Source organism: Pseudophryne corroboree, chromosome 10, assembly GCF_028390025.1.
Source record: "Pseudophryne corroboree isolate aPseCor3 chromosome 10, aPseCor3.hap2, whole genome shotgun sequence".
NCBI classification, from domain to species: Eukaryota; Metazoa; Chordata; class Amphibia; order Anura; family Myobatrachidae; genus Pseudophryne; species Pseudophryne corroboree.
This window is the reverse complement of record NC_086453.1, coordinates 28493927-28566015: the sequence shown is the minus strand read 5'-3', so window position 1 is coordinate 28566015 and position 72089 is coordinate 28493927. Positions and strand designations below refer to the sequence as shown.

At 42.0% G+C, this 72089-nt stretch overlaps 1 protein-coding gene and 1 pseudogene across 1 annotated transcript; one reads left to right on the top strand and one right to left on the bottom strand.

The window, feature by feature from the left end:
- The first annotated feature begins 5854 nt into the window (after positions 1-5854).
- LOC134965137 (paraneoplastic antigen Ma1 homolog) lies at positions 5855-7246 on the top strand. Its single transcript, XM_063941664.1, has one exon. The coding sequence runs from the start codon at positions 5855-5857 to the stop codon at positions 7244-7246; it is 1392 nt and encodes a 463-aa protein (XP_063797734.1).
- A 32475-nt stretch (positions 7247-39721) lies between these two features.
- On the bottom strand, positions 39722-39840 carry LOC134968413 (5S ribosomal RNA; annotated as a pseudogene).
- Positions 39841-72089: the final 32249 nt, after the last annotated feature.

Genomic DNA, 72089 nt, shown 5'->3' with positions numbered 1-72089 from the left:
TTCAATCAGATCATTCATCCAATGGGTTGATTTACTGGCACCATGGGTCTCTCCAAATAAGGATCCCTAATCCTCATTCCATTTTTCCCTTCTATTCCCTAAATCTTTACTGAGGCTAAAGCTGCTCATCTTCTTTTCCACATGAGTAGGAAAATATTATAGCAAATGATATGTAATCTATTGCTAATAATGCAAAAGAAAAGTAAAGGTACCGTTTGATGTTCTGTGCTAGGAGGGAAACGGTATATAAAGGAAATCCTGAATACAAGTTTGGGAGATAATATCCCGCACCATAACTAATTATAATAAATGGTAATATATGGGATTGTATATTTAATTTCTAATGTGTATAATCCACATACGTTGAAAACACTGGTGCTACCCACTGATCCAAAAGATAGGTATGAAATAGCTCAATGACAGGGATCAGTTTTTCTGGGTGCACTCTATTCCATTCACATATATTGTATATAGCTATAATGTAAATTCTTGATTTTATTGCATTTATTTGTTGTTAAATAAACATTTCAGGAAGTAGAGATAAATAACAATACCTATGTGGAATATAATTTATATTTTCATTCGTAATCCCACATGTGGTGTTATTATGACCTAGGTATGAGGTCATACAAGGTGAAATATTTAAAAAGAATGGAAAGATAGAAACGGGATAAGGAAAGTTTTTAGACAAATTCTTGTCTGTGTGAAAAATAATAATAAAATGTAAAACTAAATCATGTGCTGTCTCTATGTCTTATATATAATAATTGTACTCTTATGATGAGTTATGATGTTATTATGCTCCAATATTTCTATATATTATATTTAGGTCCCAACACTGTAGTCTCTTGTCTGACACATTGTGTTCTCTTGTCTGTCTCTCCTTTCTTATAGTGTATCCGTTGTGCAATAATAGGTATGCATACTTGCAGATAAGGGTAACTGTATATTTACTGGAGTGATTTGTTCTCTACAGCTGACAGTACAATATGTTGCCCTTCAAGTGGATACATTTAACTGGTTCTTTCTAACCATGTATCTATTGGCAGACCAGACACATATGTATCTAGTGCACAATAGCACTGTTGTGCTGATGAAATAAACACTGACAAAATACAGTTGAAAATGGTTTGACCGTATTCTGTGATAACTGAAAATGTGTATCACATAATAGTACATAAAGAACTTCTATGAATATGTCCCTATAGGATAATGTTATGTTCCCTGAAATTGGGTAGAAATATACTTAGAAGCTCTCTTTATATGTCAGTGCTGTACAGTGAACAGGACATTGATCGTATATATTTCTGTACGATTGCATGTTTATTTGTTGCTATGCAATCAAAGTGCTCAATACACAAAACTGTATTTCACCGTTAATCATGTACGTACATTGGGGGTAATTCCAAGTTGATTGCAGCAGGATTTTTGATTGCAATTGGGCAAAACCATGTGGACTGCAGGGGAGGCAGATATAACATGCAGAAAGAGTTAGATTTGGGTGGGTTATTTTGTTTCTGTGCATGGTAAATACTGTCTGCTTTATTTTTAAACTGCAAATTAGATTGCAGATTGAACACACCCCACCGAAATCTAGTTCTCTCTGCACATGTTATATCTGCCTCCCCTGCAGTGCACTTGTTTTTGCCCAACTGCTATCAAAAATCCTGCTGCGATCAACTTGGAATTACCCCCATTATCAATTCCCTTTTGGAACAAGGTAGTGTGTTTATTTTGCACATTATTTCCCATTGGGCTATTCAATCAAATTGTAAGTTATCAAGTGCTGTTTTGTAGTTAGTGACTCCTCTGTCATATCATATTGAGGTATTGTCAGAGTGATAACTATATATATGACTCAGCTGCTGGCTGTCAGTGTAGGGTGACGATGTACACTAATTATTGTATGTTGTCTGTCATTCCATGTTTAGTAAATCACAACGGAACCACCCTTTATCAGATAACAATATACCAGTAATCTGCTACAGTGATTCTACATTAGCATTTGCCTATGCGGCATGCACAGTGTACGGTGCAATTACAGTAGTATTTACCATGTCCTTAATTACATGCCAAGCTGCTGACTGTTGGTGTAGATTGCAAGTATATGTCTGATAATTATTTCCTCTCTGTTACTCTGTATTTTATAAGCAACAGTAGGGGCATCCTATACCCAGTAGGGGCATCCTATACCCAGCAATCATTCACCCGCAGCCCACTGTTTTCATATTTAATGATCACAATAGCATGTGCAGCGGCAGTATGAATAGAAGCTATGAGACGTCCTACAATATTATTAGCGGCACACGACTACACTATAATCACAGCAGCATGTGTGGCACGTGCAGTGTAAAATACAGCGGTAATGCGATTAGAGACTATGAGACATTATACAATGTGAGGTACAGCGGTAGTACGATTAGGAGCTATAAAACATTATACAGTATTTTTAGCGGCACACGGCTAAACCAATGTGCATTTCGCTCTATGTTAGAGCTTCCTCTGGGCTCTAGCGTGTGGCACCCACCTCTGGACAGTATTTATAGGGTAAGGAGACCAATTGGATCATTCATGATACTCACTATCCAATTGTATTGGCGGGTGGGGTGTTTTCCAACCTCCCGTCCGTTACTCCTTGAACTGGCAGCTCGGCTCTCATTCACTGATCTCATTATTTGTAGCAAGCTACAGGTGTACATTTGAAGCCATCCACCTAAAATAATTCTCTGGTAGTTAAACTGGAAAACCCAGTAACATGTACAGTAACTGCCTTTGATCATTTAAATATATAAATCATATTTTTAATCCATATCCTCATTTGTCCATTGTAGATGCCTGGATTGTAGATTAATTATATTAACAGATACAGGTTTAGGCTGTAGCTGGAAAATAGTAATCAAAATGTATTATACCAATCTACATGCAACAGATATGTTCTCATTGATTGCATTTAATAAAAAGATTTTATTCATACATAAATACCTGTAAAATGTGCATTTGTAATAATAATCCCTATAATAAATTCTGTATTTAAATGTAATACTGTTGTGATTCACTCATATTACCTTCCATAATTGATATGATTCTATTATTTATGTGTTAAAATGTTTTGAGAAGATACATGTCTATATTCATTCACATGTATTACATCTTACCGTGAATACACTGATATGTGTAAAAATTAAATTTTTAAGAATGCCTTCCAAGTGAAAGTAGTGAAAATGTCCTGGAGTGTAAAGTGATGTATTGTATATATGCACATGCATATATACACATAAAATTGTATTCTGTTTAGTGATGCAAGGTGAGTATGGTGTAAGTATGCAAATATTTTTACACAGTGTATTAGCGGCACAGTGTGCCGCTAATAATATTGTAGGACGTCTCATAGCTCCTATTCATACTGCCGCTGTACCTTATACTGCACACACTGCACATGCTATTGTCATCATTAAATGTTGTAGCCTTATATCAGGCTATATAATATAATATATATATATATATATATGTATAAATAGACATAGAGGTTATAAACTGATATAATTGTATTTTGGTAATATGTATATATATGTTAATGAAATTTATATGTGGGAATAGTAGATGTATATATGTTTTATAAACAGTAGGGTAACGTGTACATTTATTGTGCCTGTATATGTATATATATATATACCCATCGGAGCTGTATTGATGGATTGGTGAAGGGGCAGGATAGCACAGTGATGGGTGAGGTGGGTTTAATAATAATACTAGTGGATAGGGTTTTAAGGGTTGTTGCTGCTGTGGGGGAGGACCCGCGCGCCGGTAACAGAGGGCCGTGTGCAATACTAGAGGGGGCCACGAGCCGGTAACAGAGAGCCGTGTGCAATACTAGAGGGGGCCACGAGCCGGTAACAGCGGGCCGTGTGCAAGAGAAAGGGTCCGCGAGCGGGTAGATATGTATATATAAGGCGCTCCCGCCGGCGGACGTTAGACTGCAGATCCCCCTCTCAGTGCTCGCACCTAGGTCTCCAGCGCTGCTAAGAGCTGTAGCACTGTAAACATTACAGCAGCGGCAGGAGTAGCTTAGGGTGCGCAGCCAGAGAGGGCAATTGGAAGGGATAAATAGACAATGCGCCAGGAAGCTGCTGCTGACTGACCTTGTTATCGCTGAGGTGTCAGGTGGAGAGGCGGAGATCGCGCCAGGAGCCGCCGCTGTGGTGTTGTGCCGACGGTGATGTTCGGGTGAGCGGCGGTGCAAGGCTGGATCCATCGGAGGTGATGGCATGGCGCCATGGCAACACTGACGCCAACGGCAGAATTAGCTTACCCTTCCCTCTAGAGGCAGAGCAGAAGCAGAGGCCCAATAAGCAGTAGAGGGGCGGAGCCTGCCTGACAGTTGCTGATCAGAGGAGGAGTCGGGGGAGCACTCAGAGCAGTACCGTTGTGCTGTGGATATGTAAGTGAAAAACAAAGCTACCACTTACTTAATACTATGCACAGCAGACAGTAATAAGCTGAGGAACATTTAACTTATACTAGGATAGAAGCAGCAGCACTAAGCAGTGACCATAGACTATTAAGGCAGCAGTTTACTAATATAGAGAGCATAGCGGATAATAGCCACTCTATACTCCTAGTGCTTTTCTCTGGTAACACAGTATTTGGGTAGTGCCCTGGAGAAGTTGAACAACCTGCATGATTCCAGTGAGTGGGGGTAACATGAATATATGAACTAGTCAAATAATTACCTCTACAGTTACTGACTGTCTCTATGTAAACTGCCTAATTTTAATACCAGTAAAGGGGAAAGAAAGCCGGCAGTACCTGAATAAGTACAGTGAATTGATGTACTGTAAAGAGTACTCTTAGGAGCCCGTGGAACCCAGGTTACTGTTATTATCCCCATGACATCATATGAAACTTATTAAGGTATTTACAGCATAGAGCCAGGAGATAAAGACTAAGAAACAACCAAGATTGTTAATATATTTTGTTTAATATCTTTACTGAAAACATCGCTTAAGAGACAGTTTAAAAACAAAGCCTCAGAGGAGTTAAAAGGACATTTATACAGTAAAAGTAAATGGGAGCATTGTTCAGCATTAAGAGACAAAACCACCAGAGATAAACCTCACAGAGGAGTTGGATATAATATTGAGTAGATACAAGCATACTTTTATTGTGGAAAAGAGATAGCCAACTTGAAGGAATAGATACTTTCTATTTAGCTAGAGAAAAGGATACATAAGTGACACTCTACAGAACAGAAATTGCAACAGTAACATTCTACCTTGAGCTGAACAATTCATCAACATATTGAAAGTCACTAAAGGAAGATGTTATTATTTCAGTGTAATGTTAAATTGTTATTACTTTTATGAATTTTATGGGCCCTAATAGTGCACTATCTATTTCATTAAGAGTACCCGGGTCACTCATTTATTGAGGTTTAAACCATATAGTTTTTTTGTATTGCATGCAATTAAATTGTATAGGAAGGTGGGGTAGCTAGGAAACTATATATTTGAATATACATATATATGTGTGTGGGAAGTGTTATCTTTTATTAAAAATATTATACTTACCATCTGCTGTTGCTGGACGTTGATTGAAGAACTGGAAGAAAAGAACAGGTACATGAGTAATATGTATTAATTGACATTCATCTAGAGATAACATAATTACTATAATTTACATACTACCAGAATTCAGGCATCCCAGGCAGCCTGTAGTCCATCAATAGCTTGGGTGGAGGCACATTACTAGATAGAGTAACCATCCCTTTGGTGAGAGACCTAGCACCTATAGTTAGAGCGGTAAAGGGGGGGTTACATTTGGAGGCATTGCTGCTGAGATTACGATCTTAGTAAAAATGGAAAATTTAACAGGAGAGGATATATACACTTGGTGTTTGCAAAAAGAAAAAAATCCTAAAAAATGTATAGCAATAGGAGGGAATTTCTCTGAATTTTCAGATGAAGAAGTCATAAGAACAATTATAGACAAATTATATGGGGTCAAAAGACCTAAAATTGTGGATAAATGGAGAGAGGAAATAGCCATATTAATAGAGACTGAAAGGGAACTAGACCCATGTATGATACCAATAATGATAATGGCAAATGAGGAAATTGGGAGGAGGTGGCATATTATCTGGCCTAAGAAGAAAGATGAGGAAGCTAGTAATGCACATATATCCACTTCTAGGGATACCCCTGAAAGGGAAAATGCACATAGTAATACACAAGGAAATGGTGCAAATGTAGATGGGTCACAGTTTGAGACGATGGTAGATAGAGTAGTTACCCAGTTAGAACGCTGGCACTATGAAGGGAGCTACAGGAGATTACGAATATTTTCTGGGACGGTGCCTGTACCACTGGGTGAAGAAACGTACGAATCGTGGAAGGAAGCTGCTGTTCAACAAGCTGAGGAATGGCAATGCCCTGATCAAATAAAAAGACAAAGAGTGGTTGAAAGCCTAAGGGGACCCGCCATGGGAATAATACAAGCAGCTAGACGAAGTAATCCTCAAGCTACTCTTGAGACGTATTTCGAGGCTCTAGATTATGCCTATGGTACGTTAGAAGATGTAGGGGATTTAACATCTAGATTACATCATACGTTTCAGGAACCTGGAGAAAAGTTAAGTACGTACTTAATAAGATTGGACAAACTTTTATACAAGATAGTAGAAAAAGGTGGAATTACACGGGATGAAGTGGATAGAAGCAGAATGAAACAGTTACTGAGGGGAGCATTGACAACTGATTCTGTAGCCCATAAATTTAGATGCTCAGGAACAAGGGAACCTATTCTTACTTTTAATGAATTGTTAAAAGAAATAAAGCAGGAAGAAGTACTAATTGAAATGAGAGAAAAAACCGTAAAAAAAGTTAAAGTTGTTCAACCCTCTGTAGAAATAAATCCTTTAGAAGATAAAATAGTTAAAATGATAGAGGAGCAAAATAAGAAAATAGAGCAATTTATATCCTCTCAAAGTAGCCGAAACTCAGGAAATTCTTCTCAGAGGAGTAATAACAATTCATCCGATCGAGGTATTGGAAGGGGAAATTCTTACAATAATAGAGGAAGAGGATGTTTTAGATGTGGTAGGATAGGACACAGAGCCTTTGAATGTAATGCTAATACTGATGGATCATCTTCAAGGACTCCTGTAACCAATTATAACCCTCATCAAGGAAATTCTACGGGGCAGGGAAACGAACAGGGGAGGGCTGTGAACCCCTCACAGTCCCCCTAGAAGTCAGCTTCTGTGCAATGGGGAATTCCTGGTGGAATGGAAAAGTGCCAGAGGGTTTATTGGGGCCTACTCCCATAGTTCCTGCATCTATTAATGGAAATAACTGTAAGGTACTTTTAGATAGTGGATCCCAGGTGTCTATAATCTTTGAAACTTGGTATAATGATCATATATCAGATATACCCATACAACCACTCAGTGGGTTAGTCATTTGGGGATTAAGTGTTGAAAAATATCCCTACTTAGGATATGTACAAGTAACCCTTGAATTTGATAGGAAAAACTCTGAAGAGCCTTTAGAAGTACCTTTTATTGCTCTTATATGTCCTGAAATTCAGGGAGAAAGAAATGGACCCCCTGTGATTGTGGGGACTAACACCCAGCTATACCAAGCACTATCAAATTGGTGCCAGAATGAAGATGGGCGAGTTGTAGATGTAGGACATACATTACTGGTGCAACCAGAAATAAATTTTAGCGAAAGTATGAACGAATTTGATGTTTGTTTTCAGGAAAGTGACCTATTAAAAGAAGACCAGACCTTTTTAATCAAGGAATTAGAATGCAGGAAACAAGCATTCTCAACAGGAGAATGGGATTTAGGAGAAGCAAAAGGAGTAGAGCATAGCATAAAGTTAAATGACACAAGTCCTTTTAGAGAGCGCTCCCGTAGGATAGCACCTGCGGACTTTGAAGACGTTCGGTTACATCTGAAGGGATTACTGGAGAACCAAATCATTATAGAGTCCCGTAGTCCATATGCCTCTCCAATTGTAATAGCAAAAAAAAAAAATGGAAAAATCCGTATGTGTGTGGATTATAGAACACTGAATTCTCGAACTGTACCAGATCAGTACACAGTTCCAAAAATTGATGAGGCATTGGATTGCTTACAAGGAAGCAGGTGGTTTTCTGTACTCGACCTAAGAAATGGATTTTATCAGATCCCTATGTGCCCAGAAGACAGAGAAAAAACAGCATTTATCTGCCCATTGGGATTCTTTGAATTCTTGAAGATGCCGCAAGGTATAAAGGGAGCACCTGCTACCTTTCAAAGGACTATGGAGAAAGTTATAGGGGATATGAACTACAGAGAAGTTATTGTCTACCTAGATGATATTATTGTTTTTGGAAATTCCCTTGCTGAACATAACTCCCGACTATTAAAAGTGTTGGATAGATTAATAGAGGGAGGATTGAAGCTATCCATTGATAAATGCCAACTATGTAGGTCCTCTGTGAAATATTTGGGACACATTGTAGGGAGGGAAGGGGTGTCCACTGACCCTGCCAAAGTGGATGCAGTAAAGAATTGGCCCCGCCCAACTAAATTGAAAGAACTTAGATCATTTTTAGGGTTCTGCGGTTATTACCGCCGTTTCGTCCCAAATTATTCTAAAATTTCAAAGCCTCTCACTGACTTGACTAAGGGTTATCCTCCAAATAATAAAAAGAAAGCCAATAAAGCAATCTCCAATCATTGGTTCAAATCAAGTGAACCATTCGGAAATAGATGGGACCATAAATGTGAAATAGCTTTTCAAGCTTTAAAAGAAAAACTGACTGGTGCTCCAGTCTTAGCATATGCTGATCCATCCCTTCCATATGTGCTTCACACAGATGCTTCACAAGAAGGAATAGGAGGGGTATTATATCAGAAGTACCAAGGTGAACTGAAACCTGTATCTTTTACTAGCCGGGGCCTATCCATTAGTGAAAGAAACTATCCTACACATAAGTTGGAATTTTTAGCTTTAAAGTGGTGTGTAGTAGAAAAATTCCATGATTATTTATATGGTGTGCCTTTTGAGGTACACACTGACAATAACCCCTTAACATATATACAAACAACAGCAAAACTCGATGCTACTGGACACAGATGGCTTGCATCATTGGCCTTATACAATTTTTCTTTAAAATATAGACCAGGGATTAATAATATTGATGCTGACTCACTGTCCAGGATCCCCAACCAAGGCAACAGTGATGTTGAAGATGAATGGATTGAAGTGCCTATGGGAGATGTGAAAGGGATATGTCATCAAATACAAATTGGAGAAATGATGCCAGGAGAAATGTTAAGTTCTTTAGGAGCCACTTCCAAAGCTCTTCCATTATCATACTGCTGGCTGAGTAATTTGGAGCTAGAAGGATTGCCAAAATTTAGGAGAGGTCAAATACAAGCTGATCAAAATCAAGATCCAGATATAGGAGATGTAATAGTAAAAATGACACAGAGTTGGGATCATAAGCCCTCGCTAGTTACCAAAGAAGCTAAGTTATTTGAACGACAGAAGAACAAGTTATTCTTAACAAATGGGCTTTTATATCGTGTAACTAAAAAACAAGGAGGAAGTGAAAGGCAACAGTTAGTTCTGCCTAAAAAGCACAGAAATATAGTGATGAAAGCTTTGCACAATGACCATGGCCATTTAGGGTGTGATAAAACTTTTAAGTTAATATCCGATAGGTTTTATTGGCCAGGAATGAGGGAAGAAATAGAAGACTATTGTAGAAACTGTGGAAATTGTATAGTTCGAAAAACTGTAGTTAAGCAAACTGCCCCTTTAGTAAATTTTAACAGTAATGGGCCTTTGGATTTGGTATGCATGGATTTTTTGACACTAGAAGTAGAGCCAGGAAAGAAATGCCACATATTAGTGATAACTGATCATTTTACCAGATATGCCCAGGCCTACGTAACACCAAATCAAAGGGCAACTACCGTAGCAAACACATTATGGAACAAATTTTTTGTCCATTATGGTCTTCCAAACAGACTTCACTCTGACCAAGGTAGAGAGTTCGAAAGTAAACTAATAAAAGAGCTTTGTGCAATTTGTGGGATAACTAAATCAAGGACAACCCCATATCATCCACAAGGTGACCCCCAACCTGAGAGGTTCAACAGAACCTTGTTGGATATGTTGGGAACATTGAATCCTCTTGATAAAAGGTACTGGAAAAGACATACTGACCGTTTAGTACATGCATATAATTGTACACAAAATGAAGCCACAGGGTATTCTCCCTACTACTTAATGTTTGGTCGGGAAGCCAGGCTTCCTATAGATGTATGTATGGGGATATCCACTAGTGACAAACCTGCTATCTCTCACCTAAAATACATAAAGAAGTTAAGGGAGGAACTACAGGAGGCTTATGATATAGCTGAATGTGCAGCCAGGAAATTGGGATTAAAAAATAAGACCAGATATGACAGGAGAATACGTGATCATGAGTTAGTTCCGGGGGATCGAGTCTTACTGAGACTCCTAGGGACACCTAGAAAGTTTAAAATTTCAAATAGGTGGAGGGAAGATCCTTTCGTGATTGTTGAGAAACTTTCAAACTTACCTGTATATAAGATCAAGCCTGAGTCAGGAGAAAACAGGATACTGACATATCACAGGCAGCATCTATTACCTATAGGGAAAGAAGTTCGGTTAGAAGGGCTTGAATTAAATGATAATACCTGCACAACTAATGAAAGAATGGGAAATAGAAATGTAATACATAATGAATTAAGTATTGTGGATGACATAGATGATGAGTCAGAGGTACAAGGGTATTATTATAAGGATGACTGTTTGGGTTTTGACAAATTTACTGATGAACATGTTACTGAGGGTTCTCTAGGACATGTGGAAGGTAACATCCAAAAGCTCAGTGATAATAACCCTTGGGAAGAACATCTGGAATATCATGATACTGAAAGCAGGAGAGTATCAGATAATTCCGATAGATCTTCGCATCTTTATAGTGAGATAGAAGAGGAACAGGTGTGGGATAGGCCAAAAAGGATGTGTCGGCCCCCTACTATACTTACATATGACCAACTAGGGATACCATGCAATATACCTAGGGTGACACATGCTAGCACTGTATTGTTATGGCCATATTTTTAATGATTACCTTATTAAACATAAGACAGGGAGAGCTTAAGGTATGATTATTTACGTAGTAGGGTGGTGATCCAGCAGATAATCTATACTGGATCATGGATCACCAGGGGGAGAATGTAGCCTTATATCAGGCTATATAATATAATATATATATATATATATATATGTATAAATAGACATAGAGGTTATAAACTGATATAATTGTATTTTGGTAATATGTATATATATGTTAATGAAATTTATATGTGGGAATAGTAGATGTATATATGTTTTATAAACAGTAGGGTAACGTGTACATTTATTGTGCCTGTATATGTATATATATATACCCATCGGAGCTGTATTGATGGATTGGTGAAGGGGCAGGATAGCACAGTGATGGGTGAGGTGGGTTTAATAATAATACTAGTGGATAGGGTTTTAAGGGTTGTTGCTGCTGTGGGGGAGGACCCGCGCGCCGGTAACAGAGGGCCGTGTGCAATACTAGAGGGGGCCACGAGCCGGTAACAGAGAGCCGTGTGCAATACTAGAGGGGGCCACGAGCCGGTAACAGCGGGCCGTGTGCAAGAGAAAGGGTCCGCGAGCGGGTAGATATGTATATATAAGGCGCTCCCGCCGGCGGACGTTAGACTGCAGATCCCCCTCTCAGTGCTCGCACCTAGGTCTCCAGCGCTGCTAAGAGCTGTAGCACTGTAAACATTACAGCAGCGGCAGGAGTAGCTTAGGGTGCGCAGCCAGAGAGGGCAATTGGAAGGGATAAATAGACAATGCGCCAGGAAGCTGCTGCTGACTGACCTTGTTATCGCTGAGGTGTCAGGTGGAGAGGCGGAGATCGCGCCAGGAGCCGCCGCTGTGGTGTTGTGCCGACGGTGATGTTCGGGTGAGCGGCGGTGCAAGGCTGGATCCATCGGAGGTGATGGCATGGCGCCATGGCAACACTGACGCCAACGGCAGAATTAGCTTACCCTTCCCTCTAGAGGCAGAGCAGAAGCAGAGGCCCAATAAGCAGTAGAGGGGCGGAGCCTGCCTGACAGTTGCTGATCAGAGGAGGAGTCGGGGGAGCACTCAGAGCAGTACCGTTGTGCTGTGGATATGTAAGTGAAAAACAAAGCTACCACTTACTTAATACTATGCACAGCAGACAGTAATAAGCTGAGGAACATTTAACTTATACTAGGATAGAAGCAGCAGCACTAAGCAGTGACCATAGACTATTAAGGCAGCAGTTTACTAATATAGAGAGCATAGCGGATAATAGCCACTCTATACTCCTAGTGCTTTTCTCTGGTAACACAGTATTTGGGTAGTGCCCTGGAGAAGTTGAACAACCTGCATGATTCCAGTGAGTGGGGGTAACATGAATATATGAACTAGTCAAATAATTACCTCTACAGTTACTGACTGTCTCTATGTAAACTGCCTAATTTTAATACCAGTAAAGGGGAAAGAAAGCCGGCAGTACCTGAATAAGTACAGTGAATTGATGTACTGTAAAGAGTACTCTTAGGAGCCCGTGGAACCCAGGTTACTGTTATTATCCCCATGACATCATATGAAACTTATTAAGGTATTTACAGCATAGAGCCAGGAGATAAAGACTAAGAAACAACCAAGATTGTTAATATATTTTGTTTAATATCTTTACTGAAAACATCGCTTAAGAGACAGTTTAAAAACAAAGCCTCAGAGGAGTTAAAAGGACATTTATACAGTAAAAGTAAATGGGAGCATTGTTCAGCATTAAGAGACAAAACCACCAGAGATAAACCTCACAGAGGAGTTGGATATAATATTGAGTAGATACAAGCATACTTTTATTGTGGAAAAGAGATAGCCAACTTGAAGGAATAGATACTTTCTATTTAGCTAGAGAAAAGGATACATAAGTGACACTCTACAGAACAGAAATTGCAACAGTAACATTCTACCTTGAGCTGAACAATTCATCAACATATTGAAAGTCACTAAAGGAAGATGTTATTATTTCAGTGTAATGTTAAATTGTTATTACTTTTATGAATTTTATGGGCCCTAATAGTGCACTATCTATTTCATTAAGAGTACCCGGGTCACTCATTTATTGAGGTTTAAACCATATAGTTTTTTTGTATTGCATGCAATTAAATTGTATAGGAAGGTGGGGTAGCTAGGAAACTATATATTTGAATATACATATATATGTGTGTGGGAAGTGTTATCTTTTATTAAAAATATTATACTTACCATCTGCTGTTGCTGGACGTTGATTGAAGAACTGGAAGAAAAGAACAGGTACATGAGTAATATGTATTAATTGACATTCATCTAGAGATAACATAATTACTATAATTTACATACTACCAGAATTCAGGCATCCCAGGCAGCCTGTAGTCCATCAATAGCTTGGGTGGAGGCACATTACTAGATAGAGTAACCATCCCTTTGGTGAGAGACCTAGCACCTATAGTTAGAGCGGTAAAGGGGGGGTTACAATGTGAAAACAGTGGGCTGCAGGTGAATGGTTGCTGGATATAGGATGCCCCTACTGTTGCTTATAAAATACAGAGTAACAGAGATGAAATAATTATCAGACATATACTTGCAATCTACACCAACAGTCAGCAGCCGAGCCTGACATGTAATTAAGGACATGGTGAATACCACTATAATTGCACCGTACACTGGGGGTAATTCCAAGTTGATCGCAGCAGGACATTTTTTAGCAGTTGGGCAAAACCATGTGCACTGCAGGGGAGGCAGATATAACATGTGTAGAGAGAGTTAGATTTGGGTGTGGTGAGTTCAGTTTGCAATCTAAATTGCAGTGTAAAAATAAAGCATCCAGTATTTACCCTGCACAGAAACAAAATAACCCACCCAAATCTAACTCTCTCTGCACATGTTATATCTGCCTCCCCTGCAGTGCACATGGTTTTGTCCAACTGCTAAAAAATTTCCTGCTGCGATCAACTTGGAATTACCCCCACTGTGCATGCCGCATAGGCAAATGTGGCAAGAGGCCTCACTGCGCACATGGCGTCCACCATTGTGGAACAAAAACACCTTATATACACTCCCAAAAGGGAATAATTACTAGGAAAATGTGTAGAAAGGAAATGTGTATCAAGACAGAAAATGTTTATTAAGATAGTATTAAGATAGCCCTGTGCATCACAGCAATTAATGTGTCAATAATTTAGGCTACCATTTGAACATCTCACTTCCCATAAGGGTGCAATTATATAGATAGAAAATGTGTATCTAGGTAGTCCTACGTATGTCAGCGGTTCAATGTGTTAATATTCAGACTATTGCATTCAGTATATAGCATATAGGAACATACGAGCTACAGCTAGATTATGCAACTGCACTGTTAATAAAAGACACAGATACGATGTAACATCATTTATTAACAGCAGGTCACTCTATATGCATGATGTCCATTATTGCATAATGCAGATATAATACTAAAGATAAACAGAATCTCCTATATATACTCCTGGGAGGAAACAGTTACTTAGATAGAGCACATACAATTGGGATAGTCCCTGGTAGTACAGTAACAAAATGTGACAACAGCCTAAGTCACGATCCTATCATACTCTATGTTAGGACATTACCATTTAAATAGAATGCGTGCTCTCAGGCAGATTTACATACAGTATGACCAGTGGTTCTATGTGCTAAATACTAATTTATAATAATAGCAAAACATCCCATATACAGCTCTGTTCATAGGAGCAGTATATTGTGTGAACTGTCAGGGTGGAAGATATATGTATATCTCTGTGTTATAAAAAGGAATATATCAAATAATCCACACAGACTTTTCAATAATAGATCATATCCTGAAGTCAAACATAAAATCCACCATAATTGCTATTTATGTCGATGAAAATTAATTTTTCTGAAGTAATCACAATATTAACAGCAACATATAAGTTACAGTCAGACTATATAACAGTGTTACCAATAAAGGACATGGATATGGTGAAATAATGAAAATATTTATTAACAGTTATTGTTGTTGATGGAAATTAATATCACAGAAGCAGATATAATATTATAATACTTATAGCAAACAGCGTACTTGTGTGGCTAATAGAGGACACAGACATGATTTATCAGCATACACTAATAGCTGCGTGTGCTGATGAAACTTGATCTCACTGAAATAGTTACAATATTGAAACACTTACAGTAATAAACCTCAACAAAAAAACGGCTTAGCGCTAAAAGCTAAATAGAATTGGTGCACATATATAATAAAACTAGGTGCTTCATCGCGCCCTACGGGCGCTCTTCACACCGTCGGAAGGGGCTACGCCCCCTTAACCCCTGCACACCTTTCTGGGGTTCAATATATGGAGTATTACCTGCATTCCTAGTTTTGTTAGTGTTTGAATATTGCACAATGATAGGGCGTCCGATGGTGTAGGGGGCGTAGTCCCTTGCAACAGGAAGGGGTTTGGGGAGTGGGGATCGCGGATGGGGGAGGGGGTATGAAAGCGCTGTGAGTGGGGTAGGAGCAGGGGTGTCGCAGGTGGGGGATGGCAGCTGCAGGGCTGTTGCGGATGGAGGAGGGGTTCCGAAGGCGCTGCAGATGGGGAAGGGGTGGGTGCAGGTGTGCAGTGGATGGGGGAGGTGTCCAGGGGGCGCGGTGGGTGGGGGAGGGGTGGATGCGGGGGTAACGTGGGTGGGGGAGTGGCGGGTGCGGTGCTTTTGCGAATGGTGTAGGCGATGCGGATTGGGAAGGGCCTGCTGCGTGGGTGGGGTAGGGGATCTAAAGGTGCAGCGGGCGGGGGAGAGCCAGATGCGGGGTGTGGCGGATGGGGGAGGGGCTGTTTCAGATGGGGGAGGGGTTTGGAAGACACTGCGGGTGGGGTAGGGGGTCCGAAGGCGCAGTGGGTGGGGGTGCCACGGGTGGTGGAGGGGCAGGTGCGGGGGTTTGCGGGGGATGGGGAGGGGTCCAGGGGCGCTGCAGGTGGTGGAGGGGCAGATATCAGTGCACATAGTCTCTGTGGTAGTTAGTGAGGGTTGGTGATGGTGTGAGAGGGGTGAAGGCCAGTACACAGACAGGCAGTTAGAGAGCAGGATGAGGGTGACAGGGCATAGTGACGGGGAGTACTTAGCAGATATAGGGGTGGGCTAAAGGTGTGATGTCACAGTGTGTGTACCTTTGCTCTCATGTGTGAGGTATGTGAGGTATATGTGAGGTATATGTGAGGTATGTGTGAGGAATGTGTGAGGTAAGGATGTGCGGGTCGTGGTGGCCACTAACCTCCATGCTGCTGCTTTGAGATGGTGACTGCAGAGGGAGGGAGCTCAGACCCAGCAGCAATGGGTCGTGGTCAGCATTCCTTCCTGGCCCCGTTCCGCCGCACACTGTCCGCCCCGTCTGACGGGCGTCATTCCTCCATCCTGCATGGCAGCGTCAGCTGCTGTGATCGCGGAGCATAGGTAAGCGTCCGGAGCCCTGTGGGCGGGCAGGCATGGTGTTTCCCTGGAGAGGTGCGGCGCGCGTCCTTAGGCTGCAGACGGCGGGAGCTCCAGCCCAGCAGCAATGTTGATTAGTGCGTGTCCCGTCCTGGCGCTGTCCCGCTGCACATACTCCGCACCGCTTGCCGCTGAGCATGGCAGCCCTTGTCTGTATGCTGCAGATGCTGATCTAGCGGTGCCTGAGCTAGCGCCCTCTCCCTGGGGTGTGGGTGTCAGGCGGCAGGTATGGTGTGTAGGTGGGAGAGGAGCTGCGGGTGGCGCTGTTCCCCTCCCTGCAGATAGTGTCAGTGGCCGTGGTGTACTTTTGCTACTGGTGGCCAGGGCCGGTGCTAGGGTGTTCGGCGCCCCCCTGCAAACTATGAATTTTGCGCCCTCCCATATTCCTTTGTTGTGCATCGGGAAAAGTGGTGTGGTCTCACAACTAAGGGGCATGGCCACACAATAGTACCCCCATTTAAAATTACGCCACAATGTAGCACAATTTTATTCATCTTATACGTAATGCCCCACCCGTAGTAGTAGCGTCCTTATACGTAATGCCCCACCCGTAGTAGTAGCGTCCATATACGTAATGCCCCCCCAATAGTAGTAGTGTCCTTATACATAATGGCCCCCCAGTAGTAGTAGCAGTCATATGTAATGCTCCCCAACAGTAATAGTAGCGTCCTTATACATAATGCCCCCCCAGTAGTAGTAGCATCCATATACATAATGCCCCCCCAGTAGTAGTAGCATCCTTATACATAATGACCCCCAGTAGTAGTAGCATCCTTATACATAATGCCCCCCCAGTAGTAGTAGCGTCCTAATACATAATGCCCCCGTAATAGTAGTAGTGTCCTTATACATAATGCCCCCCCCCCCAGTAGTAGTATCAGTTATATGTAATGCCCCACAACAGTAATAGTAGCATCCTTATACGTAATGCCCCACCCGTAGTAGTAGCGTCCTTATACGTAATGCCCCCCAGTAGTAGTAGCAGTTATATGTAATGCCCCCCAACAGTAATAGTAGCATCCTTATACGTAATGCCACCCCTGTAGTAGTAGCATCCTTATACATAATGTGCCCCCAGTAGTAGTACCGTCCTTATACATAATGCCCCCCCAGTAGTAGTAGCATCCTTACATGTAATGCCCTCCCAATAGTAGTAGCACCGTCCTTATACATAATGCCCCCCAGAAGTAATAGAGTCCTTATACATAATGTGCCCCCCAGTAGTAGCGTCCTTATATGTAATGCCCCCCAGTATTAGTAGCCTCCTTATACGTAATGTCCCCCTATAGTAGTAGAGTCCTTATACGTAATGCCCCCCCATAGTAGTAGCGTCCTTATACGTAATGCCCCCCCTATAGTAGTAGCATCCTTATACGTAATGCCCCCATAGTAGTAGCGTCCTTATACGTAATGCCCCCCTATAGTAGTAGCGTCCTTATACGTAATGTCCCCCTATAGTAGTAGCGTCCTTATACGTAATGCCCCCCCATAGTAGTAGCGTCCTTATACGTAATGCCCCCCCTATAGTAGTAGCGTCTTTATACGTAATGCCCCACCATAGTAGTAGCGTCCTTATACGTAATGCCCCCCTATAGTAGTAGCGTCCTTATACGTAATGCCCCCCCATAGTAGTAGCGTCCTTATACGTAATGCCCCCCCTATAGTAGTAGCGTCCTTATACGTAATGCCCCCCCTATAGTAGTAGCGTCCTTATACGTAATGCCCCCCCTATAGTAGTAGCGTCCTTATATGTAATGCCCCCCCCCTATATTAGTAGCGTCCTTGCATGTAATGGCCCCCCCAGCAGTGGCGTCCATAAAGTGCGCACACACAGACATACCTCACACACACACACACAATTCACACATATATACAAACACACACACCCCACCATATATACACACACACACACCCACCCACCCACACCACCCACTACACACACACACACACACACACACACACACACACACACACACACACACACACACACACACACATTGCTCTCTCACCCTCCACTTACCAAGTCTGGCTTGCCGTCACTTCAATGCTGATTCCACCATTGTTCAGCTGTCTGGTTCCGTGTAGCTCCGCCCCTCTATTCCGCGTAGCTCCGTCCCTCGTGACGCCGTAGCTCCGCCCCCTTTTCGGGATCCGCACTGCACAGCACACAGCCCGCTGTCACAGGTGATTGGGGGGGGGGGGGGGAGGACAGGCACAGCAGCCGGCAGCCTCACCTCCTATACTGTAAGGTAGGGTCTTGCACCTGACTGCTGCTGGCACTGGGCATGGGGTAGCTCCCTGCAGCAGATGCAGTTGACTCCGCCCAGCTCTGTGACTCCGCCCAGCGTTACGAGCACAGAGTCACAGATTAAGGCAAATATATAGGAGATTCTCAATTAAAAAGAACACACTAAAAATAGCAGCCGTTATACAGGGAGAGTATTCTACCCTTAAAAGGACAAACTAAACATATAAATAACAGCGCTTATTAAAATAGTGTGTGCTTTTAATTAGCAAATTTAAAAAGAACAAACATTCATCACATATAATAAATCTTATCACAGCCACCGGTATAGATCCTGCAGGACTGCACGAATCAATGCAAAAGTAAAATTCCGTACTACAATATTAGTATTTACTACTCAAGTCAGTCCATTAACTCCTTCCAGGTTGTAAAGTCATATGCAGAGTCAAAGCCGTGGCAGGTGCCACTGATATTAGGCAATTGATTAGTTGCTAGCAGCAGTCAGAAGCAGTGTTAGTCAATTAGTACAGCATGCTGTTTTTCAAAATATCAAAGCTTTAAAGCAAGCAGCAATATCCCACATTTATGGCTCAATATAACCTGCTTTCAGGACCTGGAAAGTGATCCTATGGTCCAGTGTGGTGATGTCTCCCGACTCCTGGTGCTTTAATTACCCTTTTATGGTGCCATATCTGGAGTGTCCCAACAGTGGTCCGACTGTATTCTGTGATAATTGAAATTTTTTATCACGTAATAGTACATAAAGAACTTCTATGAAAATGTCTTTATAGGATAATGTTATGTTCCCTGAAATCGGGTAGAAATATACTTAGAAGATCTCTTTATATGTCAGTGCTGTACAGTGAACAGAACATTGATCATATATATTTCTGTACGATTGCATGTTAATTTGTTGCTATGCAATCAAAGTGCTCAATACACAAAACTGTATTTCACCGTTAATCATGTATATACATTATTAATTCCCTTGGAACAAGGTAGTGTATTTATTTTGCACATTATTTCCCATTGGGCTACTGCGGGTGGGGGAGGGGGTCCGGAGCTACAGCAGGTGGTGGAGGGGGTGTGTGGGGGTGCCACAGATGGGGCCCAGAGTTACTTGAGCGGGGGAGGGGCGAGTAATTCTTCGTCACTGGTATTGGGGGTGTTACGTGTGTAAGCGTCACTGCTACAGGGGGCTTTACGTGTGTATGCGGCACTGGTACAGGTGGAGTTACATGTGTAAGTGTCACCGTTTCAGGAGGCATTACGTGTGTGTCACCGGTAGAGGAGGCGTTACGTGTGTAAACGTCACTGCTACAGGGGGCGTGGCATGTGCAAGCGTCTCTGGTACAGGGGGCATTACATGTGTAAGTGTCTCTACTACAGGGGGTATTATGTGCGCTGTGCGTTTGTAAAGTATGCAAGGGTGCAAATTTATAGTTTGTAGGGGGGCGCCGAACACCCTAGCACCGGCCCAGACTGCACACCCACTGCACTGCACAGCACTGTCACCTTTTACATTGATTCAGCGTCCAGACTTTACCCTCCGCGATATCACCCTCTATCCGTTACATTAACCATCTCGGGGCTTCCAGGCTAGCAGGCCAGGTGCTGTGTTGTGGAGTCAGGGCCTCTGGGGATCTGGGCGCGGTTGTGGCGGGAAGGCACTTCTGTGACATCACGCGCAGAGGAGGCTCCGGGGCTCAGAGAGTATGCGGCGCAGGGAGAACTATGAAATCCTTCCGCTGCACCGCTTTTATACACTATCTATGCCGGTGGCGCATCAGCTTTTGTTCCACCTGCGCTGCGGCTAGGGAGTGGGGATTGTTGATGCTGGAGGTGGCAGGCGGGCTGGCAGCAGGACATAGGACGCTGCAGTAAAAGGATTGTTTTTCCCCCCTATCTACAGCGCAGAGACTTGCTGCAGATGCAGTGGCATACCCTCCAGCTGCAACTTTTTGGCAGGTACAGTCCCTTTTTTTTATGGTCTGTACCGATTATTGACTCTCCAAGCTTCCATTAAAAGTATAGGAAAAGGGGTGTGGCCACGTGGGTGTACCTGTGACCACTCCCCCTTTTCGAATTTGTATCAATGTTTTTGTGTAAATTGTTGGAGGGTGTGCTGCTGCAGATGCACGGGGACTATTTTGGGGTGTGGGGCTGGAACTGCAGCTCCATCAGTCCCATTGCTAATCCTGCTCTGTGAAAACACAGCAGGCAAAGGGCAGAGCCTCCCATTGGATGTAAGCTGTGTGGGAGGATGTTACTCACCCAATCAGCTGTGAACTGGGTGTGATAGACCTGCCACTAACCCAATGAGAGCTCCTAGACACGCCCAGTGTTAGAGGGCCAAGCACAATAGGGCTATTATATAGGAGACATTTTCTTGTGCTTGTTAATAAATATTATATAATTCTCAGCAATTATTTGTGTCTTGTTCTTTATTGCCTTATTAATGCATATCCTATGGTTCCACAAAAAATTGTGTGTTAATTCTTATTTCTAATATAGCCACTATAGGGTATATATTGCAAAATATATCTATATTTAATCCCTATATTAAGGAATCATCACAAGGGTCCCTGAGAGATCGATCTCATCATGAGGATCCCTAAAGAATCAGTCTCAATAATTGTATAGCAGCAGATCTAGTTGACCACATTTACCTCGTGTTATATATCCTTCCTGGAGGACTATGTTTTGATGTCATCAAATATGGTAAGTATTGTGAAGAAATGTATTTCTCCACACCAAAATAGTCACCAATAATTTCAATAGCGTATATGTATATAGTGTGACTCATCAGGGCTAGTGTGTTCCAATAGATCAAACAATCTTTGCTTTACTGTATTCTTTAGATAAGTGTCACCCAGTTAGACACAGTTCATATTTCATAGATATCCTGCTACATAAGAAAAAATCATTATGAGTGATTTCATCCTGCCGCAAATTAGAAGGATATAATGCAGTGCTGAAGATCTATTAAATATTATTGCACCAGTGTGACTCATATATTACTATAATTAGTTCAATATTGTGGCTATTTCTATTAAGTTACATTTTCATCAGCATAAACAGCTATTAATAAGTGTTGTTATACCAAATTTGTATCCTCCAATGACAGCACAGTTCTATAGTCTGGCTATGACTCATATGTTGTTATAAATGTTTCAATATTGTAGCTAGTTCTGTGGGATTAGTTTCCATCAACACAATAAGCTCTTGGTAGATGCTTTTATAGCATATCTGTATCCTTTATTGGCAACATAGTCACACATTCTACCTGTGACTCATGTATTACTGTAAGTGTTTCAATATTGTAACTATTTCAGTGAGATCAAGTTTAATATATCTCTCTGAGGAAGCCGCTGAATGTGATAGAGTCGGAGAAACGCGTAAGAGGCTGTGTAAATTCTTGTCCGGGACCGGTTTATACAATTCATTATCTACAGGCACCTATTAGATATGCCATATACATTATGAATTTGAAATATCTATTTTTTACATTTTTAAACTATTACTATATCTATATATTTCACTTTTTATCTAATTTGTTTTATATATATATATATATATATATATATATTATTATTATTACATGGCTACAAGTAGGACTGTGGGAGGAAGCAATGCTAACCCCTGTGCGCAAAGCATGCCCCAGCCTGGCAAGCCAGATATCTTCCTGGCTGTAAGCATCCATGAGACTCCATACTGGGCCTTATTCAGCAACTGTTTGTGCCTAACAGGAGCTCCTGGTCCATCTAGCGCAATGGAAAGCTGATGCAATGCAAGATCACTAAAACTATGTTCTTCTAACACTGTCAGGTCTTGCGATAACCCTACGCAGCCCTTAAGAAAAGAATGTAATCTAAACAGATGTACAAAGTTTCTATACTAACATTCCACATGATCTTGACCGTGATACAATAGCAATCAGATTACGAGCTGATGGTGACATTTCAGAGAGACAATGGGAATTCTTGTTGGATGCAATTTCTTTTATTCTTCAACACAATTATTTTTTGTTTATGGACACTTTTTATTTATAGGTGATGGGCACAGCCATGGGTACCAGGTTTGCGCTGAGTTACTCCAACCTATAAATGGGTATCTTTGAGGACATCCATGTGTGTGGTGGGGACTTTGGCGCGAACCTGGACCTCTATGGCTGTTATATAGATGATCTTTTTATAATTTAGGATGGGGATTTGACATCAGCACAATATTTTGTTTCCATCCTCAATTCTAATGACTTTAATCTACAATTCATTCATTCCTATCACCTTTTCACCATTAACTTCCTGGTTAAAACTCTAGCGGCCGGGGATGGATGAATTTACACCTCCAATTATATTAAGGAGGTTGCCACCAACTCCTACCTGCACTACCAAAGTGCTCACTATCCCCCTTGGAAGAGGAACATCCCTAGGGGGCAGTTTTTGCATTTAAGATGCAATTGTACTGATAGCACTAAATTCATGAAACAAGCAGAATCCATGATAGAAGCATATACTATGAGAAGATATCCGCAGTCCCCATTAAAAAGAGCTATTAAGGAGGTAGCCGACTTGGACAGAGACACCTTACTTAGTTTAGAAAAGCCAGATAAAACAAAAAACAAGAATAGAGCCTATATTTCTAATGACCAACAGAATGATTTAGTTTTCATATCCACATTTAATAGGGATAGTATGCAGATTAAAAAGATCATTTGTAATAACTTTGGGATCCTCAACCAGGATACCATACTAAGGGAGCACATACCAATTAGACATAAATTTATCTTTAGGAAAAATCGATCACAATATTCTTGCACCCAGCTTTATGAAGAACACACCAACATCAGTAGAAAAGGTGAATATACAGGAAATATGGCTGCCATCGAGACCAATGGGCTTTTACCACTGTGGAGCTACCAGATGCACCACATGTAAATATATTGCCATAAAAACCACCCATATTCTTGTTGAGAAAGGAGATGAATATGTATTAGCGAGTTTTATGAACTGTGATACAAACTCTATTAACTATATTATATACCTCCTTTCATGTAGTTGTAATCAAAGATATGTGGGACGGACTACTAGAAGTATGAAAGTCCGTTTTATGGAACATCGCCGTAACATTATCAATAAACTCCCTGTACATAGTGTCTCAAGACACTTTAGGGATTGCCATGGTGGGTATCCCAGCTCTCTCCATTTAGTAGCAATTGAACATATTGGAGTGACAAAAATAGGTGGGGACCGGTACAAAATTCTATGTAAACAGGAATTATACTGTATGTTTAGGTTAAATACCATCTACCCATCTGGATTGAATGAGGCAGTTGAACTCAATCCAGTACTGTGATTTTAATCTTTCTAGATATTGGCCTCTATATATGGGGCATTATGGATTATCCCACTTTTCATGTTCCTCATGAACTGTTGATGAATATTTTGCTATTATTTTGTATGTCTGACTCTGATTATAAGATTTCTTGGAATCTGATTCCAAATATTACACATTATATGTTGTTTTATTGTTCATATCAATGTAAACTTATATTGACCTCTGTTAATCAATAAATGAATGGTAGAATACATCTACCACCTTATTAGAAACATATCTTTACAAGATTCTGTGAATGTAGTATTATCGACCTGTTTAAATATAGATCCTCTGATGAGATTAATAAAAACAAGTCACGGCGGTGAGTTGCCTTGGTGACACGTGATTGCATACGTCTCCATAGCAACAAACTATGCTTGGACGTGTGCTGCATTGCGACGTCCGGGTGCAGTATAGTGACGCGGTATTGAAATACTGATGCCGCGCCGCTCCACGCCATTACCCGGATGCAGGAAAGAGACATGTCAGCTTATATTATCCGGAGACGGTGGAATTATGTACTATTGGCGGCGCCGATGCTGCATCACTCCCTGTGCACACACGGGCCGGTAACACTGACACAACCGGATCTGCATTTGGCCCAGCTGGTTTCAATTTCGGTTTTACAAGCAGGAGGGGGAGTTTAACCATTAATCAGGGATATTCATATCCTGTGGAGCATATCCCAGATCCTCCTCTCATGATTAACATAAGATTACTTAAGAGGTAATACTCCTGGCTTTTGTAGTCTCCCATATATATAGGTGTACTAGCGGTCATGTGACCGGATTATACTAAACAGTTTTCAAGATATATTATAAATAATAACTTATATAATATATATGTGATTGTATTTTTGAATAAGTATTAATTTAATTCCTAATGTCTGTCATTATTTGGTCACACAATGAGAGTGGATGGTCACAACTAATGACATATGCAAATGAGCAACCTTATTGACAGAGTTTATAAACCCTCCCTCGCAGGACTGTTAGCACCTTGAAAGAGTTGCTTGAATGCAATGAAACGCGTCGGTGAGACCTGCTGTTTTGTGTTCTCTACCTACACTTTGGAAGATTTCAACCTGGACCAAGTCCCCAGTGGCAACTTGCCTTTGGACCCCACTTAAGGAGGGATTTCTTCACACCGTGGAAGTTTCATTGCATCACAAATCGAGGAAAAGCCATTTGCGGACGCAGATCCGCCTACTTACCTTGAGAAATGCTGGTGGTAACTATTACTCACGGTCGTGACTTGCATGGGCCTATTGGGACCAAGGGGACTGTTTATCGGTACAGGTTTATTGAACTTTTCTTCAATTATGACCATTTAAAATTGGGAGGAACACTACTCACTTTATTTATCAACTTTCTCTACAACATTTTACAAGTGCATATAAGTTTTTATATTTTGCTCAGTTTTATCTTATTAAATTGTGTTATTATTGTGACCTACCTTCTCATTTGTGACCTATAAGCGCTGTTCACTTTCTTGTGTTCCTATGGCCAGAAGGTCCTGTTGAGCTAAGCAGCAGATACGTGGCTTAGCCACAGTGACCCGGACCCCCAGTTTCAACTGCGTACCTCATCCTCGCTTTGTAGGTTTCTCCTCTCCTTTGCTCCACCCCCGTCTGTCCCATGGCTCTGCCTACTATCTGGAATTCCTCCATGTGGCAGCTGCTGCCTTTTCCACTGCTCCGTCCCCACTCCTGGTTCATGCAGCTACTCAGCTGCTGCCTCTGTGCTCCATCCTGCCTCCTTTCTTGTGCAGCCTTCCCCTTTTAGTTACTACAGTGGTTGATACAAGGGAGGACAAAACTCATTTTGTGGACTGTGCTGGAGTCAGACTGTCCCTCACCAGCACAGTATGGATATGTGTGAGATGATCCCTGGTGGGCTCTGCAGCTGCTGCTCAAGTAGTATTGCTATATTTTAAAAATAAAATCTGGAACACAGGATGGGGGGGGGGGGCATAGACAAATGCAATATAATAGTAAAATTCTATAAAAATCCTAATACTATAATATGTTCCCCCAAGAGTGTCATTACTATAATGCCCCCACTACAGCTGTAATAATTACTCTCCATCTCTAATTAACATAATGCTCCTCCTGGATCTAATTACTATAATGTACCACCACCATCTGTATGCTCCTTACTGTGTGCCCCAGAGCAAGTACTTTCCTTACCTAAGAGGCGTGCTTCTGTCCTCTCTTCCACTATGGCAGACATCGCTGCATCTACACACGTCACGCCTGCGATGCTACCGAGATCTGGGTCCTGCAGGGCAAGAGAGATCCATGCACCTCTCCACATGTCACCAATGCAATGGACCGGCAGGCTCCTTGTACATGCCCGGCACTGGCTTGCCATCCTGAAGAAAATATACCACAGAAACCCCATCTCGAGTGGTGCCTGAAAGCAAGCCTCCAGCACAGTGCCCACTCTGCACAGGTGCCCAGGACCTGCTCCCTGCCCTCAACCTCCTTTTAGGCCTGGTTGAGACTCTGTCTGCAGATTTCCTGGTTCCCTCATGGTCCTACTGCCCGCACCCACTCACATCTTCTGTCAGGGTGAAAAGAGGAAAGCCATGGAAGCCCCTTCAGTGACAGCGACTGCAAATCCAGGCCAAGCGGGCGTTCCAAACACAATTGTGGGACATCGGGATGGATGACCAAAAAATGGTACGATCCCGAGAAAACCAGAATGTATAGCATCCTTGTACTTGAAAGGGGCAGGAACCATATAGCCACTGACTGCAACACAATGACAGCGATAATGAGGAGCTTGACTTCCCGCACCTCTAAACGCTTGTGCAGAGAGAAGCAGGGGACTATGGAGCTAGTGAGTGCACAGGACCTTAAGATTAGTTATTGTCCTACAGGGGTCTAAACAGAAATGGTGAAGAGGGGAGTGGGGTAGTCTGGAGGTAACTGAGGAGATAATGACAGTGACATAGGGGGAGATTTAGTAACAAGGTGGGTCAGTTTAGCGTAAGTAGTGTAAGACATGGCTGCATTGTGACATCATGATGTCATGTCGCAGCCTCGTACATACTGGTGCGCAGAGCAGAGACTGTGTGACGTGTTGGTGGTGTTACAGCTATCCTGGCATTTTTCCAGCTGGGTACCCCCCTGGCGCTAAAGCTCTTCAAGCTGGTCACCCTGTATCTGGCCTCCAACTACATAGTCCACATGCACCCGATGCTGTGGGAGGGTAGATACAACAGGTACAGCAAGGAACCAGTCAGCCTGGCAAGAATGAGTCTGCTATGTGTAAAGGGCATTACTGTGCGGCATATGTGTTACATACTATGAATGGGGGGGTCATAATGTGCAGCATACTATGAATGGGGAATCCTCCTGGGTTTTACTATGAATTGGGGCTCTAATGTGTTACTATGAATTGGGGGTCCTACTGCAAGGCTTACTATGAATTGGGGGTCCTGCAGTTCGGCATGTCTTGAATTGGGGCCCTACTGTGTAGTATAGACCTGTTTGGGGGGAATTGGGCGGTGATATCACTGCAGGTTCTGGCATCAGGCCTGCTATCAGTGCGAGAATCCTTGCTCAGTGTCACACTCAGCAGCCCCTCTCACCTGAGTGTAGGTGTGACTGTGTCATGTCTGGATGAGGAGAAGAAGTGTGAGGGCATCTACAGTACTTCCCACACATTGCTGAACAGATAATACAGTGTAGTAAATGTGAGATTAATTCTATTTAACATTATTTTCCATCCAAATGTTTGTTTCCTGTGTTCTTGTGTATCTTTGGTATGTGTGGTCACACTGGGCTTACACTATGCTGTGCTTCAGGTGTTTATGGCTCATGTTTATAGTCATTCAACCATCATCTGTCTCCTTTTCTGTTGTATGAGTGATGGAAAGGGCGTACCATGAGACCATGCTCCTCACAGTCCACAGAAGTTCCATGCTGGTGCGCCCTTTTCAGTAATCAGCATACTGCCCTAAAAAATTCCTACAGTGAGCACTGTCAAATCCTCTGCAACTGTGAAACCAGGGCTTGGTCACTTAGGGAGATGCCTTCTATTTTCTTTGTGTGTGACCTACACCAATGCAGTGCCAGCCTTACCTAACAGAACCAACCAAATACAAAATGTCTGACTAGGGCACATGTTGGAATTCCATGCACATTGAGCTCTGTTGTGTTTATTTTAAAACAGATGATGATGTACACTTGTATGTTGTTCTAATGGGTTGGGCTCGGCGGTCAGCATACCATCATCAAGATGCTGGCCGCCATTATACTGGCAGTGAAGGTGAGCGCAATTAAGTTTCTTGCGGGCTATGGGTGTCGTGGACGCCCACGAGTGGGAATAGCCCTGGGCCCCCTGCCAGCATCCTGGTGGTTGGGATCCCGGCGTCGTTATGCTGATTGCCGGTATCCGGACCGCCGGTCACCTGACTACATCCCATTCTACTATTAATTATATTTGTAAAAGAATAGAATAAGAAGTAGTAGGAGTCAAGATTAGTAAGGGGAGGAGTCTATACCAGGAGTCAGATGCTGATGCTGAGGTGGGCCTGCGTGCTTCATATGTCAGGGCCTATTTTTAGTCCCAGTCCGGCCCTGCTACATATATTTGGTTATTTTGTCTCCTCCACTGTGCTGACCAGTTTGTTGAGGACATTTCTAAATAATTATATCCATGACAGTTGCACAACTGCAGAGGCGGGCCCCTTCTGTGTCCGGGCCCAGGAGTATTGTCAGTCTTCCCCTAAAGGCGGCCCTGACTATGTGATATAACATGACAAACTGCTGTGAAGGGAGTTGTTATTAGATGTATTAGGGTGGGAGACCCATCATAATAGTGCTATAGGACCCACAAAGTTATGGCTACGCCCCTTGCTTAAGATTAGTATTTTTGCAGCAGAAGATCTGGAATAAAGTTGCAGATTTGGGCACATACTGTATAGTAAGAAAAAGGTGCATGGCGCAGCTAAATAGTAAATTCCAATGTGCCCCAAATGTGGCCAATTTGCATGATTTGAGGATAAGTGTGCGTGGTCACATCTGTAATGTACCTGAATTTTATTGGCACCACTCTTAGTTTGTGATATTTCTAAAGTATTTAAATACCCATCAACAAATTGGATGTTTCATTTTTTTATTTAATTTATAATTCATCTTACAGAAGATTTACAGTATTGTAGGTCATGAAAAATATTACACATTAGCACAGATTGAGCATATATTTCATGCAGAAATATTACATGTCGACAGCAGGATACATCCCAATGCTTTTATACGGCCATGATAGTGACTTTTATTACTTTTACAGTAAGGGGAGAGATATTCCCTACATAATAGTACATCCTATATAATAAAACACTGCTCCTCACCGCTACAGTTGGGGGGAGTCAAGTGTTTTGTGTGCCGCCGGCTGTGAATTGCTCCATTGGCCGCTGACAGTAATGTTACGTTGCTCCTTCATTTTGAGGGGCTGGTAACTAGTTAATTTATAAAGGTTGTGAATAAAATATAATCAAACTATGCAGCAGCATTCAGAGGTCAGTAATGATACATACAGTATTTATGCTCATTTAATGTAATTATTTCTATAAAGGTCATTACTAATTGCCTATTGTCCCCTGTGATAGTAAACAGGGAGGTTGTGGTTAGAAGACCATAAGCATGTGATGTGCACAGTAATTAGTAATTTAGGGTTTATTAAGTCACAGAGCCCAGAGGATAAAGAAAACATTATTAATGATCTCAGCCTGCTAAAGCAAGGATGGGAAATGTTGGGAAAGGGCGGATGGGAAATGTTGGGAAAGGGCAGCGCTAGAGAAGTACAGGAATGAGCCATTACTGACTCAGGATTTCGGGACAGTAACATGGTTTTACACATAATTTACCATTCAGAATATATCCTTCTTTACAGACACATTTTGGAGAACATGGTTTTTTACATGGTTTGGGCACTACTGGAGCAATACAGGTTGGTTGGCAGCCTGATGCGTAGGGTTCATAATACATAAAAGGGGGACATTTTACTATACAGTCTTCTGGTTTGACACAGACTAATTTTTGACCAGAGGTTCCAGCCTGTGGATACAGTCCAGCATCACATTGACAGCCTTTCATCACAAATTGAGGACAGATAGCTGTAGGATCAGCGAAACGGCTACACGTCAGATCACAGCCACTAATGAATCCCATATGACTGTTCGGTGGACAAGGCAGTTCTGTGTAATAAACACATGCGTTACATTTTGTTACATCATTTCTTCAACTCATAAATGAATTACCAATTAGATGTTGGATTACACCCTGGACCTACAGATAGAGCTTTATTCAACAGTACTAATCAGGAAATACATTTTCACACTATATAATGACACACATTATATTCTATCTTATTCCTGATGATTAAGTAATTTCCCCAGTTATCACTGCCTGTAGTTGTGACAGCAGCTCCCTTCCCTAAAAGTATGGAGACAATTTCAATGACAGTGTGCCTGATTTACATATGACACCACTGCGGCAAATGTGTACACAGAGATGAAAATATGCAAATGCTGCAGCCGCTGGGATTTGTATTTAGACGCTTTGCAAATGATTGCATGCAAAGATGATTGGATGCAGATCAATCAGTCAACAGAGTTCTAAGGAACCATATGGCCACTCAGAATGGGCATCACCGAAACGGAGACAATTGTGTCTGTGTACGGGAACATAAATGCAGTCTGCAACATGCTCTTAAAATGGTTGGGACACGTCTGCGTTTCAGCAGCCACTGTCCTATTAACTCCCACTACCTGTCACTATCTTTGAGAAGAAACCCTCACTGCAACCTCCGACAGGAATGTAACTGCATGCACAGTGCAACTCAGACCACCGATACTCACATGCCAGACCACCGAAAATAACATGCCAGACCACCGATAATCAGATGCCAGAACACAGATAATCAGATGCCAGACCACCGATAATCGCAAGCACAGACCACCAATAATCACATGCTCAGACCACAGATAATCACGTGCACAGACCACCATTAATCGCATGGATGGACCACCGATAATCACTCAACTGAAAATATTGGGTTTGCTTCCATATCTAAATCAGGCCTAGAATCAGTTGCCAATATTAATGAATTTACCTTTCTCTGAATTACAGGTATAAAATAATGAGGGGTACTGTGTTCTAGAATATAGGAAGAGCGGAGATGGTGCCATATATTTGTGCCTAATTCAGATCTGATTGCAACAGCAAATTTGTTAGCTAATGGGCAAAACCATGTGCACTGCATGGGGGTAGGGGGGCAGAGGTAACATGAGCAGAGAGAGTTATATTTGGGTGGATTGTATTCAAAATGAAATCTAAATTGCAGTGAAAAATAAAACAGCCAGCATTTACCCTGCACAGAAACAATATAACCCACCCAAATCTAACTCTCTCAGCAAATGTTATATCTGCCCCCCCCCCCCCCCCCCCCCTGCAGTGCACATGGTTTTGCCCATTAGCGAACAAATTTGCTGCTGCGATCAGATCTGAATTAGGCCCATTGTTTCTTAGGAACATGGGGGCAGATGTATTAACCTGGAGAAGGCATAAGGAAGTGATAAACCAGTGAAATGTGCAAGGTGATAAAGGCACCAGCCAAACAGATCCTAACTATTCATATACATATTGGAGCTGATTGGCTGGTGCCTTTATCACCTTGCACATATCACTGGTTTATCACTTCCTTATGCCTTCTACAGGTTAATACATCTGCCCCTTTATTCTTTGTAAATTATACACGTTTATATCACCTATTTGAATGAATTTCATGCTTGAGCACAGATGGTTAAATCAAAATAACTAAGGTACTAATAAGGTTTCCACAGAACAAAAAGAGAAAATGTAGAACATTACTCTAAATAACAAACACTGCTAATTAGAATAGTTATAAGAAATTCTGCCATACAATATAGAGTATATTTGAGGTGCTTAGCATAATTTTGCCCAAAAATATGGGCTCACCATCTGGTTATCAAGATTAAAGATGGGCACCACATATGTGCTGTATAACATGCTATTTACTGTAGGTTTGATGAAATGGATGAAGAGGAACAAGAAGGCTTTTGTGGTTCCAATGGTCTGGCGAGAACCATCCAGTCACTTAGAAGATTGCTATTTCTCTCAAACAAAAAAGCAAAGCAGGATGTTCTATGAAAAGTAAAGTTAAGATTGAATATCCCAATCTCCATTGGCAATAAGACCAGAGGCAGTGTGTCACATACACCTGAACTCCCGATTCCTGTTTCCTGATCTGACAGCTTGCAACATCGGTCAATTTGGGAGTTGTGAGTGATGGGCAGGAGGAACAGTTCCATCAAGATATTCACATAGTTGAGTAATGGTGTCAAGGGACATGATATCCATCGATGATGGGTGATTAGTGCTGTTTTTCTTTTTGTAAAGGAGGGCCAACATTACTCATAAGCCCAAAAAATAACTGTAAATAGTATATTTTCCAAATGTATCCACCCACCTTTGTGGAGATTTTTAAAATGTATATACAGTATGCAGGTATTGAGTCTGCTTTTTGTTACTAACTGTGTTTTTTCAGTTATTTTCCCTGGATTAAACAATTCAATCAATTTACGCTGGCCAAATAAATACATCAACACAAAAAAAACCACACAAAAGTATAACATAAAAATGTGATGTCCCAAACTTTTTACTGCCAAATTTGTGTTCAATGTGAACATTTCAGTAAAAATCACCCTATTTCATTCATGTTGTTGGGGAAAAAAAGTTTGACATTAGTGACTCGTGTAATCAATCATTGCTGCTTACTAGACACAAGCTTAGTAACTTTATATATCACTCACCTGTTGCATCAGCACAATCACACTGCTGGAAGACTATGGAAGAAATAGATGCATGTTACTAGTTACAGTCACTGAATCCTATGCTATAGATATTAAGGGGTTTATATTTACTAAGCTTTGGATGTAGATAAAGTACCAGCCAATCAGCTCCTAACTGACATGTCACAGACTGGGTTTGAAAAATGACAGTTAGGAGCTGATTGACTGGTACTTTGTCTCTGTTTACTTTATCTCCATCCATGGCTTAGTAAATAGATCCCTTAGATTGCTTTTGACTTCTGGGTTAAGTTCCCAAAGCTTTGTACTTGCCGCCCACGTCTAGCCCAGGCAGCACTAGTTAATGTGGATTCCTGTTTGCATGTCAGGAGGGTGCAAGCATAAATCTACATTAAGGAGGTCATTTCAAGTTGTTTGCTCGTTGCCGATTTTCGCAACGGAGCGATTAATGCGAAAATGCGCATGCGCATGGTACGCAGTGCGCATGCGCTAAGTATTTTAGCTCAAAACTTAGTAGATTTACTCACGGCAGAACGAAGATTTTTCATCGTTGAAGTGATCGAAGTGTGATTGACAGGAAGTGGGTGTTTCTGGGCGGAAACTGACCATTTTCAGGGAGTGTGCGGAAAAACGCAGGCGTGCCAGGATAAAACGCGGGAGTGTCTGGAGAAACGGGGGAGTGGCTGTCCGAACGCAGGGCGTGTTTGTGACGTCAAACCAGGAACGAAACGGGCTGAGCTGATCGCATTGTAGGAGTAAGTCTCGAGCTACTCAGAAACTGCTAAGAATTTTCTATTCGCAATTCTGCTAATCTTTCGTTCGCAATTCTGCTAAGCTAAGATACACTCCCAGAGGGCAGCGGCTTAGCGTATGCAATGCTGCTAAAAGCAGCTAGCGAGCGAACAACTCGGAATCACCCCCTAAGTGCACCCCGAGGGTTGGACATGGGCTTAGTGTGGATGTTACTTGAAGAGCACTAGGCCATTAACCCAGGAGCTAAAACCATAGGGTACGTCTCATGGCTAATTGAATAAATCTGAAATAGACTTACTTGATACTTCATATATTTCACAATATCTACATATTCAGCTAAATTTTTCATGAAATATTGCTGTATATTTATGTATGTATTTTGCAAAAAGATTTTACAGTACATTAAAATCCCAGCTCTATGTCACATTATAAACTTAGTTACCAGGAAACTATCAGGTGTGACACAAGATAACCAATGGTATAATGAAGTCAGAGGAGCTGTGCATTATATAACTGTTACTTTCCAGTGTAAAGCATTACAAAGGTATTATATTTATTGCAACATTTTGATGGGTAATGGGTATCTATTGTAGTATTAAAGTAGATAAGTGGTGAATCTGCTGCCAGGGTTATGCACTGAGTATCATGGTTCTTCAATTCTCTACGACACTTGGTATTCCCATGAGGTCTCCCATCCAAGTGCTGACCAAGCTCAACACTGTCCAATCTTGGAAGCTAAGCAGCATTGGGCTTGGTCAGTACTGGATTCGAGACCTCATGGGAATACCAAATGTAGTAGAGATTAGAGGAACCAGGATACTCTGTTCCTAACACTGACTTGCCACTTATCTTCTTTCATACCAAAATAGATACCCACGTGTTTGGGGTCTCTTCCATTGGGTAATAGGGTAGCACCCCAAAATGACTATAAGAACTAGTGTAACCATATAGCAATCATCAAAAAGAACCACTGGGTAGAGTAAGGCACCCATGAGAGCTCTGTAATACTCAGGTGAGCCTGTCATTGACCCTTAAGGGGTCCCAATATACAAAACATTATAATCCTCTGTTGGTACTAGCAATCACGTGAAACTCGCAATACCCTAGAGAGGGCAACTACGTGATCCTGTACATGGAACCACAAACCACTTATTTTTATTACTCCTTATGTTTACATCCACATTTTTTTAATAAAAAAAATAATTAAAATTTATACAGGTTGAGTATCCCATATCCAAATATTCCGAAATACGGAATATTCTGAAATACAGACTTTTTTGAGCGAGACTAAGATAGTGAAACCTTTGTTTTTGATAGCTCAATGTACACAAACTTTGTTTAATACTCAAAGTTATTAAAAATATTGTATTAAATGACCTTCAGGCTGTCTGCATAAGGTGTAAATGAAACATAAATGAATTGTGTGAATGTACACACACTTTGTTTAATGCACAAAGTTATAAAAAATATTGGCTAAAAATACCTTCAGGCTGGGTGTATAAGGTGTATATGTAACATAAATGCATTCTGTGCTTAAATTTAGGTCCCATCACCATGATATCTCATTATAGTATGCAATTATTCCAAAATACGGAAAAATCTGATATCCAAAATTCCTCTGGTCCCATGCATTTTGGATAAGGGAGACTCAACCTGTATTTTAATCTTTGTTAAGTCTACCATTAGTTAATTTCTAAGAGTGCTCCCAGCAAAGTATTCTCTCCTCTTATAGTAACCTGGATAATAAATATGTGTTACACAAGTGATTAGTGAGACAGATATAACATTACTGTAGGTGAACTATTACAGAGTTTAGGAAACACCACTGTATACTTACTTGTAATCAAAAGACCCATGGTGAATATCAGGAACGCCATGTCTGAAGTAGACGTCTGAGATAAGTTTATTATGACTGGCTAATAAATAACAGAAGACAGAAATATGTTGGAATTACAGTGAACACAAGATTCAGCAAAACTGTCCAGCCAGCAGCAGAAGATGCAGGAATATATCATTTTACAGACATTTATTCCAGCATTATTACACTACATAATGGAAGTCTCTTTATGCAATATACATCATAATGGGGGTTACTCTGTACACTAGCCACCAGACTGGAGTTCTGCATTATACACTAGCCACCGACTGCAGGTTCACTTTATGCACTAGCCACCAGACTGGAGTTCTGTGTTATACACTGGCCTCCATAACTGTAAAAGAGGTCTGTTTTATACACTAGTCATCAGATTAGGGGCTTCCTTTATACACTAGCCACCAGACTGAAGTCCTGTGCTACACACTGGCTACCATAACTGTAATAAAGGTATGTTTTATACACTAGTCATCAGACTGGATGCCTCCTTTATACACTAGCCACCAGACTGAAGTTCTGTGCTATACATTGGCCACCATAACTGTAATAGAGGTATGTTTTATACACTAGTCATCAGATTAGAGGCTTCCTTTATACACTAAACACCAGACTGGAGTTCTGTGTTATACACTAGCCACCATAGTGGAGTTCTGTGTTATACACTAGCCACCATACTGGAGTTATGTCTTATACACTAGCCACCAGAGGTCTCTTTTATACACAAGTCATCAGACTGGAAATCTGCTTCTTACATTAGCCACCATAACTGTACTAGGAGTACACCATAGCCACCAGATTAATATCAGCTTTATAAAGTATAGTTTTATATACTAGTCATCAATAGGGAATATTATTAATAAGTGGAATGAGGAGTGTAAAGGGGGGTACACACTGAACCATGTTCATTTCATTTCTAAGTAATCTGACTAGATTGCTTAGAAGTTAAGAACACATCGCTTCATGTGTGGGGGTGCCGGTGACAATGATGCGCGGCCCCGTGTGACGCTATCGCCGGTGCTAGATTGGCCTGCATGCAGGCATGATCTAGCACATCCCTCATTTCACCGCTGGGTGAAATGAGTGTCCCCCTGTGCTGAGTGGGGGGAGATATGTGTGCTGAGCGGTCTGTGCTAGATCGCCCAGCACACATCTCTGATCCCATCTCCCCATGTGTACTATCCTTAACAGACAATAAGATTGTATGCAGTTGCTAGATTTCTGATGACACCCCAGATTTGCCCACCCTCATGTGCTCTTGTGTATAAGTGGATCTGTTGTATAAGTGGAGCAGCAATAAAAATGCAAAAGAGAAGATGAGTCTTATACACACCTGCCTGGATCAGACTCTGGAGGCTTCCTCTGCTCTGTCTGCTGGGTACTGCGGCAGGATGGACATTTATAAGGTAGTCGGTACTCGTGGCCATTGTTCTTGCGTTTGAGCAGTGACAGTGATACATAATGTTTAAGGAATGTCACATTACCAGACCGGTCAATTGGTCAATACAGAAAATACAGACTATACTGGTTATTGTGCAGGTGACAAACAGGAGAATGACAGCTGTCTCTGCTAATGACACAATGTACTCATAAGAAAGGAGAAGGTAAATACAGTCCCCATTGTTTCAGTGGGTCAGTTTGCACCATTAGTCTCAGAGGCAATTACAGCATAGTAACATAGTAACATAGTAACATAGTAACTAAGGTTGAAAAAAGACAATTGTCCATCGAGTTCAACCTATTTGTGGTCTCCTATGCAGTCTTATTATAGGACTAGTTATTTTTATGTTAGGACTAGTTATATTAACTATAATGTGTGCCTACGCACCATAACCCTGAATATTAGGAATTTATCTAACCCATTCTTAAAGGTGTTGACTGAGTCCGCCATTACTTCTCTCTCAGGCAGGAAATTCCAAACACATATTGTTCTTACTGTGAAAAAACCTTTTCGCCTCAATGAGCGAAAACTCCTCTCCTCTAACCTAACTCAGTGACCAAGTGTTCTCTGTGCTGATCTTATAGAAAACAGGTCCCTCCTAAGCTCTGTGTATTGACCCCTTTCCACGTATTCCAGCATCTCCATGCCCTTGATTAGTTTGGTCACCGGCCTCTGAACCTTTTCTAGCTCCAGGATATCCTTTTTGTAATATGGTGCCCAAAATGGAACAGAGATTTCAAGATGTGGCCTCACTGGTGAATTATATATTGGGAGTATAATGAGGCCACATCTTGAATACTGTGATTTATCTCTATCCACAGCACCTATATTCTCCAGTAATGCTGGCTGCTGCAACCTGGCTTCCCAATGATAATGTGCATTACTGTGCTGTATCTTGTAACATGTTACATTGAGAGGCATCTAATATATAGATTGTTTATTAAAGGTCTGGTGTATGCTATTATTTAATAATAACTGAGTAATTGATATGATTGTAGTATGAACGGGTTGGGATCGGGATCCTGGCAGTCAGCATTCTGACGCTGGGATCCTGTCCGCCAGAATACCAGCAGGGGGGCGAGCGCAACGTAGCACCTTTGCAAGCTCGGTGGGTCACTGCAATTGCCACAAGTTCTATTCCCACTCTATGGGTGTTGTGGACACCCACAAGTGGGGATAGCCATCGGTTCCCTGCCGGCATCCTTGTGGCTGGTATCCTGGCATTGGTATTTTGACCGCCGGGATCATGGCTACATCCCGTGTGAACTACAGCCCAGAACTGAGACTGTAAAGTAATTTATGCTATTATTTAATAATAACTGAGTAATTGATATGATTGTAGTATGAACGGGTTGGGATCGGGATCCTGGCAGTCAGCATTCTGACGCTGGGATCCTGTCCGCCAGAATACCAGCAGGGGGGCGAGCGCAACGTAGCACCTTTGCAAGCTCGGTGGGTCACTGCAATTGCCACAAGTTCTATTCCCACTCTATGGGTGTTGTGGACACCCACAAGTGGGGATAGCCATCGGTTCCCTGCCGGCATCCTTGTGGCTGGTATCCTGGCATTGGTATTTTGACCGCCGGGATCATGGCTACATCCCGTGTGAACTACAGCCCAGAACTGAGACTGTAAAGTAATTTATGCTGAACGGGTGTAATATTATTTTCTGTGCTGTTATAGTCGCATCTCAGCTTCTCCAGTACACTGTGCATGGATTGAATAACATGCTCAATTGTGTAAAACAGAATTGGATTCTGCACCGGACTTAGGTTCAACATACAGAAGATAATACGAAAACCAGAAACGGACAATTAGTGTAGGTATTAAATATTTCCTATTCGTCCATATGGTGGTGCGCCCTGAGTCAAGGATGAATGAGGACAAATGAAAAGAGAAGAGAGAAAGGTTGACTCTTGTTTGGGTGCACTCTTTACATGTTAGTGTAAATTGATGAAATGTGTGTTAAAAATTATAATCTTTATTTCTACTCTTAAAAATAATAATAAGGAACCTAATAGAACAAATGCATTTCCATGAATAAATTTAAAATGTTCTGATCTGAATATACTTAGATAGTTGCATATAGGAAGATAGCTACATACAATGCTGCTTCCGTCTGCCTTAGATCAGTACAAACTGAGTTTGTATTAATAAGACCATGAATTGGGTTATTTAGTTAGAGGGAGAGCCCATACACTAGATCATAGGTTCTCAAACTCGGTCCTCAAACAGTGCATGTTTAGCAGGTCTCCTCACACAATCGCAAGTGAAATAATTAGCTCCACCTGTGGACCTTTTAAAATGTTTCAGTGAGTAATTAATACACCTGTGCACTTGCTGGGTTACCTGCAAAACATGCACATCCTGAGGACCGGGTTTGAGAACCACTGCACTAGATTATTGCACTAATGTTGTCTAATGTCAAAAAGTAAAGCCCCGATATCTGTATGATCCGTTAACACCTGTACCGTATGACATTCATTCTTGATTGTATTAGTAGACCAAGAAAAGCAGATGATAAAGTGGTGATCCTGCTGTTAGTGGGTTTTTTACAGGGAATTCAGTCTTCCTACTTCACTGGGTATTCCCTGGTGGTCACCCATCCAGGTACTGACCCAGCCCGCCTTCATTTAGCTTCCAAGATCAGATGAGATTGGGCACGGGCGTGGGGGTATGGTCGTAGAATATGGCTTTACCCTGTAACACTAATGAGAGGGCACTGAAAGAAGGTTGGTTCCACCTAACTGGAGGAATAGGAAAGGGTGAGGTTTGGGAGAGAGATGGAGTAGACAGGGTAGGATAGATGGAGGATATAGGGGCGTGAATCTGCTATCCACGGTAGTCGGGGGAATCGTGTCTCCTGATGGGACATGCTCCCCAGAATCGTGGATGAGAGTCCACTGACAAAAAAAGGAAAGGAAAAGAGAGGAAAGGCTGGATCACCACTTTATCATCTGTTTTTCTTGGTCTACAAATACAAACAAGAATGAATGTCATACGGTACAGGTGTTAACGGATCATACAGATATCGGGGCTTTACTTTTTGACATTAGTCAACATTAGTGCAAAAATCTAATGCACGGGCTCTACCTCTCACTAAATTCCCCAATTCAGGGTCTTATACTCAGTTTGTACTGATCTAAGGCAGACGGAAGCAGCATTGTATGTAGCTATCGTCCTATATGCAACTATCTAAGTATATTCAGATCAGAAAATTTTACATTTAATCATGTCAATGTATTTGTTCTGTTAGGTTCCTTATTATTATTTTTAAGAGTAGAAATAAGGTTATAATTTTTAACACACAATTCATCAATTTACGCCAACATGTAAAGAGTGTGCCCAAACAAAAGTCAACTTTTCACTCTTCCCTTTTCATTTAACATGCAAAATTGAAAGAAAAATTTGGCAAGCTACAATTCTCGGAGTGACTAAGCTGTGGTAGGCATCTAACAATGTATGGGGTTGGGTTCAGAAGACCGGCACTCAGGATGCCAGTGATGAAAATGCCGACTCTGGCATCCCAACTGCCAGAATCCAGACTGGGGTGAGAACGGAAGGTAAATGAAAACCTCCCCGTAATCCTAACCCTCCCTCCCCACAACCTAACCCTAACACTTCCCCCCTGCAGCGTTACCCTAAACCACGCAGCCTAAATCTAACCCTACCCCCGCAGCCTATCTCTAACCCGCATCCTGCAAAGTAACCCAAACCATCCCCTGTAGCCTAACCCTAACCTTAGCTAGATACGCCCATTGGTGATACTGGCGTCGACATTCTAACAGATGTCGGGATTCCGTTGCCAATCTTCTGACCATTGGCATCCCATATAATTTGTTTACAACGTGTTGCATTGCATCAACAATAAAGACTGGTCACACAAGTATTTGAATGTGTGAACTATAATTGACAATGTAAATTGTTGGAGGACGGCATACAGTCTTACCACCCTTCTGATAGAGGGTGGCTCTTATTTTTATGCCTTGGTTTCCAAATACTATAAGATGAACATCTACCTTACAATACCCTTCTTGGAAAATAAGGTGCATTTGAGCATGTGCTGTAAAGAAAAGAGCTTTGGAATGCAGCTCATTAGTGATCCCTAGTGTTCCAGATGTTGCACTTTATTATGATCTTGAATTTTGCGATTTTCCTCTCTTCCAATTTTAAAATGTTCTCAGGTTTTTGAAATGTCAAGTACACAGATGTGTGATCTGTGTGTGGATGTACACAGGTGTGTGGCCTGGGTCTGGATGTACACAGGTGTGTGGCCTGGGTGTGGATTTAAACAGGTGTGTGATCTCTGTGTGGATGTACACAGGTGTGTGGTCTGTGTGTGGATGTACACAGGTGTGTGGTCTGGGTGTGGATGTACACAGGTGTGCGGTCTGGGTGTGGATGTACACAGGTGTGCGGTCTGTGTGTGGATGTACACAGGTATGTGGCCTGTGTGTGGATGGGTTTTCGTTCTGCTTTGCTGCATGTCTTAGCAAAAACAAAAACCGCCAATGATTGAGGAAGCAGAATAGAAACTAATGGTGACTTTATCACTCAGCTGTTTATTCCGTATTTCTATTTCTCTTTTCATACAGAGTATTTTATGTTGTTAGAGGGCAATGTGCTGGCTTCTGTGGTTTTTCTTGTAATGTACTGCAGTTCATTCATTCGCAATATTACATCACATACAGTACTTAGTGTGAGAAACAGATGATTTCTTTGTAGGAGTTACCCCTAAACTGACGTCTATGAGGATTTTTGCTTCCCTCCCGAGCATTAAATAGTAAAATGTTGTCTCATTCCTGGTACAATTGTACGCATGGACTAAACAATTTATGTGTTTCTTCCAATGCCATTTATCAAAGGGATTCAATGTCCCTAACATATTAAGTAAAGTTCGATTGAATCTTTATGGCTGGGGGTTTCCTTGCAGGTGATATGGGGTGGTTCGGGCCTTCACTACCCCACAACAGTTACATAACTCTTCTATAAGTTTACTTTCAAACTCCCTCCCTTGATCCAAATGTAATCTGTTGGGTATACCATTTTGGATAAAAAAAAAACTTCTCCTACAATGTATTTGCCACTGTTACAGCTTTCTGAATGAGTAATGAGTAAAATGGTCTGTTACCACTAATATATGACATTTCTTTTCTGTTTCCACCTCTAAGGTTAAATAGTCCATACAGACTAAATCCATGGGCCCTATACTGCGAACAGTAACTAGTGGTGCGCCTTTTATTGAAACAGTCTTCCGTGCAATACAGTTTCCACATGTTTTACAATAATTTTCAATATCTTTCTTTACTCCAGGCCAATAAAAGCTATCGGTCACTAATCCTGCAGTTTTATCACTCCCTAAGTGACCGTGTTTGTCATGTAAAGCCTGCAGAGCCATTTTTCTGAATTTCTCAGGTAACACTTATTGATACCCATCTTTCTTTCCGAACTTCTACTTTCACCTATACAGCAACCCATCTTTCATGACCAAATTCTTATGTTGCCTATTTAGCAGATTTCTATAGCTCCCACTCACATTCATGTGTCATGTATATCTTTTACTAGTTAATTGATAGATGACATACCCTATATGGGGGTCTTGGGTAACCCTTCCATTTCCATTTGACTTATCCAACAGAAAGATAAAGGCAACACATCTGATTTAGCCCCTAACATATTTATATATCCATCATGTTTAGGCATAGTCTCTTGTATCATACAGGTTTTCTGACATATTCCCTTTATTTCCCCAGCTGGCACCTCCACCCATTCTTCTTCTTGGGTCTACTCTGTTACTTGGCCTGGAATTTGTGACAAACTATCATCGTCAATGTTGTTTAAGACAGGACGGTATTTTAAATTAAAGTCATAAATCGCCAATGCTTCCAACCACCGGTGACCTGTAGTGTCCAGTTAAGCAGTTGTTTGGATGTAAGTGAGGGGATTGTTGTCTTTATGTACTTCAAAGATGACTCCATACAAGTAATCATGGAATTTTTTTACAATGCACCACTTGAGAGCCAAGAACTCCAATGTATGTGTTGGATATCTCCTTTCACTTTTAGATAAACCTCTACTGGCCAATGACACAGGTTTTAATTCATCATGGCGTTTTTGGTACAATACCCCTCCTATCCCTTCCAGTGATACATCCACATGTACCACATATGGTAATTTGGGATCATCATAAGCTAATATGGGGGAATTGGTTAAGCATTTTTTTAAATTCAAAAATGCTTCTTCACATTCAGGCATCCACCTTTCTCCGAATAAATCAATAACTTTGAGTTTAAACTGTGCAGGTTCTACTCTCCCCTTCACCTTTTTGCTCTGTTTGCTGGGATACCCTTTGGTAAGATCAGTAAGCAATTTAAAGATTCTTGATTAGTTTGGTACGAACCATCTGTAATATCCACAGAATCCCAAATATGACCTTAACTCTCTCAACGTTGTGGGTCGTGGCCATTTGTTCACTACTAGACGGCTCTGTGGATACCTCATCTTTGCTTACAATATGCCCCAGGTATAAAGACAATTTAAATCCCCCTTCCTTCAATCTATCCAGCACTTTCAGTAATCTCCTATTGTGCTCCTCTAAGATGTTACCGAACACTATGATTATCTAGATATACAATGACTTGTGTGTAGTTCATGTCCCCAATGATCTTATCCATCGTTCATTGGAAAGTAGCTGGTGCATCTTTAATTCCCTGGGGCATGCTCAAAAATTCAAAAAATCCCAAAGGACAGGTAAAAGCAGTCTTTTCTCTATCCATGGGACACATAGGAATTTGATAGATTCCATTACGGAGATCTAATAATGAGAACGAACAGCTCTCCTGAAGGCAGTCTAAGGCTTCCTCTATTTTAGGAACCACATATTCGTCATGCACTGTTCATTGATTGTGAATGGGAAACTTCATTCTAAGTTTCCCATTATTTTTTCATGCAATAACAATGGGCGATGCATAGGGCATCGCCATAACTAGGACTCACAGCACCATGGGCAAGGCAGTAATTTAGAACCTCCCCATTCCAAAAAATAAATAAATTAATAAAGTTTTTAATAATAATAATAATAATAATAAATAAATACTTGAAAATAAAATGAATAACAAACAAAATTCAAAACTATTCAAATCAGACATCCCTCAGACCGGTAGACTCCAGTATACACACATATACACACAATATATATATATATATATATATATATATATATATATATATATATGTATAAAACCATAGAACTCGGCACTCCCATAAAGGTGTATATAACTTGGTCCGGTGCCCTCACAGCTGTGAGACAGCAATATACATACAAGTTTTGGTAGCGGCATTCAGGACACAGGCACAGTAACAACGGAATGTAGATCAACGTTTCAAACCTTTATTGGTTTGTCATCAGGATACAAAGATAAAAGCTAAGTGAACAATGACTCACCTATATACCCACCACCATACACGAGGAGAAAGTCCGTACACCGGCGCCGTATGCAGCTTCCGGAGTTCGGAGCCCTGCGATGACGTCACCACGCTGACGCAAGGACGTTACCAGGGCAACAATAACACCACAGTGACAAAGCGGACTGGAACAAAATACATACAAATAGAGCCAGTAACTAGCGGTTTCTACATATGTATATAAGTAACATTCAGTAGATTTGCATAAGCTTTTTGGATTAACAAATTGGATGTTCTAGCACCGAGAGGGCTTAATGAAATTGTCATGCTTTAGCTAGAGATGCTGGACAAACAACGAATTTCTGTGTGTTCATATTAGGGATTCCTAATTGAGGTATACTCTAAGTATTGTGATGATCTCTTGTGTTTACACTACGATTATATGTACTTTTTTAAACAAGGAGAATCTACTGTATATAACATCAATGTGCTTTATGCAAATCTACTGAATGTTACTTATATACATATGTAGTAACCGCTAGTCACTGGCTCTATTTGTATGTATTTTGTTCCAGTCCGCTTTGTCACTGTGGTGTTATTGTTGCCCTGGTAATGTCCTTGCGTCAGCGTGGTGACGTCATCGCAGGGCGCCGAACTCCGGAAGCTGCATACGGCGCCGGTGTACGGACTTTCTCCTCGTGTATGGTGGTGGGTATATAGGTGAGTCATTGTTCACTTATCTTTTATCTTTGTATCCTGATGACAAACCAATAAAGGTTTGAAACGTTGATCTACATTCCGTTGTCACTGTGCCTGTGTCCTGAGTGCCGCTACCAAAACTTGTATGGTTATATATATGTATACACACATGTATATGTGTATATATATGTTGTGTGTGTATATACACACACACACAACACACACACACACACACACACACACACACATATATATATATATGTATATATATATATATATATATATATATACTGTGTATATATATATATATATATATATATTTGTGTGTGTGTTTGTATATATGCACACAATGAACACAACTACTGTATATATATATATATATATATATATATATAGAGGTTGAGTATCCCAAATCCAAATATTCCAAAATACGGAATATTCCGAAATACAGACTTTTTGGAGTGAGAGTGAAATAGTGAAACCTTTGTTTTTTGATGGCTCAGTGTACACAACCTTTGTTTAATACACAAAGTTATTAAAAATATTGTATTAAATGACCTTTAGGCTGTGTGTATAAGGTGTATATGAAACATAAATGAATTGTGTGAATGTAGACACACTTTGTTTAATGCACAAAGTTATAAAAAATATTGGCTAAAATGACCTTCCGGCTGTGTGTATAAGGTGTATATGAAACATAAATGCATTCTGTGCTTAGATTTAGGTCTCATCGCCATGATATCTCATTATGGTATGCAATTATTCCAAAATACGGAAAAATCCCATATCCAAAATACCTCTGGTCCCATGCATTTTGGATAAGGGATACTCAACCTATATGTATATTGTACAAAGATAATATTTGTGGAACAATAGGAATTATCCAGAATGTGATGGTGGTATATTAGATCCTCCCTCACCTTGGTTGTAGTATGGTATGCCGGCGGCTGGGATCGGCATACCGGCAGCTGGGCGAGCACTAATGAGTCCCATACAGGCTCGCTGCAGGCATGGTGGCGCGCTACATGTGCCACGCTATTTATTCTTCCATCAAGGGGGTCGTGGACCCCCAAGATGGAAAATAATTGACGGTATGCCGGGTGTTGGGATTACAGCGCCGGTATACTGAGCACCAGGATCGCAACATCCGGCATACTGAAGACCACCTCTCACCTTAGTAAGGTGTGAGCTCAAAAGGGAGAATCTTCACAGGTTGGATTACACACTTATGACTGACAGACCCTACGCGTTTTGTCTAATCAACTTCATCAGGGGTAGTTCAGCATTGAAAGCAGGTCCAGGTTACCCAATTAAAATCAAATATATAGTGGTCATGTACCGACCTCAAAAAATACTTTTTTCTCAAAAATTTAGTTTTCAATAGGGCCCCACAATCTTGGTAAAGCTCATCTATTAGTAAGATGTGTGTATGAGAAGGTGTCCTTGAGAACACCTGAATATACTACAGAGCTTTTATACCAAAATGAACTTTAATGGAACTTGCAACAATTCATCATAATTGTATAGCAGGAATTAGAACAATTTTTAGGAAATTAAACCTTCACAATAGAATTTCACACATGGATCAAAAGCGCTCATGCAGCAAACAGACATGTGAAGATATATATATGAGCTGTAGCTGTCATGGTGGGGAAAATAGGCACTATCAGCATTATAACTTAAGGCAATATATATATAAGCTTAAGAAAACTGCTGTTTAAATGAGCTGCAGGGGTTAACACCAAGTCAGAGTGAGTGTGTGTGTTTTACCTCCAGTCCTCTCACTCTTTACTAAGATGTAGGTGAAGGGTGCTGCCCTGTTTCCATCAATCACTGTGATGTCAGTGACTCTGCCCTGAATGCAATGCTGTCATTGTGTGGGGCTGGAGTAAGCTCAGCAGCATCACAACATTCACAGCTAGGGCGGGCAGCTAATGTACTGTTTTGGTTTGCCGCTGAGGATAGCTGACTGCTGCAGCTTCAGCGGTGGCCATCTTTCTGCAGGGTGCAATGCCTTATGGGATTTGTAGTATCTCTGTTACTGCTTAAAGTCTAAGCAGTAATAGACATGACTACAAATTCCATGTTACTCCACTACCTTCTCTGCTGTTACAGACGTAGCTGGATCCCAGCGACCTATCCAATCCCATGCCCGAGTCACATGCCCCATAGCCCCCTCCAAAGTTATGGCCATGCATTGGTACTCTGATTCGATAATAACTTGAGGGGGTAATTCAGAGTTGATCGTAGATGTGCTAAATTTAGCACATCTACAATCACTTTCACAGACATGCGGGGGGGCAACCAGCACAGATCTAGTCTGCTCCGCATATCTGGCTTTGCCCCACCACACAGGTACAAAAGCATTGCACGGCAGTGATGCTTTTAACCTGACGAGTAGCTCCCTACCAGCACAGCTCCAGCACACTGGCAGGGAGCTTCTTGCCACATTCTGGGCCACAGCGACTGCGTGTTATGTCACGCAGCCACCGCGCCCCGCCCACCCAGTGGTTCCGGACATTACTCCGTAATCCAGACCAAATCCCTCCAATGGCGTTCTAATGCCATTGTCACGCCCCCTCCCGCCCTCGCAACTGCCTCTGCCTGTTTATCAGGCAGAGGCAATCACAGCCCAGAGGTTCTCATAGCATCTCATTGGTCTCCTGGGGTGCACACACGCAATGCGGCCACTGCGTGTGCACACTCCACAAAACGATTCAGACAGTGACCCAGTCTGAATTTGTCTCTTGGTTTTATAATAATCCTTTTAAGTGAGATCACACATCTTCAAAATCTGCAGGGGCAATTCTGTGGGATCTCTCTCTCTCTCTCTCTGAATGGAGTCTCATTTGTCAACTTTATTTGATGTTCTATCCCCTTTACCTTTACCTTTCCCAAATCCCATTCACCGGTGGAATACACCCCTTTCTTTTCTTTTAGGCTTTGAATTAATTTATTTTACTCTTCTTCAGATATACTGTATTGCTCCCATCAAAACACCTGTCAAATTAATCTTCTTGTCCCTCAAACTCAGGTTGTATAATACCAACAGTTATAGTCACAAAGTGTTGTGATTTTTCATTGTTGCACCATTCCATAAGAGCGCTATACAATTGTGTATTATCTGCTACTATTATGGACACATTTCTCCTCCCTGAGGTACTTCAGCTCATATGAGAGCAATGAATGGTATTTGTACTGCTTCCTCACTGGACTCATTTATAAATTGACTCTGTCTCTATATATTCTAAATATGGGTACCTTTCTTTGCTTAATCCCCATATCACTAGTCCAGTTAATGGTTGTATTGGAATTCCTGATAGCTTGTTTCGATACCACAGTTCAAATACAGATGGGTCAACGGTTATCTTGACTTCTTTGCTGCACCTAGGCACACCATGTTTTATTAACATAAACCCTTCATCTATTGTTCTCAGATGCAATACAATACAGAGAACAATACAGCAGGGGATTAAATCTGACTGACCTGGCTCAATTAATCCTATTGAAAGGCCAAGATAAACATGGACCTATCTGTGTGATACTCCTATCAAGTAATACTTTACAGAGATGCCCATTAATTTAAGCCTCTGTCATCGGGATTTTGGCTCTGATAATACTCCACCCACCATGATTTCCCCATTGTGCTCACGCTGATCTCTAGGGGGCCGGTGCGGGGGTCACCGGCCACCCTCGTCCGTTTCCCCTCTCTGCTGTCTCATCAGGGTTCATTTGACTCCGTGGATTTTGGCTGCATTCTCCTCTGCTTGCTCAGTGTTTATAGCTAGTTTGAGCAGCAGCAAAAAACTTCCACCCAACCACTCAATAATGCAGCCTGGCTTAGACAACTACTCGACACCGGCGGGTATGGGTCATTAGGTCGACAAGACTTAGGTCAACAGTCATTAGGTTGACCACTATTGGTCGACCTGCATTAGGTCAACAGGGTCACTATGTTGACATGGTCATTAGGTCGACATAAACAAGGTCGACATGAGGTTGTTGTTTTTTTGTCGTTTTCTTCATAAAGTGACGGGGAACCCCAATTAGAGCAATGTGTTCCCTCTCATGGCTTGCTTCGCTCGCCATGCTTCGGGCAAGGTGCGTCAGTCCGCTACTGCTGCATTCAGCACAGGTTACCATTCCCAATTGTTGTCCACGTGGATCGTAAAGTATGAAAAAGTGAAAAACTCATGTCGACCTTTTTCCATGTTGACCTAATGACCATGTCGACCTAATGCACGTTGACCAATAGTGGTCAACCTAATGACTGTCAATCTAAGTCTTGTCAACCTAATGACCGTAAGCTTCACCGGCTTCAGTCCTGGAGCTATCCTCCACCCAATGTTACAGCCAGCTCTATTGTATAGCGGTGGGGAAGCACCCAGTAGCTGCTCTCTCACCAAGGGTATGATCAAGCTCCTGATCAGCGCAAAGGATCCCCTTTTATGTCTCTAAACAATGGGCTCGCGCTGATCAGGAAGCTTCCATTGGCTCCTCTAAGACACCCTCACCAATCAGCTCCTCTATCACCCGTGGCTTATGGTCAGCGCATGGATCAGCACGGGGGACCACCTCTTCCTGCCCTGCAGGCTACTACTATAGAGGCTCACAGTCAGTGTGAGGGACCCACTCTTCCTGCCCTGAAGGCTATCACCACAGCGGCCCGCGGTCAGCAAAAGAGACGTATTGCAACTGCATAGTAAGATCACATTGACAGCTGACAACTGTCTCACGCTGTATAAATGTATATACATACTGTTATGGACAAACTATTCAGTATCTTGACAACCATTGCACATACAGTGGGAAAAAAAGTATTTGTACAGGCACCGATTGTGCAAGTTGACCCACTTAAAAAGATGAGAGAGGTCTGTAATTTCCATCATAGGTACACTTCAATTGTGAGAGACAGAATCTGAAAAAAAAACCAGGAAATCACATTGTATGATTTTTAAACAATTTACTTGTATATTCTTGTGGAAAAAAACATTTGGACACCTACCAAGCAGCAAGATTTCTGCCGTTTCCCAACCTCCCTCATTTGTACCATCAATGGCTCTATCCCACTCGTATAATGTTTCGTCATGAACCAGTGGACTTTCCCCGTACTTTTCCAATCCAGGGATAGAGTACCCGCCTTCCCCACCCCCAGGGGATGGAACTTCACTATAGAAATTCCCCCGTTCTCTCCCTATCTAATTCAAGGGGCATGGCCTTGAAGGAATCGTGGGGATTGGTTTTGTCTGCTACTTGTGAGGACTTGGTTCCCTCAATACTGTCTAATTTAGGACACAGGCCCAAATCTTCTTCTTCAAACAAGATATCCTGTCCTACGGGCAATAAGTGATGACGATGGTAGGTAACAATTGGTCCGTCCGTGCCTTCAGGTCTCAGCTGATAGACCGGAATGCCAGGAAGTTGTTTGATAATAGTGTAAGGGGTCTCCTTCCATCGGTTTGCTAACTTCTGTCGCTGAGGAGTTCCAAGGCGGCGGAGGAGCACCCTATCACCCGGTTGTAGCATCTGTTCGACTACTTTTTTGTCATATATCCACTTGTTCTGCTCATCCCTATTTGTGGAAGCTTGATGGGCTAGGTCGAAGGCTTCTCTTAGCTCCCTCCTCAATCGTTTTACATACTGAGTGTGTGTATTGGGTTGAGAACTGGTTGTACTAGTCCCGAGGCAAACATCAATAGGCAACCGTGCCTCTCGCTCGAACATCAACACATAGGGTGAGTATCCAGTGGCTTCATTTACAGTGCAGTTATATGCATGTACGAGCTGACAGACATGCCACCTCCATTGGGCTTTATCCCTCACATTGAGGGTTCCTAGCATGTCGAGTAATGTTCTGTTGAATCTCTCAGGCTGCGGGTCCCCTTGGGAATGATATGGAGATGTTCTTGACTTCCGGATTCCACAACATAGGCACAACTCTTTGATCAAGTTATTCTCTAAATCTTGCCCGTGGTCGGTGTGGATTCTAGCAGGCAACCCGTAGTTTACAAAAAACCTCTCCCACAGGGTTTTAGCGACTGTTATAGCCTTTTGATCTACAGTGACATACGCTTGTGCGTATCGGGTGAAATGGTCGGTAACCACTAAAATGTTACATTCTTTTCCAGAGGGCCCTTCTAGAGATGAAAAATTAAAACAGATGAGCTCTAATGGTCCCGAACTGTCTATATTTACTAATCATGCTAAAGGGGCGGGTATCATTTTTCTCAGGATACAGTTTAGGAAATTTCTACAATAGCAATCAATTGTTGAGTTTTGTCATATCCCAAGTGGCCGTGGTGATCATGCAGCGAGCGCAGCACCATGGGGATATATTCTGAAGGCAGTACAAGTTGATAGTGGACCTTCCCTGTCCGAGTCACTGTCTTTCGGTGCAGTATCCCTTGTTTGAAGACTAGTCTCTTTCGTTGTCGTAATAATGCTCGGGCTATGCTGTATATCACGGATCCACAATCCAGTCTGCGCCTGTTGTTTATACAATCTATGGCAATCATCAGATTGGCATCCCGTTGTTGAGCATCCCGAATCTTCTCTTTGGATATCACTTCTAGTTCACCCATCTCAGCCTGAGATATCCAACATTACATCACAGGCAATGCGGTCTCTGATGCCCCCAGCGAACTAACCACATCTTGGGGTTCTCCTTGTATGCAGGTCATCTGATGACATAACCTTTGCAAAGCTGGTGCTTGGACTTCTACCCAATCATCATTGGTACTACTGACAGTAGGATTTGGTACTCTTGACAAGGCGTCAGCATCGATGTTACTTGTCCCCGGTCTGTATTTTAATGTGAAATTATAATTGGCAAGGGCAGCCAACCATCAATGCCCAGTAGCATCGAGTCTTGCAGTGGTGTTTATATAGGTCAACGGGTTATTATCGGTGTGAATGGTGAACTCGGTTCCATACAAGTAATTGTGGAATTTGTTAACTACAGCCCACTTTAGGGTGAGAAATTCGAGCTTGTGCACTGCATACTTCTGTTCACTATCAGATAGGCTTCGACTGACATAAGCGATAGGTCTTAACTTCCTCGCTGCTGATATAACACTCCACCTAACCCATCGAAGGAGGCATCTATGTGCAGTTCATAGGGTAGGGTCGGATCTGCATATGCAAGAATAGGTGCTTGGGTCAAACAATGCTTCAACCAGAGGAAAGCATCCTCACACAGGCTGTTCCACCTTTCTCTGAACTCTTCCTATGGATTAAAGTAAGTAGCAGGGGTACCGCTGTGCTTGCCCGTTAAGCGGGCGTTAATTGGGGGATAACCTTTGGTCAGCTCAGTGAGGGGTCGGGCTACTTTGGAGTACTGTGGTACAAACTGACGATAGTACCCACAGAATCCCAAAAAGGAATGTAGTTCTTTCAAATTCTTCGGCTGTGGCCACTGTAATACAGCATTCATTTTCTCGGGATCAGTGGCAACTCCATCTCGATTGACAATATGCCTGAGATACTTGACTGTGGTCTGACAGAACTTACATTTGTCAATAGACAATTTCAGCCCCTTACATTGAAGTCTATCAAATACTTAAAGCAAACAGACATTGTGCTCCGAAAGGGTCATCCCAAAGACAACAATATCATCTAAATACACTAGTACTTCTCGGTAGCACATGTCCCCAACCATCTGTTTCATAGTGCGTTGAAAGGTGCGGCATCTTAAGGAACTCAAAAAACCTGATTGGGCAGATGAATGTCATTTTAGCTCTATCCTCAGGTTTCATGGGGATCTGGTAATATCCACACCGCATATCTAGGACTTAAAACCAATGACTACCTTGTAGACAATCCAAGGCTTCTTCTACTCGGGGTACAGTGTACTGATCAGCAATCAGTCTGTTATTCAAGGTCCGATAGTCGATGCACAACCGGATGTCGCCAAGGGACTTTTGGAATCAGCTATCACATGATTTTCCAGTAGATCCTTTAGATGTTGTTGCACATCATCGAAGTCAGCAGGGGCTAGTCGTCTAGACCATACTCAGAAAGGCAAAGAGAAATCTTACCAAATGGAAAGAAGCTTCAGCGCTTTTGTGGGTAAAGTTTCCTATAGCAGCTACTAATAAAAGCGTAGTCAAGTCTTAAAATATTGTTAACAAAGAAAAAAACACATAATATATATATACATATATATGTGTATAGCAGCGCTCTAATGATATACAATTAAAGCTGAATTGATATTTTATAAAAAGATTTAATCATAACAAATACATATTAAAATTTGCATAAAAACATATATGCCCAGGACTCCTCGAAAACCCGTACAATTGTGCAGGACCACTTGTTATCACTTGTTCCAATAGTTATGGATAGTTCTTGGAAAAAGTTGTCAAGTTCTTATAAAGCGCTTATAGTTTTATAGGTAACATTACCAATTTTGACCGCTGGAGGAGAATTGCTGTCCACAGCCTGTTGTTCTGGGAGTGGAATGTCCTCACCGCATTGCGGTGTCCAAAATGGATGTAATATTTGGAGCCAAGATTGTGTCCAATAGGAGTTTTGTGTTGTATAAACAGTGGGGATCCTGCTGACGGGGGAAGAGGGCTCCTTCTCCTGATGCGTTTCACTGTTCTCTGACAGCTTTATCAATGGAAATATGTCTAGTTCACTCATGAGCATATTTATACCTTCTATAAAAAATGTATTACATGCACCTGGTGTGGTGCAATTAGCTAAAATTACATACAAATTTATCATTAACATATGTTAAAATTTATAGGAGACCTAACTTATAAGCAATGCTAATTGTATCATTATAAACATTAATTTTCAATATTTTTATCGGGATTAGCACACAGCATTTCCTGTTTCTTGTTAATGGAATGCACGTTCATGGACGTAATTTCCGGTCTTAGAATTCAGACCTGCTTTGAGTGTGCTTGTTGACATTAAAGCTGTTACTAAATTTCTCGCGTGGATGGCATTCACTAATATCACTCATCTAGAGGAGATCATTTATATCTAAAGGTATATCTCTAATCAGGAGAAATTGTCTTGAGTTTGCAATCACATGAGACACTTCTGGTTCCGGCGTTTGGAGCGCATCGCTGTCACATGACCATAGGTCCATGGCCCGCAAATGTGCTCCGAATCTCCCAGACATGGGAATATATACCTAAATAAGAACCAAGAGATTAATAGTCTATATTTCTGAAAACTAAAGATATAATCACAGTTATATAGTAATGTAGCATACAAAACAATTCAATCATGAAAAATAGCAGAGACTTAAATTTCTGGGGTGTGGAGCACATCGCGGTCACATGACTCTTGGTCCGTGAACCGCATATGCATTCCACACCCTTATCAAATGAATCTTGTGGATATTCTATATATTGTGTCAACCCGTAATAAATAATAGATAATAATTCTCCAAGGGTGCTTTATCTAAATATAGGAACAATGGGGTAAATTTACTAAGGTGGGAGATTTTTAGAACTGGTGATGTTGCCCATAGCAACTAATCAGATTATATCTATTATCTGCTAGAAGCAGCTAGATCAATGGTAAGCAGAATCTGATTGGTTGCCATGAGCAACATCACCAGTTCTAAAAATCTCCCACCTTAGTAAATTTACCCCAATGTGTTCATTCTAATAGATTCTTCGGTTAACACTGAAAAAAAATCCACATTCTATAGTAGGGGCATTATGTGATCATGTGACCATCGGTCCATGACCAGAGGATAGATTCCAGGGCTTCCCAAAAAAAGTAAAAAAATATTTAGAATAAAAAATAAATAAAAAATGAATAATATATAGAAAATGAATTTTACATCTTTTACAATACAACATGTAAGTCCACTGATTCATTCAACCCCCCTGGGAATATGGAGTTCATTTTGAACATCCAAAAAAACTCTTGCCGACATAATTTTCTATAGCGATCTTCTCCCCGCAATGTGTGGGGAACACGTTCTAACCCTAAAAGTTTGAGGCTCCTGGGATCACTATTATGTACGTCACTGTAATGCTTAGATACACTGTGATTTTGAACTTTATTGAGGATATTCCTATGATGTTCAAGGAAGCGTGTTTTCAGTGGGTGGATAGTTCTCCCGATGTATTTCAAATTGCATCCACAAGTTAATAAATATATTATATAAGAACTATCACAATTAATCAATGTTTAATGATATAAGGGTCATCTTCACCCTCAATAGTAATTTGTGTTGTTCTTGTTTGTGTATAGCCACAAGTTATACATCTATTTTTCCGGCATTTGTAGAACCCCTTTATTTGCTTTTTTTGTGACCAATTTTGCTCTTTTGATATGGTAATTTTTTGTTGTTGTTGGATATTGGGAGTTCTTAAAAGGCTGGGTCCAACAAATCATTCAAGGATTTGTTTTTTTGAAAAATAAACTGCGGTTTAAATGGTAATAAATTTCCTAGTATATTGTAGTTCTTATTAATAATTTTCTTAATTTGTGTACATTGGCTATTATAAGTTGAGATAAATGCAAGGTCGAACTCTTGATCATAGTCCTTTGGTCTCTTAGTGCCCTTTGGTATCAAAAGATACTCTCTATTGAGTTTTTTTACTTGGTCCAACGCATTTTTCAATAGTTCTATAGGATACCCTTGATCAAGAAATGATTTTGACATTTGTTCTGCCTGTTATGTAAAAGATTCCATTGTGGTACAATTTCTCTTAAATCTCATTAATTGACCTTTCTGTATATTTTTGATCCATGGTGGATAGTGTGCACTTTTAAAGTGTAAATAAAAGCCTGTACCGACTTCTTTGGTGTTATTGGAGGTATAAATGGTTTTATATTTGGCTTCCAAGGTCAGATCCAGGAAATTCATTTGTGTGCAGTGATATTGATAAGTGAAAGAAAGATTATAGGTGTTTGAATTTTATTGTGAAACAAAGGAGTGTGCAGAAGTGAGGTCCCCATCCCAAACAATAAAAAGATCATCTATAAAACGGCCATAGAGAACCAGGTGCGCACCGAGGTCCCCCCACAAGTTTTTATACAAATCCATTCAGTGGAAGGGCCAGAACAGGCTCTATGTCTCAAAGATCTGCCCAGCGTACACCAATGGGAAAATGGGAGGTCCGACCAGGACCCTAAGCTCCCTAAAACCTGGCCAGGATCCAACTGGACTACCTGGCATTGGTTTCATCCTAGATGGTGCAGGGGTGCCCGAATGCATAAGTGGACAGACAAACAAATTCCCTCCTTTTACACTTCACTTTAACCCTTTATCAGGGTTAACTAAAACCAGCACATGCGACACTGAGGATACTATTTATATTCAATCAGTTTTTTGCCTTTTAAGGTAGTATTCTGCTTAGACATTATTACAGGGTTTTATTTAATTGAATGTCGGTCTATTGTCATTTATGTGATCTGGGTAGCTGACCTTATGAATTAAACCATTTAACCATTTTTATCTGTCATAGTTATTAAGAATGTCTTTCCAGCAAGTGCAGCCGCAGTTCTTATTTTTTCTATATTTCTCTGTGTGGTTGGCAATTTCCCCTTTCATTGTGTCAGCAGCTTTTGGTTAAATATTTGTCTACTTATCCGACTCCTTCAAACGTTTAGCAGTGCCGTAACTAGGTGTGTGCAGAGGGGGCACCGCACACAGCGCTGCAAGGTAGGGGGCGCTGCTGGCGGCACTTGTCAATTATCTGTTTTAATTACTTAAACTTGCAGCTTCCCCTCTTTTTGAAGCACAGCATCTCCTGACCACCGCTGTCTCCTACCTTGACCCCTTATGTCGCTAATACCTCTACAACATTCATGATTTTTTTGTTATTCAGCCACACTGTCCTTTATTACATTTCAAGATACTGACATACCCGGGTTTCGAACCCATTGACTGTGGCATTGCAGACAGACAATCTAATCATTGAGCTATTTGCCCATGTATTGTAAGGTAGATAATTCTAAGCTAGACAATTCTAATTATTTGAAGCTTACCTTGTACTTTGTGAAAAAAAAATCAGCATTGCGGCTCAGCAGATCTATGTAATGTGTGGCTGCAAGAGATTGGATTAGTGGCTGCACATTACATAGATACAGTAGCTTCATTGGTTTTATGCAGGATCAAATAGCTCAATGAGTAGGATGTTTGATTAAGATTCAACAGGTTATAGGTTTGAATCCTGGGTGTGGCAGTATATTGAAATGTCTTATTTAATAAAGGTTATTGTAACTGAATGACAACAAGCTCTCGAGTTAAGTGCATGAATGTGGTATAAAGAGGATATATATAAATGTGGAAAGGGGATCATAGCATGGGCTTTCTCTGGGTTCAATCTTGTCATGCCTCTTCCCTACGAGGCATATGCCTTATGTACCTATTGGAAAAATTGGGGGAAGGTGGGGGAGCCAATTCTCTCTCTGGCACAGGGATCCAAAATGGCTAGTTACAGCTCTGGCGTTTAGTTTCTATTTTTCATTCTTTGCTATCAGAGATAAACTTCACATCACATAACACCATTCACACTTAACCACTTGAATTTTACAAGAAGAAAGAAACTTGCAGTAATATTTGGTGTATTTTACGGTGCTGCTACAGCTTACTGCCTCTTATTACTGTATATCTACTTGTTTTTAGAGATAATTTCCCTCACACATTAAACCACTGGGATTTGTTTCAATAAGAAAAAAAATGCTTTTCAGGAGTTGCAGGGTCCATCTACTGTACAGTAACATTTGCTTTTTGGACACATTACAATAGAACCTCATCAATACACATTAAACCACTACTCCAACATTATAGTACCTGACAATTTATATACAGGTTACAGTCTATCGATTGTTTTCTTCCCACACGTCAACGCTCTGTAACCCACTCTACCGGTGCAGACTTCATACATCCTCTCCACATACTTCACATTGTAACATGGCTGCTGAGACCATGAAGGAGGCTTTATATGCAATCCTAAACTTGCGAGTTTGAAGCTTTCTGGGGAAATTAGGTTTTTCCTCATTTTCAGATCCAGAGGGAACGATTTGTGGCTTGGTTCACTCCTGTTTCCCAAAATTCCAAATATGAACCGTTCGTGTAGACCAGAGGTTCTCAAACTCGGTCCTCGGGGGCACACACAGTGCATGTTTTGCAGGTAACCCAGCAGGTGCACAGGTGTATTAATTACTCCCTGACACATTTTAAAAGGTCCACAGGTGGAGCTAATTATTTCACTTGCGATTCTGTGAGGAGACCTGCAAAACATGCACTGTGTGTGCCCCCAAGGACCGAGTTTGAGAACCTCTGGTGTAGATTATTCATATATCGAACAACAGTGCGCTAGCCCAGTGGTTCTCAACCTCGGTCCTCAAGTACCCCCAACAGTTCATATTTTCCAGGTCTCCTCACAGAATTGCAAGTGAAATAATTAGCTCCACCTGTGGGTCTTCTGAAATGTGTCAGTGAGTAATGAATACACCTGTTCAACTGCTAGTGACCGGGAAAACACAAACTTTTGGGGGTACTTGAGGTTTAGAACCACTGCCCTAGCCAATACATTGCACACCTTTTAATGTGAATATAAAGGGTAGTGGACAAGTGGAATAGCTTCCAATCAGAGATGGTAGATGCTAAGACGGAAGAAGCAGTTTAAACATGCATGGGATAGACATAAGGATATCAAATAGGGGGGCAGATGTATTAACCTGGAGAAGGCATAAGGAAGTGATAAACCAGTGATATGTGCAAGGTGAAAAAGGCACCAGACAATTAGATACTAACTGTTAATTTACATATTGGAGCTGATTGGCTGGTGCCTTTATCACCTTGCACATATCACTGGTTTATCACTTCCTTATGCCTTCTCCAGGTTAATACATCTGCCCAAGGGTTTGAAGTAAAAAAATATGATAAAAAAGGGGCAGAAGTTCTTCTTATCTGCCACCAAATTCTATGTTTCAATGTTTCTTTAATTTGAACTACTTTACATTATCTAGTGAATAGATTGACCCTATGAATAATTTTTGTCTTTTGCTATTTCACTAGGGAACAGAACTTTTGGTGATGGAGACGTTAGAAGCTTTTTGGGGTATTTTGGGGTCGTAGATTCTGAAAATGACAGAATTTGTCCACTAGGTCTGTATAAATTTATAGATATTGTATAATACATGTAATAAATGCCAATCAAATGGAGGTATGAAGATTAATCCTAAGAAGCCTAGAACACGAAACCAAAATGAAAGTTTCTTCATTGAGATATGACGCTGAAACCGAGTTTCTGTGATTTCCTGCAATGAGATGTTCCTGGACATTCATGGTGGATGCTCCAACAGAAGTCCACTATCATGTGCACATCCCGTCATCCACAGTACAGTTCTTCTATGGTCCTTATTTCCTGGTGTAATCGCTTACCCTGTTTGTTGCTTACATCACCAAGACAATGTGGAAATCTATCCAAATGACTGTGGAGGTAATGCTTTTTAATGCTCAAGTTACAACCAAGTGTACGGAAAGAAATGCACCTAATCTCCACGGGTTCAGTGTAGTTAGCCAAGAAAAGGCTGAACATGTAAAGTACACACACAAACATCAACAGAACATCATCAAAGTCATAAGTATACGGTATATCAAGTAATCATAAGAGCAATAGATAATGACGTCAGCAATATCTTTAAAAAAATTGAGCTTCTAGAATTATATTTATGGTATTTTTGGAATCAGTGGCACACAGATACCCAGAATCAGGTCAAAATTCCAGGCACCACGTGTTCCCCGGTGTTTTCTATGTCAGACCTCTACAAATATTTTAATTTTAATAATTAAAGTTATAGGGGCAGATTTATCACTGCTGGAGATATAAAGTGCCAACTAATCAGCTCCTAACTGTCATACAGTATTTCAAACGCAGCCTGAAACATGGCAGTTAGAAGCGTGGATGATCATAAATTTAGTACAGCTGCGATCAGGTCTGAATCACCCCCTATGGTGGGCGATGCCCGGCGCAGATTAGGTGGTAAGTCCGTTGCTTGCATACTGTATACTGATAATTGCATCATAGTTGCATACGTATTTGCTTATAGTGCACATGGGGGATGATATACCGTACAAAGCAATGAAAAGAGTGGAGGAATGGATCAATGGAGAAGTTGCCATAGAAACCAATCCGCTTTAAGATAGCACTTAAAAAGTAAATTCTATAAAATGATAGGTCAAAGCTGATTGGATGCAACTTCAACACTGGACCACTTCTCCATCCTGGTCACTGCTTCATACATCGACCTCCACCCAAGGGCATACCTACCATAGGTGCAGGGAGTGCAGATGCTATGGGGCCAGAGCTGAGAGGGGCCACCTTCCCTGTCACAGTTACATGTGTTATATACAGGGGTGTAGATACCATAGGTGCAGGGAGTGCAGCTGCTATGGGGCCAGAGCTGAGATGGGCCACCTTCCCTGTCACAGTTACATGTGTTATATACAGGGTGTAGCTACCATAGGTGCAGGGAGTGCAGCTGCTATGGGGTATAGAGCTGAGAGGATCCACCTTCCCTGTCACAGTTACATGTGTTATATACAGGGTGTAGTTACCATAGGTGCAGGGAGTGCAGCTGCTATGGGGCCCAGAGCTGAGAGGGGCCACCTTCCCTGTCACAGTTACATGTGTTATATACAGGGGTGTAGCTACCATAGGTGCAGGGAGAGCAGCTGCTATGGGGCCCAGAGCTGAGAGGAGCCACCTTCCCTGTCACAGTTACATGTGTTATATACATTTTTCGCCATTGGGTGGTATGTAGGGGTCCTTTCAAACTTTTTCCTTGGGGCCTGGAATATATCTAGGTATGCCCCTGAGCCTTCTCATTGTAGTGTGGTATAAAATGAACTAGAGGGCATTTTAATGTTATATAATATGAACCGGGGCACTGTAATGTGGCACAATATGAACGGGGAGCACTATATAAAATAATGTGAATTGGGAGTACTGTGTGGCATAATGTGTACTGGTGGCTCTGAAATGTGACATAGGGTGAACTTAAGCACTACTGCCATTTATAAAAGAAACTAGGGCACTACTATGGGGCATAACATTAAATAAGGCTCTACTATGGGTCAGAAAATGAACTAGAGCACTATTATAGGGCATAAAATTAACAACTGCTGCAGAGAAGTGTCTCTCTAGTAGCATTGGGACGGGGCCCCTTCAAAATGTTGCTATGGGGCTCACAAATTTGTAGCTACGCCCATGTATTTAGGATTACTACTTTTGTTACAAAGTACTTGGTATAAAGTTGCAGATTAGGCATATCGATGCATGGCATGAGGCATGGCACAGGTCACTGGCATTACACCTCTGTCTTTTGCCTTTTTACAGCGATTACATACTTTTTCCTAAATTCTGCATCTGAATTCACCTATAGCCTATTTATGATCATGGATGTAACTATAGCGGGTGCAAGAAGGGCTGCCAATAGAAATTCTGGGGGCCGCCTCTGACAAAAAAGACAGCCCCCCCTCACCAAAAAAAAAAAAAAAAAAAGATTCTTTCACACCGCTCCACCCCTATGTGATGTCACACATCATGACATTACATATATGTGGAGCATTGCGGACCTGCAGGAACAATCCACAGGGAAGGCTTGTTTTAATTCCTCCCTGCGCATCAGCCCGCTGTTGTTGCTCATCCTGTGCTCCTCTTCAGGTATTGGCGGTAGAAGCCAGGGGTGGGCCCTCCTCCGTATAAGGGCCTGGGACTCCAGTCACCGCAGCCTCCACCCTGATTGCTGCCCTAGGTGCAAGAGTTGGCATTGCTATGGGACAAAGGTCATGTAGTTGTCAAGTTCCCAGTATAGTCTCACCCGTTGTCCAGCATGAATGGGGCACACACTCTAGAGGAGTATGTACTAGATGTTATAATGGAAAGGGGGCACTGTAATGTGGCAATGTAATATGAATTTGAAGGCAATGTAATGTGGTACAATATGAACTGAAGGCACTATAGTGTGGCATAATACAATCATGGGGGACCGTAATGTGTCGTAATATGTGTTGGAAGCACCCGGGCACAGAAATGTTGCACAATATGAACTGTGGGCACTACAGTGTGGTATAATAGGAACTGGGGGCACTACAATGTGTAACATTATGAACTAGGGGTAATTCAATGTGATATTATATATGTAATGTGGACATTGTATGGCATAATATGAATTGGGAGCACTTTGTGGCATAATGCCCACTGGAAACAATACAGATGGGCATATTATAAACTAGGGCATAATCATGGAGCATAAAATTAGCTAGGGCACTACTATGTGCAGGGCTGCCATCAGAAATTGTAGGGGCTGCGATAGACAAAATTGGAAGGGCAACTGGGGGGCGGAACTGTGGGTAACATGGGCGGAGCTACAGCAGGGGTAGGACAACAGTTGGTGCACAAACCAGTTTTTAAAAAATTGTGAAAGGTTGGAGTGTGGAGGTGGGCGTTATTATTATAACATGTCAATCTATCATATAAATTATATGATACTCTAGCCCTGCCCCAGCCATCTCCCTCTTACACATATTCCCACACACACACACACACACACACACACACACACACACACACACACACACACACACACACACACACACACACACACACACACACACACACACACACAGCCCTGCACCAGCCATCTCCTTCTTACACATATAGGCCCTCATTCCGAGTTGATCTCTAACTTCTTTCGGTCGCAGCGCGCCAATTAGGTGAAAAAGCGGAATTTCTGCGCATGTGTATGAGCCGCAGTACGCACGCGCGAAGTACTTTCACACAAAACTATGCAGTTTTACACAAGGTCGAGCAACGCTTTTCTGTCGCTCTGCTGATCGGTGAGTGATTGACAGGAAGTGGGTGTTTCTGAGTGGTAACTTGCCGTTTTCCGGGAGTGTGCTAAAAAACGCAGGCGTGTCAGGTGAAACACAGGCGTGCCTGGGTAAACGGGGGAGTGGCTGGCCGAACGCAGGGCGTGTTTGTGACGTCAAAAAGCAGGAACAGTGATCGCAAGGTAGGAGTAGGTTTTGAGCTGCTCATAAACTGCATGAAAATTTTTACGAGCAGTTCTACTAACCTTTCGTTCGCACTTCTGCTAAGCTAAGATACACTCCCAGAGGGCGGTGGCCTAGCGTGTGCACTGCTGCTAAATACAGCTAGCGAGCGATCAACTCAGAATGAGGGCCATTCCCCAGTACTGCCCCATCAATCTCCCTCTCACACATACATAAACCCTGCCCCGGCCACTGCACTCTCACAGATATATTTCCTAGCCCTGCCTCACCTCACCACTGTCAGCAGGAGTTTCCCAGTGTGCTTGCTAGCTGGTCTTGTGGTTCTGCAGACAGAATGTTGCCTTCTCTCTGGCTATTGGTAAACGTGATGCTTCCTTGTGTTCCTATGTATTTATTACTCCATATTGTTGGTTGTTTTGTCTCCTCCACCACGTTGGCCATTTTGTTGAGGACATTTCTATATAGTTATATCAGCGACAGCACCACAGCTGCAGATGCAGGCCCCCCTCTGTGCCCGAGCCCAGGAGTGCCAACAGTCTTCCCCTGATAGTGGCCCTGACTAGGGCCCTCATTCCGAGTTGTTCGCTCACTAGCTGCTTTTAGCAGCATTGCACACGCTAAGCCGCCGCCTACTGGGAGTGAATCTTAGCTTTGCAGAATTGCAAACGAAAGATTAGCAGAATTGCGAATAGAAATTTCTTAGCAGTTTCTGAGTAGCTCGAGACTTACTCCTACACTGCGATCAGTTCAGTCAGTTTCGTTCCTGGTTTGACGTCACAAACACACCCAGCATTCGCCCAGACACTCCCCCGTTTCTCCAGACACTCCCGCATTTTTCCCAGAAACGGCAGCGTTTTTTCACACACACCCATTTCCGGCCAATTTCCGCCCAGAAACACCCACTTCCTGTCAATCACACTCCGATCACCAGAACAAAGAAAAAACCTCACAATGCCGTGAGTAAAATACCAAACTTCTTAGCAAATTTACTTGGCGCAGTCGCAGTGCGAACATTGCGCATGCGCAATTAGCGGAAAAAGGCTGTGATGCGAAAAAAAAAACGAGCGAACAATTCGGAATGAGGGCCTAGGCCCAGTGTGTACAGTCCTTGCAATGCTGATGCACGGTCCTGTGGGATCGGCATTGCAAGGAAAATTAGACTGTGCAGGCAACACAACAATGACTTTATCAATGGGTCGAGCCCCAGCCCCATCGTATACTTTATGTCGACTGTACGGTGCAACGCGCCGTGTGGGCACAGCTTTAGTTTGTGATATTTTTAAAGTATTTAAATACCCATCAACAAATTGGATGTTTCATTTTTTTATTTTATTTATAATTCATCTCACAGAAGATTTACAGTATTGTAGGTCATGAAAAATATTAGTCATTAGTACAGATTGAGAATATATTTCATGCAGGAACATGTACATGTTGACATTATGATACATCCCAATGCTTTTATACAGAATGGCCATGATTTCAGTGACTTTTATTACTTTTACAGTAAGGGGAGCGATATCCCCAGTGGTGCAAGGGCGGGGGTAAGGCGTGGTACGGCGTACCCTTAAGAAATATATTGCCGGAACGCCGTTCCACCCGTCCCGCTGTAGTTTTGTGGGGTTTTTTTAAATCAAATTATTGCCTCACCTCGTCTGAAAGTCCCTGCCGCTGCTCAGGAATAAAGCCTCCACCTCCGCCTACCCAGAATTGGATCCTGCACATACGTGACAGTGCAGGAGCCCAGCAGCAGCATCCTACACCTCCGCCTCTACCATGCTACCACCGCCGGTCACGGTTATGAGGTGAGGACACAAGGTGACTGACCTAGGGAAGTTCAAATCAAAGCTCATTTGAAACTTAAGGCTGCTGGTGGGTGAACGGCGCATGGATGAGGAACATTGCTATGGTGGTGGGATCAAAGAGTCTTTGAAGAAAGGAGTTTGGTAGAGGAAGAGGTGGGATGTGAAATGGAGGAATAGTGTTTGGAGGGGAGAGGGGGGATGTGACATGGAGAAATGGTGTTTGTGGGGGGAGGGAGGATGTGCAGTGCTGCAAGTATGGTGGTACTGCGAAACAGTAAGAAATTGACAGCCGGTACGCAGTGCCGCCGGCTGTCCACCTGTCCGGTGTGTGTGTGTGTGTGTCAGGGGAGGAAAAGCGCAGTGCGCATTTCTCCTGCCCCTTAGCGTGCAGTCTGGCAGCAGGGTGTGTGTGTGTGTGTCAACTGTCAGGGAAGGAGAGCACAGCGCACCTCTCCTGCCCCTCATTGCTATGTCCTGCGGCAGCGTGTAGGATCTCAAACCACCCGCCAGTTCGTGAGCCAATCAGAGCTCGCGGATCGGCAGAGGCGGCTCCTGACTGGCTGCCAGTCCGCGAGCTGTGTATGGACTGGACTGAGCACAGAGAGGCAGGAGAGGTGTGCGCTGCACTCTAGTCCCCTGATACACACACACACAGCAGCACCCAGACCAGGAGCGGTGAGCAGCACAGTGGGGTGGAAGGCAAGTATGTACCTGGCACTGTGGGGGGCATGTTTGTACCTGGCACTGTGGGAGTCATATGTGTATCTGGCATTGCACTACTCGGAGCATCTGTGTATCTGATACTGTTGGGGTATATGTGTATCTGGCACTACACTTATGGAGGTATATGTGTATTTGGCACTATTGGGGGCATATGTGTATCTGGCACTGCACTATTGGGTGCATATGTGTATCTGGCACTATTGTGGCTATATGTGTATCTGGCACTATTGGAGGCATGTGTGTATCTGGGCCCTGCACTATTAAGGTCATATGTGTATCATGCCCCCATTTTCAATGGCCAAGCCTCATGTGGCATGTGGCCGCACCCATTTTTTTCACAGGCTCACTAAGACATTTTTTCTACTTGCCCCACTGATATCACCTACATAAAAGTACATTCTATATAATACAAGGCTAACACTGCTCCTCACCTCTACGGGGTGGGGGGAGTCAAGTGTTTTGCGTGCTGCCGGCTGTTAAATGCTCCATTGGCCACTGACAGTAATGTTACATTGTTCCTTCATTTTGAGGGGCTGGTAACTAGTTAATTAATAAACTAAAGGTTGTGAATAAAATATAATTAAACTATGCAGCAGCATTTAGAGGTCAGTATTGATACATATTTATGCTCATTTAATGTAATTATTTCTATAATGGTCATTACTAATTGTCTATTTTCCCCTGTGATAGTAAACAGGAAGGTTGTGGTTAGAAGACCATAAGCATGTGATGTGCACAGTAATTAGTAAATTAGGGTTTATTAAGTCACAGAGCCCAGAGGATAAAGAAAACGCTACTTATGATCTCAGCCTGCTAAAGATAGTATGGGAAATGTTGGGAAAGAGCGGATGGGAAATGTTGGGAAAGGGCAGCGCTAGAGAAGTACAGGAATGAGCCATGGCTGGCTCAGAGTTTCGGACAGTCACATGGTTTTACACATTTATTACCATTCAGAATATATCCTTCTTTACAGACACATTTTGGAAAACATGGTTTTTTACATGGTTTGGGCACTTGTGGAATTAAACAGGTTGGTTGGCAGCCTGATGCGTAGGGTTCATAATACATAAAAGGGGGACATTTTACTTTACAGTCTTCTGGTTTGACACAGACTACTTTTTGGCCAAAGGTTCCAACCTGCGGAAACAGTCCAGCATTACATTGACAGCCTTTCGTCACAAATTGAGCACAGGGAGCTGTAGGATCAGCGAGACGGCTACACGTCATATCACAGCCACTAATCAATCCCATATGACTGTTCGGTGGACAAGGCTTTTCTGTGTAATAAACAAATGTGTTACATTTTGTTACATCATTTCTTCAACTCATAAATGATTTACCAATTAGATGTTGAATGACATCCCGGACCTAGAGATAGAGCTTTATTCAACAGTACTAATCAGGAAATAAATTTTCACACTATATAATGAAACACATTATATTCTATCATATTCCTGATGATTAAGTAATTTCCCCAGTTATCACTGCCTGTAGTTGTGATAGCAGCTCCCTTCCCTAAAAGTATGGAGACAATCTCAATGAGAGTGTGCCTGATTTACATATGACACCACTGCGGCAAATGTGTACACAGAGGCGAAAATATGCAAATGCTGCAGCGGCTGGGATTTGTATTTAGACGCTTTGCAAATGATTGCATGCAACGATGATTGGATGCAGATCAATCAATCAATAGAGTTCTAAGTAACTGTTTGGCCACTCAGAATGGGCATCACCGAAACTGTGACAATTGTGTCTGTGTACGAGAACATAAATGCAGTCTGCTACATGCTCTTAAAATGGTTGGGACACATCTGCGTTTCAGCAGCCACTGTCCTATTAACTCCCACTGCATGTCGCTATCTTTGCGAAGAAACCCTCCCTGCAACCTCAGACAGAAATGTAACTGCATGCACAGTGCAACTCAGACCACCGATACTCACATGCCAGACCACCGATAATGGCGTGCCCAGACCACCGATAATCACATGACAGATTACCGATAATCGCATCCACAGATCACCATTAATCGCACCGGCAGACCACCGATAATCGCTCCACTGAAAATATTGGGTTTGCTTCCATATCTAAATCAGGCCGGGAATCAGTTGCCAATATTAATGAATTTACCTTTCTCTGAATTACAGGTATAAAATAATGTGGGGTACTGTTTTCTAGAATATAGGAAGAGCGGAGATGGTGCCATACATTTGGGCCTAATTCAGATCTGATCGCAACAGCAAATTTGTTAGCTAATGGGCAAAACCATGTGCAGTGCAGGGGAGGGGGGCATAGGTAACATGTGCAGAGAGAGTTAGATTTGGGTGGGGTGTGTTCAAACTGAAATCTAAATTGCAATGTAAAAATAAAGCAGCCAGTATTTACCCTGCACAGAAACAATATAACCCACCCAAATCTAACTCTCTCTGCACATGTTATATCTGCCACACCTGCAGTGCACATGGTTTTGCCCATTAGCTAACAAATTTGCTGCGATCAGATCTGAATTAGGCCCATTGGGGCAGATGTATTAAGCCAGGAGAAGGGATAAAGAAGTGATAAAGCAGTGATAAGTGGAAGGTGATAACACAGCAGCCAATCAGCTTCTAACTGTCATTTTTCAAACCTGTAATGATTGGCTGGTGCCTAATCACCTTGCGCTTATCACTTCTTTATCCCTTCTCCAGGTTAATACATGTGCGCCATTGTCTCTTAGGTAATCTTTTTTTTGTACATTATACACATTTATATCACCTATTTGAATGAATTTCATGCTTGAGCACAGATCATTAAATCAAAATGACTAAGGTACTGATCAGGTTTCCACAGAAAAAAAAGAGAAAATGCAGAACATTACTCTAAATAGCAAACACTGCTAAGAGTAAATGAAGGCTGCATAGGCTTGAAATTATATAAGGGGTCTTTGGTTTGTGAAGGGTTAACGATGAGAGCCTTGCTAGTTAGATTAGCCCCCCCCCCTCCCCTGGTGGGTCTGGTGTTTCTGCATGAACCTAATAGGGGGTTTAGGGGAGGTAACATCAGGGGGGGTATAGAGATAGGGAGCCAGCAGGAGCACTTCTTCTTGGGTAACTGAAAATCCCCCCGTCCCCCCCTTTTTTTTGTTTTGTTGATGCTCTCGAATTCGGCTACTATTTGGCTTTCAATTCAATTATAGCTTGCGGCGGGAAGGCACTTTTGACCAGCGGCCACATGGGCATAAATGGTCTTTGAGGGGCAACTACGCTTTCCAAGGACGGCTAGTGAGTTCTGATCGGACGAGGGGACGATGGCCATTTTCGTAGGAAATGGTCACGCTATGCCACAGAAAGGGGTAGTGTTTGCCTTTTCAGGACAGGTTATGCTTTGGCCAGATGAGGCGTTTAAGTCGCCTCATATCATAAAGTTGGGGCGTTTAAGTCGCCTCCATTATTACGTAACATTCAATTGGCTAGATCTGGTCATCAAGCGTTTTCCTTGCCACCCCTTACCAGAGGGGTCATTCCACTTAATAAATACGTTAATGACCTTTTAAAACTTACGCAGTGGTTGTCCGCGTCTTATTGTGTCCATGTCATTCATTTAGTAAAATAAGCTAGTTTAAAGGTTATGGTAAAGGTAGTCACATAAATCAATAGACACCTTATTAGAATAATTATAAGAAACTCTGCCATACAATATAGATTATATTTGAGGTGCTAAGCATAATTTTGCCCCAAAATATGGGCTCACCATCAGATGAGCACCACATATGTGCTGTATAACATGATATTTACTGTAGGTCTGATGAAATGGATGAAGAGGAACAAGATTACTATGGCTTTTGTGGTTCCAATGGTCTGGTGAGAACCATCCAGTCACTTAGAAGATTGCTATTTCTCTCAAACAAAAAAACAAAGCAGGATTTTCTATGAAAAGTAAAGTTAAGATTGAATCTCCCAATCTCTATTGGCAATAACCAGTGGTGGCGGCACATACACCTGAACTCCCGATTCCTGTTTCCCGATTTGACAGTTTGCAACATAAGTGAATTTGGGAGTTGTGAGTAATGGGCAGGAGGAACAGTTCCATCAAGATATTCACATAGGCCCTCATTCCGAGTTGATCGGTCGCAAGGCGAATTTAGCAGAGTTACTCACGCTAAGCCACCGCCTACTGGGAGTGTATCTTAGCTTCTTAAAATTGCGACCGAAGTATTCGCAATATTGCGATCACAAACTACTTAGCAGTTTTAGAGTAGCTCCAAACTTACTCTGCCTGTGCGATCAGTTCAGTGCTTGTCGTTCCTGGTTGGACGTCACAAACACACCCAGCGTTCGCCCAGACACTCCCCCGTTTCTCCGGCCACTCCTGCGTTTTTTCCGGAAACGGTAGCGTTTTTAACCACACGCCCCTAAAACGCCGTGTTTCCGCCCAGTAACACCCATTTCCTGTCAATCACACTACGATCGCCGGTGCGAAGAAAAAGCCGTGAGTAAAAATACTATCTTCATTGTTAAATTACTTGGCGCAGTCGCAGTGCGAATATTGCGCATGCATACTAAGCGGATTTTCATTGCGATGCGATGAAAAATACCGAGCGATCAACTCGGAATGAGGGCCATAGTTGAGTAATGGTTTCAACTTTCAAGGGAGATGGTATCCAGCGATGATTTACGCTGGCAAAATAATTACATCAACACAAAAAAAACACACAAAAGTATAACATAAAAATGTGATGTCCCAAACTTTTTACTGCCAAATCAGTGTTCAGTGTGAACATTTCAGTAAAAATCACCCTATTTCATTCATGTTGGGGAAAAAAAAGGACATTAGTGACTCGTGTAATCAGTCATTACTGCTTAATAGACACAAGCTTAGTAACTTTACATATCACTCACCTACTACATCAGCGCAATCACACTGCTGGAAGACTATGGAAGAAATAGATGCATGTTACTAGTTACAGTCACTGAATCCTATGCTATAGATATTAAGGGGTCTATTTACTAGTGATGAGCGGATTCGGTTTTACTCGGTTTTACTCGGTTCTCAAAATGGCATCTTATTGGCTCACGGATGTCACGTGTTTTGGATAGCCAATAAGGTTCTGTTTTGAGAACCGAGTAAAACCGAGTAAAACCGAATCCGCTCATCACTACTATTTACTAAGCTTTGGATGTTGATAAAATGGACGGAGATAAAGTACCAGCCAATCAGCTACTAACTGCCATGTCACAGGCTGGGTTTTAAAAATGACACTTATGAGCTGATTGACTGGTACTTTATCTCTGTCTACTTTATCTCCATCCAAGGCTTAGTAAATAGACCCCTTAGATTGCTTTTGACTCCTGGGTTAAGTGCCCAAAGCTATGTACTTGTCAACCACCCCTAGCCTAGACAGCACTAGTTAATGTCGTTTCCTGTTTGCATCATGGGAAGTTGAAAGCAGAAATCTACATTAAGGGGGTCATTCTGACCCGATCGCACGCTGCAGTTTTTCGCAGCGGTGCGTTCGGGTCAGAACTGCGCATGCTCCGACGCTACAGTGCGCCGGTGCATGCCAGATGGCCGAAAGGCTGTCACTGCGCTACGATCGCCTCTGCCTAATGACAGGTAGAGGCGGACACTGGGTGGGGGGGGACAAAACGGTGGTGTTCGCGTGGTCTGGCCGCACAGGTTGCGTGATGTCACACGGAGCCGCTGCGGGTCGGGGAGCAACGAGTAGCTCCTGGCCAGCACGCTAAAGCTGAGCTGGCCGGGAGCTACTCCTAAAGTGCAAAAGCATCACCGCTGTGCGATGCTTTTGCACTTCTGCAGGGGAAGGGGGGCGGCACTGACATGGGGGCACGATAGCTCTGTGCTGGGCGTCTCCCCGCATGTCTATGGACATGATCCCAACCCTGCAAAATTTTGCAGGGCTACGATCAACTCGAAATGACCCCCTAAGTGCACCCATGGGCTTACTGTGGGTGTTAATTGAAGAGCGCCAGAACATTAACCCAGGAGCTAAAACCATATGGTAAGTCTCATGGCTAATTTGAATAAATCTGAATATAGACTTACTTGATACTTCATATATTTCACAATATCTATGCATTCAGCTACATTTTTCATGAAATACTGCTGCATATTTAAGTATGTATTTTGCGAAAAGATTATACAGTACATAAAAATCCCAGCTCTATACCACACCATACACTTACTTACCAGGAAACTATCAGGTGCGACACAAGGTAACCAATATGATACTGAAACCAGAGCTAGCTGTGCATTACATAACTGTTTCCTGTATAAAGCATTACCAAGATATTATATTTGGCAACAAC

Bases quoted from the DNA above. Each gene is read 5' to 3' on its own strand.
- LOC134965137 (XM_063941664.1), top strand. From the start codon at position 5,855: ATGGAAAATTTAACAGGAGAGGATATATACACTTGGTGTTTGCAAAAA.